This window comes from Amborella trichopoda, chromosome 7 (genome assembly GCF_054954075.1).
Source record: "Amborella trichopoda isolate Santa Cruz 75 chromosome 7, AtrichopodaSantaCruz75HAP2 v2.0, whole genome shotgun sequence".
Taxonomy (NCBI): Eukaryota; Viridiplantae; Streptophyta; class Magnoliopsida; order Amborellales; family Amborellaceae; genus Amborella; species Amborella trichopoda.
The window spans coordinates 2452563-2524651 of record NC_142342.1 but is presented as its reverse complement, the minus strand read 5'-3'; the positions used below and the strand labels follow the sequence as shown (position 1 = coordinate 2524651).

The following is a 72089-nucleotide window of genomic DNA, read 5'->3' as shown; positions in this document are numbered from 1 at the left end:
AAATATCTTCAAAATATAGAAGATAATATTATTTTGCTTGACAATATGTGGAATGCACTTAGAATCGAGGCACAACTAGTTCTGCCATCGGAGAAGCCTGTAGAAAACTCAAAAAGAGAATCTCATGTTACAATGATTACTTTAAACATGAGTGTATTGGTTATAGAGAGAGCCGAATAATTTTATGTGGCTATAGAGAGAGCCGAACAATTTTGTCTACTTCCAACCAAAACTCAAACTAATATTAGATGAAATATGATTCTAAGATAAATGTTGATACCAACTATAAACTTTACATGGGTATGGGTCTCTCTCTCTCTCAAAAATCCAACCCCATCTATGTTGGACCTACATCATGCATATTTCTAGTGCTTTCAAGCCAACCTATCTCTCTTACTCTCTATGCATTTACATCTATGGTTCTTCCTTAAAGAAACACATTAATGCTCTCAAACCAACTCATCTCTCTCTAAAACCCAGCCCCATATATGTGGATAAAGAGGCTCTCAACCCAACTGATCTCTCTCTAAAACCCAACCCCATATATGTGGATAAAGACCCAGAAAAAAATCATTTAACAACTCTCTCCTCTTCAAAGGAATACATCAATGTTTTGAAAACCCGATTCTCTTTTTTTTTTTTTACAAATCATTGTTTTTTACATCACAAATACTTACACATACAAACCAGGCAAATCTCTCATAGAAGGAAGTTGGGAAAAGTGCATCTAACCCAAAAGAGTATGAAATCATCTCTCCAACTATCACCAACAATCAAATCTGTTCTTTTACCAACAATCAAATCTGTTCTTTCCTCTTCCAATCACAAAGCCAGTTAAAATGGACCTTGAGAAAGCTTGACAGGGGTAAAAAGAGAAGTATGTGAACGAAAAATTGTATTGGAATATTGTCAGAAAGCGGTTACAATGCTACACAAATATATGTAAGAGAGAGGTTATAAAAAAGAAGAGCAGGAATCTCAAGATGTTTTATGAAATTGTAGCAATGTGTATGGCCCTTCAACAATTTGCCCCATAGACAAATCAGTTGTCGTGGTGACTGATAAGGGGCTGTGTAGTAGTCCCCGAGGCACCCATATTGGCAAAACTTCAAGCTATGGGAATCCTGAACAAGAGAAGTGACGTGAAATTGTCTTCAAACCACATCCCTATGCTCACATCCTCCATCTTGATCAGCCTGCAACTGTGATTAGCATGTTGAGGGACGATAAATCTTGTAATGTCACTTGAAATGATGTACTTGGACCTATTGGTATAAGAGGTGTATACTTCCTCAGGCTACTCATCATATATGACAGCTCATGACAGCTCATTTCCTAGATCGGAGAGGCATGTGCAACAGGTTGAGGTTACCCATATAAAGGGATTTTTTTCCGGATTGGAAAAGCCAGTGAAACAAATTGAGGTTACCCAATTCTCTCTCTCGAGCATTCATTAAACAAACCATTTCTTTCTTTCGAACATTCATCAAAAAGAAAAAAAGAAAAAACTAACGATAAAGCTCTAGAAATAACTTACCTTCTTGTCTACGTATAACAAACAATAAAAACAAAGAAATAAACTCTCATTTGTAAAGGAATCCATTAATGCCCTCAACAAAATTCTCTCTAACCTCTCATTAAAAGTCCCAATTAGTAGATAAAAACAAAGAACATATTATACAAAATCATTTACATTCATGGATCAAGAAAAAAATACCTAAAAGGAAATAAAAAAGCAAAAATATCACATAGAGTTTACCGTACCACTCAGACGAGAGACGACTTGTGCAATAAATTGAAAGTTGAAATAATGGTATAGAGAAGTTTGAGAATCGGTGGTAGTTTACTTATTAAAACCTGTTTCTAATATTTTTTAAAAAGAACGAGAGAGGGGCCCTTTTTAAATCGTGCATATACAAAACCCACGAAAGTATCTTGTTTTTAAAAATAATGCATGCAATAGATGTGAATATATATCACTTTCTTTTTTGATATTTTTCTCCATCCACTTTTTCCTACTAAAGGAGCTTCTTTTCTTTTAATTGTCGAACCTCCATCCTCTTCTTCCTCCCTCATAAAGGCTCGTTAGAGAGATGAGGAAAGAGGACCTCATAGATAAAGAACTCAAAAGATTTCTAAAAAGATATACATGTATTAGTAAGGAAAGACGAAGGCTCTACAAACCATGGAGAGAGATCATAGCAAATTCTCAAAATGATATACACATACTAATTTTTTAAGAATAATATTATAAAGATAAGTAAAACTATGAATAAAAAAAGAGGTAGGAGAAAGGATCGTGATATATAGTTCCTAAAATGTGAGAGAGATGAAGAGAGAGAGAGGATCGTGAGAGAGAATTAGAAACAATTCCCTTAATGATAGGTACCATTTGAATATTTTTTAGATTTTTTTAAATCATCCTATTATTTTCAGCTTTTTTTTCTCTTTCCCTTAGAGATAACTGCGCATCTCTCTCTCCCACCTCTCTAAGCCTTTCTTCCTAAAATAGAGGCCTAGTACTATATGTCTCTCCCCACTTAAGGTAGGTTAGTTACCTACAATATTTATAACATTAGGGTCTTTTTTTATTTTTGTGACATGAGTCTACCCTTTAACTCTGGCTTAATAATGTAGCAAAGATAGAAGATAGATATATATAAATCATGAGTTCCCTTTGTAATTACACATAGATTAAATATATCTTTCGAGGTTCAATCAAATAGATCCTCAGAGGTCCATCAAATAGATCTTTGGAATCTTAGTTAGCAACATTTTGAGTTTTGATTAAATCAAGGTTTTAACAAACGGATCAGTGAACTGCATTGACCCTCTGGATGTTTTATCTGGTTTGGCTGATTGGCGATCCAAAAAAAGCTAGAAAAGGTTTTAAAAAATTAAATGGGGCTAGTTCCAACCACTTCACATTGGTTTTTTGGCAAGGAACCAGTCAAAATTGGCTGAAATTGCTCAAAACCCGCTGGTTCATATATTTTAAAAATAAAAAATTTATAAAATGTGGAGCTAGTTCGGCGATTATATTAAAGAACCGCTACAAACCATTCGAAATCGGCTGGTTGATGGGAGAACTTGCTGATTCCTTATAATTATGGGATCCAGATCACCTATTTCCAATCTAGTTTGGTTGGTTTTAATCCATATCACTGATTTTCAAACACTAAATTAAATGATTTCTTATGCTCCCTCAGGTATTCTCTCACGTACTTTGATGAACCCTCGTGTGCACGTTCTCTCATGTAAAACTAACTGGCAACAAAGATGTGGCAGGAAAATGTCGACTTTTCCGTTTCCTTTTATTGCCCTCTTCTTCTTACTTCTTATATAATAAGAATTTAGCCCCAAATTGTTATGGGATTGTCCTTTATATGATGTGGTGATGCTACTTGAGGTAAATTTGGTCTTTCAGACCTTATGTTACGGGGTAATTATGGGGTATCCGATTCAAGACAAAAATTTTATATGAGGGTGATGCCCTAAACAATCAAATTAAGGCACTTATCAAAAATTTATTAGAAGAGGTGGTTTTATTGTCCCAAAATCCTTAAATCAATCCTCTCCACCTCAGTATGTATTAAATGAGAAAAAATTGATTTCAAGTATTGGAAATAGTGTATCTTGTAATACATTTTTCGGACCATCAATTTTCAAGATTATCACGTATTTATGGATCTGTTGGATCTACACTATTTTTGAAGCATTAAATTTTATATTTAGATATAAAAATACAATTTCAGGCCATCACAAAGATTTTTAATACTGAAATAACATCTTTCGACGCTATTTCAAAGTGCACCTTACTTTGATTATTTAGGGCCCAGCCTTATGCAAACCACACCCCCAATTAAAAGCTCCACCGGCAGCATTTTTTGTTTGACGCGGTTAGCGTGCAGCCAAGGCCGTACAGGTAGAAATGCATGCTCGGCAATAAATATATTTTTAAAATATAATTTAATCCTAATTTTTAGAGAATATATAATTTTTAATTTGGAGATCATAAATATGAAAAAAAACTATAAATTTTAAGAACTAATAATAATAATTATATTAAAAAAACATTTGGACCGTTAGTTACAATTGTTTTAAGATGGACCACCCCTGGATGCTTTCTACCTCATAGTGTACAAATGCGGTCCAGCCCGCATGAAAAAATTGTTCTTCATATATTGATAAAAAATGGTGAAAATCAACTGAGAATTTAACCATTAAAAAGAAAATTGATTGTAACACAGAAAATCTGAGTGTCCATATTGACGGGCCATATCCCTCTGCCCGCAGGTATATTCAACCGCATCCGCCCACTGGTAATTCAAAGCCCTAGAACGCTAGACCAACAGCCATGAAGTTGCTGCCTCCTGCATTCAGAAAACGTTCATTGAAGGGATAAACATTTGGAGCTTTATGGTAACCAAATTAAAAGGAAAGGGTATTTCAAGTAGTACAGCCGGTCCATATAAAAGTCTATTATCTCAGCAAAATTACCGTAAACATATATGAATTAGCAAGACCACCAAAATTCAGTTTTAACCAAACCTATAAGTTCTTTCTTAGACAAATTCTAATTTTACCTTAGTAAAAAAAAATTTGCTCAAAATTATGAATTTGGTTTCTAGAAACTTTGCTCAAATGTATATATTTAGTTACTATATATATAGTATACAACATAAGAGATTGTTTACAAATAAACCATTTATCGTTTGTACATAGAGGTTACAATCATTCTTGTCCCTTAAATTTCAAAATTAGTGGTTGTAAAAGTGTCATTGAATAGTCCCAAAGTTCAAAACAGAAATTTCTTGGACATTATGACTCACCCCAAGCCATCCATATTGACGTCTAATGAGTGTAAATGATTGTGACCTCCATGCACGCATCGGTTCATTACTTTTCACTCATCTCTTTCCATGTTCCTCCACTTCTTATATATTTACTAACTTGCCCAACTACATGTACTTATTTTACCCTTTTAAAATTTAGAAAAAATTTATTTAAGAGGGTAAAACCCCAAACAAAAATGGGTTAATTGTGTTGGGTTTCTGCGCCCATTAAAAGCCTTATGAGAGCTTGTACTCAAATATTTGATAGAGTAGAACATAAACTAAGTGAAAGTATAGTCTTTTGTGGATCAAGATATGCAAATGCTATTTATCAAATACTCAGACTTGGCTTGATGTGCTAAGCGAGTCAAGTTGGAATACAATTAGAACAATTGTTTCATATGGGCTAGATCACATTTGTACAGTATATGGTCCAGAGGTATAAAGCATCCATCTTAAAGATGGATACAAATAGGTCGTCCATCTAAAATAATTGAAACTAATGGTCCAAATGTTTTTTTTTAAAATTTATTTATTTTTTCATTTTCATGATTTGCACGTTAAAATTTATATATTATCTAAAAATTTGGATTGAATTCTATTTCAAAAATAAATTTACAAAGGGCCCCGCATTTCTACATGTGCAGGCTTTGCTGCATGCTAACTGAGTTCGAAACAATTATTGCTTGGGTATAAAACAAAACCGATGAGCATTTGTAGGGCCATCCCTAGATGAGGTCAGAGTTGCTGAGGAGAGTGAGATAATGGACTTTGTGACTTTTGTGCGTGATAGTGGACCGTTAGAGACGAGGGCTAAAGACTCATCACTGAACCATCATGTGGCCGATACCTATGATAGTCGTATCGAGAAAGCAAGTCACAATTGAGGGTGAAGCACATACATGTGCGAGGGATTATCTTTATGCATCCTGGAACTGTGGTTGCATTAGGTCTATTTGACATTAGACTCGTCTCTAAGGAAGAACCTGTAGTCATAAACTGATATTGTATCCCTTTGCCTATTGGCTAACTTTGGCAGCTCGATCATGAATCCTTGTAGTGGTCTATGGGTTATGGGAACTGTTGGATCAGTTTGAGAAAACAAGTGTGGATTATAGTCCGCAGTAGAAGATGAAGTGCTTTAGCGATATTATAATTCCTAGACTTAGTCGATTTCCCATCAAAATTATTTAGAATTAATTATTTTATTGTTAAATGATTTTTAGATTGATTATTTGAGTTTTTATGAGTCTACGAATATTTTTTTTTATGGAAAATAGATTTATAAATTAAGAGATATTCAATTATCAATTTTTTAATATTCAGAGAGAAATAATATTTATTTTCGATATTCTAAAAATCAGAGTACTGGCTATGGTGAGCCTAGGCTGAAAACTGATCTTCGCCTGCTTTTATGAATTCGCATCCAAATCAAACAGGATTGGAAGGGCAACCTTGTATTGTCATGGGGGACTCGTGTGATGAATTTGAGGCCGATTAGGCATTGTCACCAAGGTTTTTGAAAATGGGGCTCATTTGGTTAGGGCTTCAATAGTCCGCAGGCACCTTGGAATCTGCGGACCTAGGTCGCGACTGGTTTCTCTTTTATTTATATTGGGGATACAAGTGTGTTAAAAAATACCAGCAACCACATACATCTTTAAGATGAGTACTTTATACCTTAGGACAATTTATTGTAGAAATGCGGTCCAGTTGCATGAAATAATTTTCCATAAAAAATTGTTTCCAATGTTTGTAACATCAGTTCACCGGGAAAGCTAGATTAAAAGAGAACCATAAAAGAAGGGGTCTAGGCATAAATTTTAAAAATTTGTAAAAGAGCGCATATACTATGCTCCACAAACCAGTCGACATGCACCTAATTTTCTATTTCTTTATTGTTCCCTCATTTGCTTTGTAATTTTGTATGGGTGTGGTTTCTATAAGGTTGCAATTTTTAACAATCCTATTAAAACACACCTTCAAATTTTGTCATAACTTGTAATTTTGGTGTAAATTTTTTTTAGGATTATTTGAAAATCTACTTTTTATCTAGTTATAAAATTTTAAATTTCAAAAATGGTTAAAATCAAATAGATCTATAAACATATGAAAATATTGAAAATTGACCGTCTAGATAATATGTTTGCAAGATACACTATTTGTGGGATCCAAAATCTTTATATATATATATATATATATATATATATATATATATATATATATATATATATATATATATATATGTCGAGGTCATCAGTTTTCAGCATTAAAACAACAGTTTTTGATAGATTTTTGGTCTGCATCTTTAATTCTACGTTTTAGGTTGTAACCAACTTTTTCCTTTTGAAAGCAACCACTTTTACTTCAAATGACCGGTGATTTAGTCTTACTTCCTTTCACCTCAATTTTTGGGTTCGTTAGTTAAATGACAAGCGTTGCTGGATTTCTCAAATATTAGCTCGTATTTTTTTGGGATACAATTTTATACGGCCTAGATTTTATGAAGACAAAGTAAAGTCTTACCTCGAATCTTTGTTCAAAAAGTACTTTTAGCATTAGAAATCTCTATGATGGTTCTAAAATCAACTTCTAACACCGACTATGAAACTTGAAGCTCAAAAATGGTACAGACCTTGCATATCATTAAACACTTATTTTTTTTGTGCAAAATAGATGATAATGTGTTATAATATATACTATTTCCAAGATTTGAAATGATGATTTTTTTTTGCAACCAATAGTCAAGGCTGAGAAGATGGATTTGAAGGTTTTCTACATGAGTGGCAATAGACCTGAACCCGACCAGATACCCATCGGGTATAACCGACACGGGTCCGGGTATGAGTCTAATATTTGTACCTGGCAGGTTGGTTCTGAGTCCCGTTGGACCCGACCCATACCCATAAACTGTTGGAGATAAAATACTTTAAGCCCTATTTGTTTGGGTATATTAATGATCATATACAATGAGAACTTGTAGTCATTTTTTGTTAGTAAATGACAAAGCAGACTGCTTGAAATCTAATGACAAGTGATTGTGACCTTGTTATTAATAGTACGGGTATATGATGGTAAAAAAGAGCAAAAAAAAATAAAAAACTCATAGTGAGGGTGACAATGAACTCGACTAGACCCAAGACCCGACGGGATAAACCTATGACCTGAAGTATACGGATATGGATCCAACTTTTGGACTCAACGGGTTGGATCCGGGTCCAAAACTTGTACCCGAATACTATTTGGGTTTGGGTTCGGGTCCAGCTAGACCCGACCGTTTGCCCCCGACTTTTTTTGACTCCAGAGGCGCTATTCTTAGTAAGAAAATGAAGTGACTCGGTTGCCCCTACTTTTCTGACTCGATAACCCCAACTGTTAAGTAAGAAAATGTGTTGATTGTTTTTTGTTTTTTTGGTTTTGGAATGTTGTGAGCTCGTCCTCTTGTTGCTCGTATCAGTTCGTTACGTTTCGCGCTTCTTTTCCTCGACTTTATATAGAGCAATTTACTAACTTGCTCAGCTATATGTATTTATTTTACGCTTTTAAAATTTAGAGAAGTTTTATTAAGGGGCTAAAACCTCTCACAAAATTTCATTTTTATTGAGGGTTGAGAAGCCTGAACAATTAGGAGTAGTTCAATAATTTGACTCTTAAGATGGCCTAAATAAATAACAAAAGTACCTCTGCTTATTGAGGGTTACAAGTAAGGTACACACTCTTTGGGGCAACGTTTTAGGGCTAGGGCCCTCTAGTTTAAGGGTTAGTAATGAGGAACAATTAGGGGTGTTTTTGTAGTTTAGTTCCTAGGCGGTGCATGTATCAAATGCCCGTGATTGTTCCTCATTAAAACTCCTAAACAATATGAACCTTATTTGTAATCTTGAATAAGCATGAGTATTGTCATAATTTCATTGAGCCTCTTGGGGGTCAAATTACTTAAAACCTCATTAGCTTTCTCAAATGACAATTTAGATAAGGAAAATGATTCAACCCTATCAATCAAATAAAGCATCACCTCATAACTCATCAAAAATTGTAATTAAAGCAATAGAAAAGCTGTACATCGATAATCTTGGCTTGAAGAACATTATGGCTGTGAAAAAAACAGGATCTCAAGCTCTATGAATAGTATACATTGTAGCAAATTACCTAGACCGTCCATTTTACCCTAAAACTAAGTGTTCTCGAAATGCCCCCATGCATATTAACTGTATTTTTCTGTAAAAAAAAAAGCACTAAATGTTCATGGATCTGCAAGATCCGTATCATTTTTTGAATTTCGAATTTCATTATTGGTGTCAGAAGTTGATTTTAGAACCATCATGGAGATTTTTATTGCTGAAAGTAATTTCCAGACAAAGATTTAAGGTGAGGATTTATTTTGTTATCGCTAAGCCTTAGCTCATCTTTTAGATAATTTAACATCTTCAATAATTATGTAAGGGGTTTTAATCCCTTGAATGATATTTTCCCTTAAAATTTATTTCACTATTTCAATTGGCTGGCGTTTATTTCGATAAGTAATTTGTTTGAATGTTGAGGGGTGAAAAAGTTGGCAGCCAAAAGCTATATCGTTTTGTTTTTTAGTTCCGTGTACATACGTGGGCAGCGGTGGGCTTTAGAGAGACCGACTTTTGGAATTATTTCGACGAGTAATATCTTTCTTTTGGAGTTAGCTTTCCCCACTTCAATAAGTAATTTCGTTGTGTGTTATGGGGTGAACAGTACCGAATCTCCACCTTGGAAAAGTCGCTCGCACGGTAAGGAGACCGGCTTTTGGAACCTTGATCGTTACCGCCTTTTTGGAACCTTGATCGTTACCGCCTTCCAACTTTATCATGCTATATAATATAATTTTGATGCAAAATTTTTTTAAGATTATTTTAAAATTTATTATTATATTTAATTAAAAAATTTTAAATTTAAAAAATAGTTAAAATCAAATAGATCAATAAATATATAAAAACTACCTTTTTCCTCAATGAATTTTTGAAGTCCATCCGTAGCCCCATCCAACCTTATATAAACTTTTTTTTTTATATAACAGTTGCAGCCTTATATAAACTTTTTTGTATATAACAGTTGTGACCTTATATAGCAGTTGCAACCTTATATAAATTTTTTTTTATATAACAGTTACAATCTTATATAACAGGTGTAACCTTATATAAACTTTTTTTTTTATAACATTACACGTAATCGTGCCGTAAGGTTATGACACCCGGGGTCAAAGCTGACACGATGACAGGGCGTGTTCCCAAAACAAATGTACCAGTTTGCCCTTACAGAATGCCGAAAACACGAGTACGGTGCAAAAAAAAAGGGCAAATCCGTAAGTTTGTATACCCATAAAAGAGAGTCGAAGGCAAATCAGTTTGGCGCAAAACAATGAGAGGCGCGATGCCAAAAAAATTGCACAAGTTTGCCCTTACAGAATAACATGTACGACGGTTTATCCCAAAAACAATTGTACCATACGTAATAAATAAATTGTACCAGTTTGTCCTTACCGACCGATTATATATTACACTAGTTTGCCCTTACCTAATAAATAAATTCTACCATTTTGCCCTAAACGACCGAATAAATATTGCACCGGTTTGCCCTTACAGATAACAGACGTGAACTCGTGATCCCAAAAAAATTGTACCAGTTTGCCCGTGCAATAAAAAAACGCCGCAAACATGAACGAGTAGGGTGCATATATAAAGGACCAATCCCTCCCCCTTCTTCTCAACAGCTCTGCAACTGATTCGAGTCCAGTCCATTCCTATTTCCTCACATACCATCTCAATGAATCCATGGTTCTTCATGGTCTTGACATTTACAGGGGCAACGGCGTTCTCCAATAAACAGCCCTTCACCTCTAGACCTCACTTGTTGGCCCCCTTCCAATTTTGTTTGCTGATTGCCTTCTATCTCTCTGCCTTTCTCACTCTTAAAACTGACTTGGGCATCGTTCAAAAAGCTGCATGCTTCTCTTCTGCCCTTGCTTTCAGCGCTTTAATGGCAGCTTCCATGCCCTTATCAACTTATTGGGCTCCATGGTTTGCTCTCTCCCTGCTCACTCTCTCTTACCTTCTTCGCTGCTGTGTGTTCTCTCGTACACATCAAGTCCATGTCTCTGGGCCACCTGATGATGCAGGTGAGTGCTTCATTTTCACCTCATTTCTGAAAAGCACCATGGTTGCTTAGGGACCTTACAAACAACTCTTTCTTCTTCTTCATTTTCATTTAGTTTTATATGAAATTTATGCACACGTACAATCCTTTTTTTCTATAAACGAATTTGTCCCATATTCTAAATTTTTATGTTTATTTTGACCTTTGTTTATTTTTGCATAAATACGGGTCTCTCAACAGTTGGGCCGTCCAATGGCACATATGGGGGGCCATGTTGAAAACACTGGACACCCTAAATCATTGTTCGTAAAATCATCCGATCTAACCACTAACTACCCGGTTATATCGGAACCGGCTAGTGGCCCGTTTCGGGCAGTTAGAGTGATCAACCGGTATTTAAAAAAAAAATTTCAAAAAATATATATAAATTCTAAAAACTAAGAAATTTGATTTGTAATACATTTTTAAATATTCTTTACATTATGATAAATATTAAAAAAAAATTTGGTCATTAATACTCACTTTTATATTTTTCCATCTTTTTAATTTTTTTTTAAAAATAGACATTGGAAAATATAAAGGGGATTAAAATCCAATTTTTTAATTAATTTTCAACTTCATTTGAATTTTTTTTGTTTTAATCATTTTTTATATGCTTTTTATATTTTATTAGATTTTTTTTTTGTATTTTTTTAAATTTTTTTTCAACACTTTTTTGAATGCCTGGGACTTGCCCGGTTAGAGTGGTTGAATCAGTTGGGTTAGGCCGGTTAAACCTCTTCCAGGATTCAAAAAAATGTATAAAAATTCTCAAAAAATAAGGAACTTGATTTGTAATGTATTTTTAAATATTATTTATATTATGGTAAAGATTAAAAATTGTTTTGGTAATTAATACTCACTTTTATATTTTTCCATCTTTTTAAAAATGAGTTTTACCCGAGTTTTATTCAACCGAGTCCCTAAACGCAGCAAAAGAGGAATTTATGTGGTTTCCAACCGCAATGATGCCAACAGGAGATATAGAAATGGGAATGGGAGGGGGAGGAGGAGGTGTAGAAGGGGAACAAAGTGACTCGCCTGCATGTGATCCTCCACATCAAGGTTGCAACCTTATTTCTAATTTAATTTATTATCGTTTCCATTAATTTTAGAAGAAGATATTACATGATTCATATGGTCATGTTAACATCCATGGTCAATGGATTTATCACCATCCAATCATATGCTTGGACCGTGATGAAGAGGAAGTTAGATATTGCAATCCATTAATTGAGATCCAATCTTATGTGGTTTCATGCAGAAGGATCACCAGCAAATGGCTTGGAAATGGGAGCACAAGTTGAAGAGGGCTAAGAAGGGAGATCACATGATCTTATTAATGAATGAGGATTACCGATAAGTTCTATAAATTGATGGAGTTCCTAAGATGATTAGGGTTGGTTTTTGGGTTTCAATCATAACTCTTCTTTAAAAATAGGATTGGGTTAAGGTTGCAGAGTTGGAGTTCGTTTAGGATTAAGATGAGTAATTAAGGTCTCTACTTATTGTGGGTGTATATGTGTGTGTGCCTATGTGCGTAAGATGTTGGTCAACTGATAATGGCCTTGATTCACCTCTAGAGGGAGGCATGTGATATTATATTGAAAGAAGGTCCATGAAGTTGAGGTGGCCCATCTAATATAAGTATGTTGTTTTTGTTAAAATAAATAGAAAGAAGTTCTAATGTTGGGTGTGGTATGCATATGGTAGACTTAATTAAGGTGCACTTCTAAATTTTATCATAAATGTAATTTTGATATAAAAAATTATTAGGATGTCTTGAGAATCTATTTTCATCTCTAATTATAAAATTTTAAACTATAAAAATGGTTCAAATCAAGTAGATCTATGAACGCTTGAAAATGGACGGTCCAGATAATGTGTTGCAAGATACAATATTTTGCGGACTCGAAATCTTTTTTTTTCTTTCATATTTATACATCTCGATGTCGAGATGATCAATTAGACGGCTTTCCAACATCCAAACAACCTGTTATGATGGATTTTTGATGTGCACCTTTAATTCTATATTTTAAGGTTGCAACCTTGTATATTCTTTTTCCTTTAATATTTATATCATATTTTTGTTAATGCAAATAGAAAGAAGTTTTTTTTTTTCTCTCTACAATGCAAGAAAGAAAGAAGATGGACTTTCGTAGTTAGTGCTTAATGCAATTTCGAAAATTTTCTATTTAATTTTTTATATATTTATCAAAAATAAAAAAAGGAACAGATAGTACAACTTTAAACCAAAAATAAGAACACAATAAGGACAACTCCTAATTCATATAAACAATGTAAGAACTCTTTCACCCTATACGGAAAAAAAAAAATACAAACCATTCTTATTCCATAAAATAAGTAATGAACCAAACCACAAATTTCATGAAAATGAACAAAGAACAACCACGTGAGGATGTCGAAAACTATAGATCCTGGTTTCAAAAGAACGGTCACGATACACCAGCTTATTAAGACCCATTAATTCTCGAGCCGGGATTGTTGACTTGGATGGGGAATTGGTAGGGCCCAATCATTTTGGATAATATGGGTCTTGGACTGGTTCCCTCTAAAACTTTCCCTTTCATATTTTTTTTAATGGACTTATGTAACATTTTTTTTGGTCCTACCTAAACCCCACGCTCTTTTTTTTTTTTTTTGATAAGATTATTTAGCTTTTATTGATACTAAAGAGAAAAAAATACATTGGTAAAAATAAATAATTTGAAATAACTATTTGGTTGAGATTTCCTCCTTTCTTCGCCAACCCATTCGTAATTTCATTTGTCTCCCTGAAGACATGCTAAAAAGAGGTAATCAACGAAGAAATTGCATCCATCACTTGAAGCCACAAAGATCTTAGACACCATGGGGGTTTAGCACTACAAGTGCACCAATTTATGATATTCAAATAATCGCCTTCCAAATATCTCTGCATTTCCAAACCCCTTCTCTCTCCAAATCAAGAGTCCTTGTCAAACTGCTCTAAACCCCACACTCATAAACCCCAATTTTAAGTTTTAATTTAATCTATTTATTTTTAATATTTTCTAGGTTAGTAATTCAGACTGACCCGAACCGATCTAGATTGCAATCCAATGATCCTACTTGGATCTGTGGGGTTGAAGATCCAATCCATTAATCTGGGTTTTGATACACTACTATGCACATTCACTCTCAAAATTATAATACAGTCTACGAATTAGGAAAAGAAATTTCGTCATTTATCACTATTGAAAATAAAAAAGAGGAGTAGAAATATTTCAATCTTACTTGTAGAATCCAGTTAGACGAGCTTTGAGAAATTTCGCATTTGTGTAGTGTTGAAGCATTATGAAGGGATTCCTGATGGAGGGAGCATGGTCTCGAATGGCGAATGCAAAGTGCATTTTTTCCTTGAACATTTGAAATATGTTGGAGGAAGGCCATGACTTTTTGGATGGCTTTATTATCATTAAATGAACAATGTTAAAAAAGAAAAAAATGATTTTGAATTTATAAAGGCGAAGATATTGAAATTCACAAAATGAATAGTCTATATTCATTTTTGGAAGGGACTCATTTTGACTATATCTAGACTTCAAATTGAACTTTTTTTTTTTTTGAGAGATTGATTATTGAGATGAAGAGAGTGTATATGCAAAATTTGAAGTCATACAAATACCACAAACATGGTTTTTTAGAAGTGTCGTTGCATTATACTATGATACAACCAATGCATTGGATCATTGCTAATATTTATATGAGTAAGTTTGCAATGTTGTACAGTTCATATTAAATAGGGAGTGCAGATTTAGCATATCTTTTAAGATGATTGTTTTAGGCTCTATATAAACTTTTTCTTTTTAAAAATGATTTTATCTTTTAAGATAGTTTTAAATCTACACTCTTAAAATAAAAAAAATAAAAAGAATAAAAAGGACGGAAATATATTCTTGCAACATTATTTATACTGGTAAAGTTGCAATGTCATATAAATTTTTACCTTATTTCATTGAGTGGGAGTTAATGACAAGAAAGATCTTACTAGAAAATGTTTTTGCAAAAATTTCGTCAGATACAACGACATATTACGTGTCCACCACTGTTGTCATGGCAAAAAAATACAATGATTTTTTACGAGTATAAATTGAAAAAACAACAACAACACAAATATAACAATTTCACTAACAAATAAAAATGACAATAATTTGAGGTATAAGAATGTTGTTAGCAAAAAATGGAAAATTAAAAATAAAATAAAAAAGGACAATAATCCGAAGTATAAGGTTGTTGAGCCAGAAAAAAAAAAGAAAAAAAGGAGGAAAGCAAAAAGGAAAATGAAACCACGATATGATTCCTTTTAGCAAAACATAAATATTCCAAAAAGTAAAACAATGGTCGATCCAAATTATCATTCTATGGATAAAAAATTCCAAAAGACAGGGATGAAATTTTGTCAAACTTTGAGCAAGCAAAATAATAGAAAGCTTACTTGCATTAAGCAATCGGCACAAGAGAACTCAAATATTAAAAAAACAAGCATTGCCAATTTGCAGACACCCATATCTTCAGTTGTCATTGAATCACTCTCTGCCTCTCTAAAATTCTCCTTTTTTGGTTTAGCCAAAAAGAAGAAGCGGCTCATCCACTATCATTACTCTTTTTATTGGGGAATATGATTGTCTTTAGTATATGCGAAACATAGACAACAAATTAAAGGCACATTATGACAATGTCTAGTGGGCAAAACCAATTCTTGCAATGGTGATTAAGGAAAAGTAGCCAAAAATACTCACCCATGCCGCTATTTTGATAATTAAGGACCAAGGATAAAGACCTAAGCGCTCTACTCTTTTTTATTTGGGAGATGATCGCGCCACCCCTTGAGGTGCAACAAGAAGACCTCCTTGAGATAATATGAGGACCATTCACACATTGCTCCCACATAAGTGGGATGTGGGATAAAGATTTAATGAAAAGACCGATCTTGAGGGAAGACGAATCAGTCCAAGAGTCACAAACGAACCCCTTAGAGTTGATCCGGGTTCAACTTCTCACAATGCAATTAACCCCAACCAGAAATCACTCCAGAAGAGGCTCAATGAAGAGGTAAAATGAGAGAGAGGACTAACCTTCCAACGCAAGCCCAGGACTTCTATAATGAAAAAGGGCCCCCAAAAGACCTCCAGAAAATCCTACATTTAGGAACCCAAATTTTACAATAAATTACGGTAGCCCTTTTGCTTTCCGATCTTCATCAGATGCTTGAGAGTGTATATGGAATTTTGGTATGAAGCTGAAGCTCTAAACAATCAAAATAAAGCGCATATTCAAGTGGTGTCGAGAAATGTTGTTTTGGAAATCTATGTAAATGTAAAAATATATTTTCATCTCTTGTTACAAATTTTAAAGCTTAAAAAATAGTGTAGATTCTGTAGATATATGAAAATTTGAAAATCTTGAAAATTGACTGTCCAAAAAGGCATTTTACAAGATGCATTATTTTCAAAACTCGAAATTCATTTTTTCTCATGTCTATGCATTTTGAGATCGAGATGATCAATTTGAGGAAATTTGGGCATCCAAACATCCTCTTCTCATGAAATTTTTGAGGTGCACCCTATTTTGATTGTTTAGAGCCTCACACTCGTATAAACTTTTTGTTTTTCTAAAGGACGCAGTTAACATGCGGCCAAACCCGTACATGTAGAAATGCGGGCTTGACAATAAATATATTTTTGAAATATAATTCATTCCTAATTTTTAGAGAATATATAATCTTTAACATGGAGATCATGAATATAAAAAAACAAATAAATTGTGAAAACTAGAAATAATAATAATAAAACATTTGGACCGTCAGTTGCAATTGATTTTAGATAACCAGAACTATAGATGCCCATAAAAAATCTATCAAAAAAAGTAGTTTTAATGTTGAAAAACCCTTTGGTTGAACATCTCGATATATGATTTGAAAAATAAAAAGATTTTAAGTCTAAAAAATAATACATTTTACAACATATTATCTACACCGTCCATTTTCAAGATTTTTATAGGTTTATAGATCGACTTGATTTTAACTATTTTTAAAATTTAAAATTTTATAATTAAATATAAAAATAAATTTTGAGAGAACCCTAAAAAACATTTTACATAAAAAAATATATACCATGATAAAATTTTGAAAAATTTTGAAGCGCACCTTACCTCCACACCTACGGAGGCGTCCGTATGCAAACTGCACCCTGTAAATATGCTTTCTAAATACTTTACTTTACTTTACTTTCTGGTGAGAGAAGAGAGGGCAACGAAGGTGATGATGATGGGATCCAAGAGACAGAGATCGGTCCGCCCACGAAGTCGTCTATGACGTCAACAAAGAGAGAATAATAGAAAAAAGAAAACCAGAGCACCACATAGAAGACGCAGATCTTGGCATTTACATGGGGAACCGGTCCTTCGCCTCTGAACCCCACTTGCTGGCACTCTTCCAATTTTCTTTGCTCATTACCTTCTATCTCTCTGCCTTTCTCTGGGCCACATCGAGTGACTGATGCAGGTAAGTGCTTCTTTTTCGCCTCAGTTTTTAAAGAGCACCAGGGCTGGGGTTGCTTTGCTTTTTCTTCTTCTTCGGCTGGGTTTGCACAATGGTTAGGGTTTGATGATCCATAAATTTTTCATATCCAATTTTTTTATAGCATGTATCGTATTTTAATTTTGATTTTTCTCTAAAATTGGATCAACTTCAAATTTTGGGTATCCATACACAATTGTAAAAAAGCAAAACTAAAACTTCTCATTAAATAAAGTGTTATGACTAAACTTACCTAAGCCCCTAAAATTTGCATGGATAATTTGGTAATTTCATTTATAGTGGCATATAGAAGTTTGAGGTTCAAAAACTTATTGTAATTTTTTTGAATGACAAATGAGAGATGCATTAATTGAGGAAAAATTGCAATGAAACAAAGAAACCCCAATAAATATCACCTTTTGAGCCTTAAACTCCAATAAAGAATCAAAGGACATAGACATGCTCAAAGGAAAGCTCCAAACCTCCCCACAAATGCCATGTATCTATGCGAAAATTGATCCCAAATTCCATGGAATTCTTTGCACCTTCCTGTTATTAAGAAAGTCACCTTCACCAGACAATATATCAACTCCCCCCTGCTCAAAGATCTAGCCTCTGCCTCACTAGCAGTAGCAACACCATAAGGTCCTGAGAATGATACTTTGATAACACCCAAATGGTCTTTCAATCAAACCACCAATCCCTGTTATTCTTCGATTTCAAAAAGAACTACTATCAAAAATAATTTTAAAGGAATCATGTGAAGGAGGTGAACAATCATCCTTGTTTCAATAAAACTTGAATTCATCTAAACTTTTAGGGAAAATTACATACATTTATCCATTATACTTTGCGTTAGTACGGATGTTCCAAATAGTTTCCGTTATTACATGTATGTCCATTTTTTATCTTTTATAATGTAAATTTAAAAAAAAAACAACTTTATCCTTTTTCGGGTGTTGAACAATCGAATTGAAGGGTTTTTTGGATGTTCAACATCAAAAAATGTGACTACGATACTATAATCTTCTTGAGTACGGACAAGAAGAGAGGGTTTTTTATTTACTTTAGCCATATGGATGTACGGGACTAATGCTTCCCGTTTAGCCTCAGGATCAGTTATTTTATCTATTATATCGATAGTTAGATTTTTTTTCTTTTGAGAGTGTATTACAAAAGCAATTAGTATTATCATTTTTTGAGTCCGAACTGCTGAGAATTAAATCCTCATTTTCTATTTCTCCAGCCAGGATTTCTATATCAGAACTAGAAGAATTATACGAAGATTCTTCATTTATTTGTAATATATGAAATAGTTGATTTCTAATAGTATCATCTAATTGTAAGGCATCTATTCTCTTTTTTATTCTACATTTATTCTTGTAATGTCCTACCTTGCCACAATTATAGCAAACATGTATTCTTCTTTTTCCCCTGGTTTTTTTTAAACTACTTTTGGGGGAAAATTTCCTAGAAAACTTTTCTTTGGTAGCAGCTTCTGTATTTTCTCTTATCAGAACCTTTGGATGCAGGCAGAGTATTGAATCCAAACTGTTCACAAAAATCTCCTAGTTCTTTCTTTCCGGTCATCTTTTGTTTCTCCAGCTGCCTTTTTAGTTTTAGATCCATACAGAGAGCAATGCCTTCTGCACAAATTTCTGCTGATAACTCTCCTAGTGTGTATAAAGAATATGGGATTATTCCTCCATGTTTATTCTTTAGCCGCGTTTAACTTTCTCGACGAAAAGATGGGGTAAACCGGCTATGAACTTTTCTTTCCAGTTATTCGATTTACTGTCTTCTCTAGAGAGGAGTCTAGAGAAGAACACATCTTTATACCACTTATAATAGGATAGTGTTGGGTATGTAAGATTAGAAAAAAGGTCTTCTGATCTAGCATTGATTAACGCAGTACTTCCTATAAAGTGAAGAGTAATAGTATATATTAGAGTATTAACTGCATCACTTTCATTATTTACTATGTCTTGGCCATATTCATTTTTTACTACCCATTGCCTTGTAGTAGCTAGTATTTCTTTTTTTGTATTTTTTTCTATATGAAAATCCCACCATCCTCTTAGCCATCCTGTAAATTCGTAAATAATAGCTTTGGCTATTTTTTGGTCATGATTTCCACTTATTTTGCACGTTGTTGCATACATAGTCATATGCTTCATTGAATCAAGTATTTGATTTTCAGACATTCCGTCGATATTCCAATTTACAATTGTTCTTCCTGAATATGATACAGTACTAGTAATTAGGTCTTTTTCAAACTGGATGTCAACAGGAGTTGGTATTGGATAATACATTCTAGTTTGGGAAGTTCGTCTTACCTTTCTCCCGTAATCTATTCTATCTATTTCAAGGTTTTCTGTTTTAAAAGCTTATTCTATTTACTGGATCTCACTATTAGATAGAGTTTCTTTCTGGAAAAAGCACATCAGGAAAAGTTCTTCTCCCTGGAGTTGCTCAGCATTTTATGTGGAAAAAGCTTCTGAAATAGAAAGAGGAGCTCCTCGTTCAGTAATAAACTACAAACCACTTAATAAAGCTTTAAGATGGGTCAGGTACCCTATCCCTAATAAAAAAAGACCTGCTTGATAGACTAGTAAATGCCTGTATTTTTTCTAAATTCGATCTAAAGTCTGGATATTGGCAGATCCAAATTGCTGAAAAAGACAAATATAAGACTGCCTTCAATGTCCCTTTTGGGCAATATGATTGGAACGTAATGCCTTTTGGTCTTAAAAACGCTTATTCAGAATTCCAGAACATTATGAATGATATTTTCAACCCTTATACAAAATTTATGATTGTTTATATTGATGATGTTTTAATATTTTCCGAAAGTATTGAACAGCATTTTAAGCACTTAAATATTTTTGTTAAAGCAATAAAAACTGCAGGACTGGTTGTCTCAGCCAAAAAAATTAGTCTTTGCCAAACAAGAATAAGATTTTTAAGACACAATATCTTTGAAGGTAGCATAGTCCCGATCGATAGGGCTATTGAATTTTCAAATAAATTTCCAGACATTATTACAAATAAAGTTAAACTTCAAAGGTTTTTAGGTTGCCTAAATTATATAGCTGATTTTTATGAAAACCTAGCCAGAGATGCTAAACCATTATTTCAAAAACTTCGAAAAACTCCACCTGAATGAATGGATATTCATACAGTAAGGAAAATAAAGTTAAAAGCCAAGAAATTACATTGTCTTGCACTTTCTAACCCTGCTGCTTTTAAAATAATTGAATGTGATGCTTCAGATATAGGAATGAAAGAAATCCTAAAACAAAAAATTAATAATACTGAACAATTGGTACGATTCACTTCTAAAGTTTGGAATCCAACACAGCAAAATTATTCAACAATTAAAAAAAAACTTCTTGCTATTGTTCATTGTGTTATTAAATTTCAAAGTGATCTGCTCAATCAAAAATTCCTTGTCCGAACTGATTATAAAGCAGCTCAAGATATTCTTCAAAAAGATGTCAAAAACTTAGTTTTCAAGCAAATTTTTGCTCGATGGCAATGTATCCTCTCTTCATTCGAATTTGAAAGGTAATACTAATTATCTTCCTGATTTTTTAACTTGTGAATTTTTACAGGGGGGACAGGCCTACCAAACAAGGGAAAGGAAAAAATGGAAATAGTTCCTGTACCAGGCAAGGCTCTGGCAACTTCGCCAATAACCCCAAACCAACTAGCTAGAAAACAGGCACAGGAAATAACATTCTCACCTGAATCAATACCAATAGCTACTAGCTCAGGCGGAGAAAAAAACAAATTTTTAGAAACCTCTTTTATATCTACTATTATAATAGAGGATATTCATAAAGATAACGACCCATATGAAATAGCAACTATTTATTTAAACAATCACCTACACCCATCCAATAATGATAAAACCCGAGAATGGTATGAAGCCATCCTCCTTGAAACAGAGTCAATTATATTGGTCCACTACCTTAGAATGAATACTAACATAATAGCATACTCAAAATTCCAAATATATAAAATAATATCATATAAGGAATGGGGTATGGACCTGTCAAAACCCAGGAAATTGCAAAGAGAAGGGTTTAATAATAAATATTTTCAATATTCTGAATATATCGAAGCCTGGCATAATGTCTTTGCCTTTCAAAATAATAATAATTCTCATAAGTGGTTAATCCAAATAAAAATACCAATCAAAGGAGAATTCCCGAATTGGTTCAAAAATTGGTTCCAATTATGGGGATCAAGAACTGAAATATTACCACCAAATATTCAAACTTCGCAAAGGAAGTTTATTGACTATAATAATAGTGATACCAGAATAGATCTACATATGTATTTTATGGTTTTATATCAAATACCATGGATTATGAAATGGTCCTACCAAATATCAGATGATTATACAAACAATTGGGAATATATCCCAAAATTGGGTAGGCAAGTGTATATAAAGTGGTGGGATGTTTATGAAAATAAATCCCTTGATCCAGAAAGCATAAAAATAAAGAGGGTGCCATTTTCACCCCTGGAAGCAGGAATTAGTATGACTGATTATATAAATAAGATGCGCCAGTAGAACCCTATGGCCACAAAAGAGGAACTTAAATAGAAATTGTTACAAATCTTCAATGAAGAAGAGGAGGCTATGTCTACATCTACGCAAAACGAAGAAGATTACGCATAAGAGAATGAAGACATCAAGTTCGGGCTATCTCAAAGATGATTCGAGCCAAACTAGGGACGGAGTGACTGCAAACCAAAAGCACACGAGTCCCGACAAAAGTTACTGGCACCTTTTTGTCTCTTCACCCTTTCACTTTTCACTGTTCATACCTTTTGTCATATCACCGACGCCTTTTTGGCTTGTCACCCTTTACTTTTTCCTTGCTCACGCTTTCTATCTCATCACTGACACCTTTGGGGTCTTATCAGCCAGCGGACTTGAACTAAATATTAGACGTCCGCCAACTATAAAAGGGGAGGGTAGGAGCTCATTGGGTACCGAGAGTTTCTCCCTCAGTCTCTAGTCCTCTACCTCTATGCAACCAACCCCTCTACAACCTACCTCTCTGCAACCTACCTCTTTGCAATTTTCTTTCTATTTACTGTATATCTGGTGGTGTATCTAGCCAACCAGATCTTGTTTTTAAGAGTGATTTTTAGAGCAATTTATGTGATTGTAACCATATATGCTTCATGATTGTCAAGTTGCCATCAGGGACTATACCCAAATTGTCTTCTATATATTGTCAAGTTGCCATCAGGGACTAATACCCAAATTGTGACATTTTTGGATGCTGAACATCCGAAAATGGTTTCAGATGTTGGACATCCAAAAATGTGATAGCGAAATTTCAGAAGGTTTATGGACTTTTGTAGTCATATTTTCGGATGTTGAACATTCGAAAATGGGAATGTGAACGTTAATGAAAAAAAGTAAAGCCATTTTTTTAAAAAAAATTACGTTATAAAAGGTAAAAAACGGACAGACTTGTAATAACGGAAACTATTTGGTACATCCGTAATAACGTAAAGTACCACGAATATGTAAGTAATTTTTCCAAACTTTTAAGTTACACAATAAATGAGAGCAAAGTACACCAAAGTAAGTATCAAAGCCAAGGTTTAAGAAAATAAATATGTGACTTAGATTGGCCACCCCAAAAACTGTGTTGGATTGGTGGATCGACGATCCGGATCAGCCAGTTTCAACCTTATTTATAGTTTTAATTTATTCTTGTTTCCATTAATTTTAGAAAAAAAGAGATATAACATCCATGGTCTATAGATTTATCACCATCCAATCATATGGTTGGACCAGATGAAGAGGAGTTTAGAAATTGCAATCCATTAATTGAGACCCAATCCCCCTACATCACCATATTTTATATGATTTCTTGCCGAAGGATCAGCAGCAAAAGATTTGGAAATGGGAGCTCAAGTTGAAGAGGGCCAACATGGGAGCCGATGATGTTGTGAAGTTGCATCTCATCACCGACAATAGGAGTATTAATTATTTAGGATATGTTTGATTGGTGGAAATTTTTGGGAATCGGAAACCCAATATATATAAAAAAAGATAAGAAACATTTGGCAACTATAATAAATAGTAATATAAGCCGCATTCTAACCGTCAGATCTTTATCAAGTGGTTCAAAATATATATCATTATTTTAATTTTAAATTTATTTTATAAATCTGATTAAGATGAAATTTTGGATGTATATACCTAACACTATTGCCCACCATATATATATAAAAAGAAGTGTTATGGGTGATCAATGTAAACCACACACAAACAAAAAAAAAGAAAAAAAAAGAGACAAGAAGAAGTTGTTTGGGCGGTTAAAAAAAGTTTTATGGTTTGAAGGTCCAACTTTCAAACTGTGCATCACATATTTTTATTTGTAAAACCCATAACACATTGTTAGGCCCGATCGGCCTACACTTGGGGCTGTTTGAAATTTGGATCTCAGAACAGTAAGCAGTTTGAAAGCAGCAAATCCGAACTGCCCATACTAAGTGGTTTTGTGTTTAGAGCAATTCAAAAGTTAAACATTCGATCTGGAGCAAAATTTAAGAAAAAAACTCAAAAACTTTAAGCTCCACCTTAAGAATGTCCCAAAATAGAAACCATTTTTAATTCTGTAAAATATTATGTGTCCATACTTAAATTTCCCAGAAAAAACAATGCTCTAACCGGGTGAGGGAGAGAACATGTGAAAGCTCTACCTTAAGAGTATTTGGGCCATACTGATTGATCTGAGCAATGATTCCATTAAGATTGTTGAAAAGTGTGTTTCAAGCTTACCAAGCCAAGTGGCAACAAGCACTATCATACGGCCCTAGTCAGGCCTCTAGGCCGCACCAGATGTATGGTTGCAAATGCTGATAGGGATAACTCCATCAAAATGCTGATACAACATCTAATAGGATATAAAAATAAGAATTACATACTAAAAGATCAATTTCCTTTTGTAAAGTGTTGACAATTATTCTAGATAATCACATGTCAAATCCTTAAGCTTCTGAAGTGTTGCAAAGATCAATAAATTTCTTTTTGAATCATGAGATTTGTCAATGGCACATCCCCAAAACGCTGGATTTTAAATCCAATCGTCACTGGCAATTGAGACCTTTTTGTACTAAAGATAAATTGTCTTATTCAAGACATTTTTCCTATAAAATAAGCCTAAGTTCTTGAAGGGTAGTTTCATTGAAAATACCAATCTCAGCGAAATCAAGGAATCGAAAAAGAGAACATCTAAAGAAACTTGGTGTGAACATTTAGTAAAACTTGATGGAAATTTGGTTGTTATATCACTGCAAGAGAGATAATCGACCAATCACTCCTGAAATAGAGTCACAAAGAGAGTTGATTGTTAGGTGGAATTTTGATGGGAAGAAAGACCAACAATCTGAGGACTTATGCTTCCCTTCAATTTCAAAGCCAGTGAGTTTCGAACTTGTCACCTTCTCCTTCCACAATTAGTCAAACCACTCTTGTCTTGTGAAAACACAAACCGTGTGCAATTGAGATGCAAATTGTTATCCTTGTTGTCACAGTAGCTCAAAACATATCAAATTTGCCGGTTTGAGTTTGGCTATGTTCCAATTTGGAAGTTTTAGCCTCCTAGAAGCCTAGAATCCCATTACAATTTCACTTGGAATTTAACCCAAAAGAAACACAGGTTTCAATTAACGACTCGTTAATTTTTTTAGTGCGCATAGCATGTTCCTGAAGGCGCATAATATATTCTCATGCGCAAAAGTGCCACTTGGGAACTATCTAATAATCCGTAGATCAAATATTCTTAAAAAGAAACAACATTGGATTTTAAGTTCTCCAAGACGTAGATCCCGCACTCTTGGGATTGGATGGACTCTATTCAATGTTGAAGCATTATCATTTTCAAATGCGATTTGAACATTTCTTTATTATTAATATTAGTCTATGGGTTGGAGATATTACATTCCTAAATTGGGTTGGAGAGATTACATCTTCAAAATTTGAGATCCTAAAAGTATTCCTAAACTCGTAGTTTTACCCGACTAAATGAGCAGCGTACTGCCAGGGGGAGTATGAACTCTTTTGGCTGACATAACAAGGCGATCGCAACAAGTAATGTGATGCTTGGCTGATTGTTATATGTTTGAATTCAATTTTAGGTATTTTCTAGTAGAAGGTTTTGCATGATTTTGAATATTTATTTTCTTATCGAGGTTTCCTCCCATACTCGAGCAGATTTTTTATTATTTTTTTAAATTTAAATTGTTTGATTTATAAAGTCTCAGACTTCATTCTCACCAAAAGGATAGAGGTCCAAATCTGAAGTGACTTACCCTTAACTTACCAAAAAAAAAAAAGTCGTTTGATTTCTAAGTCATTTGGATCCACTCATCATAAGAAGACAAAGGCTGGCCATTAACAATGCACATGCGTACACGTTGGGTTTCATTGTTGGAGAAGACTTAAAAAGAAGCCTTCAAATTATTGGCAAAATTGTGGTATTCATTAGTATAAATTTTGACACTAAAATTAGATTTAAGCAAACTAGCGCAACCAATGTTTCCTTTTTCTTTTTCTATTTTTCGTTGTTTGGTTGTTAAGGATGGAACGCCAAACGGCTCTTTTGGCATTCCTAAAAGGAAAAAGTTTATATAGAGCCGAGGCTCTACACAATCAAATTAAAGCACACCTCAAAAATTTCACTAGACGAGGTTGTTTTGATGCGTAAATATCCTCAAATTGATCATCTCGACATCCAGATACAATGCCATGAGAAAAAATAGATTTCAAATTTTGGAAATAGTGCATCTTGTAACTCATTTTTAGCCAGTCAATTTTCAAGATTTTCAAGTTTTCATAGATCTACTTGATTTACACTATTTTTGAGGTTTTAAATTTCATAATTAAAGATGAAAATATATTTCAAGGCTATCATAAAAGATTTTCAGCATTGAAACCACATTTATCGATACTATGTGAAGGTGCGCTTTATTTTGATTGTTTAGAGCCTCAGCTCTATACAAACCGCACCAAGGATCATATTTCTACATTTGCAGTCCCCGAGGTATAAAGATGGAAACTAACGGTCCATATATTTTTTAATAGAATTGTTATTTTTAATTTTAAAAATTGTATTTATTTTTTCTCATTCATAATTTCCATGTTAGATATTACATGTCCTTAAAAATTAAGTCCAAAAATCCATCTCAAAAATGGATTTTTAAGAGGTGATTCATTTCTACATGGACTCATAGAAACCGTGTCCTTGAAAAAATATTTATATTTGGGACATTTTATGGTGAGTTCTAAGATTTCTAAGCTTTTTATTTCTATTTTATCCTATTTTGAAAAGGATTGACATCCAAGGTAATTTCGAACCTTGAGCTTTTAAATTACCCCGTGGCGCTTATCTTCTCAATATTGGGAGAAGTTCCAACTTGGGCTTATTGTTGGCGAATTTTGGCCATGGGTATAGAGTATTTCTTTAAGGTTTATTGTAAGCCTAAGTTTTAGATGATTCAAACATTTATTTATTTGAAAATGCATTTTATGCGACACGAGTCCCAACCATAGGCAGGATTATGGAATACCAAGGGCCAGTAGTATAATAATCCATGTTTATGGGTGCAATTAAAGACGAAAGAAACAATGGTTCCACTGAAATTACTACTCCATAATTTTTTCAGTGTGTATAGCATGCTTCTAGTGGCACATACTGTACAATAAGTCTCTCAGACAAAAAAGAAGATTCTTTTCATATAAAATTTTGGGATCTACCTAAGGATTACCAGATGATTACTTTCATTTTAAAAAAAGAATTTTTTTTGTTGAGTTCTTGAACATTTAGATATAGCCCTCAAAAAATTGGTGGCCTTTATCAATGTTAGGTCAGTAGTTTTTTCAAGCACATAGTATATTCCATTTGAATATTTTTTTTTTTTCTTTTTTATGAGTTTGATCGCCAGGTTCAAGAGGCGTGATCTCTAAAATTTAAAGTCGTAAAAGTGCTATAGAATGGGTTTTACTCGTGGAAGCAATTAGATAGTATGCTCCCGCCGGAGCAGAAAATCCTTCCAAATTTTATGAAAGTGAGTTTGGAAACACCGTTGAATGGCACGTTACATATTGGGAGGACATTAATGGTTTCTGATATCCCCAAAGTGAAGAGACAAGTCATGTCTCTTCACTAAAGAAATTCCACATTGCTCGTCTGTAATTTTCCACTATGGAGTGGAGTGGACCCATTGACTGACTTTGAGGAAAGTGAAACCCATAGAGCTCCACAGTACTGGTTGTAACCATGTATAAAAAATCCCAGGATTCAAGCATTTGACGCCACACCTACCCAAAAGAAAAGAAACAATAGATTAAGAGAGAGATCATGGAGTTTGGCTTTGTATTGAGATCACAGAGTGTTTTTCTTATGGCCATGCTCACTGTGTGCTGCGTGGAAGCAGTTGCTTTGGAGGCACCATCCACCACCTTCAATCTTTCAACTGATCAATACTCTCTATACCAGTTTAAGAGAGAGATAAGCTATGATTCATATGGGATGTTGGCCTCGTGGACCGAACGTGTTCATGTGTGCGATTGGCGAGGAGTTACATGCAACGTTCAAAAGGAGAGAGTAGTAGCACTGGATCTTAGTTATTGTTCCTTGGGTGGCACCATCAGTCCCTTCTCTCTTACCTCCCTCAGCCTCCATATTAACATCATCCATGGAAACATCCCTGAGGAGATTGGAACACTTGTGAGGTTGGATTCGGGAGGAAACAACTTAAGTGGGAGTATTCCTGCCGCATTTAGATGACTGCGGCGCTTAAAAGACTTGGATTTGTCATGGAACCTTTTGTCTGGTAGAATCCCATCGAGTTTCGGAAATTGCACCAGTCTTTTGATTCTCAGCATCTTTAGAAACAAGATGATTGGAGCCTTGCCCATGGAAATAGGTAATTTACTATCTTTCATATAATAATTTACAAGGAAACATCCCACCTTCTCTTGGAAACCTTTCATCTCTACAGTGGCTTGCCCTCTCTTATAACTCTCTGATGGGGGACATACCCAAAGAGTTGAGCCATTTGAAGAGACTTGAGAATTTGTGGCTCACTGCAAATAATTTAAAGTGGTAGTATCCACCCCTCCATTTACAACTTGTCCTCACTAATTTGCTTTGATGCATCTCATAATAGTCTAGTTGGAAGCATTCCTCCAGAGATTGGAGAGCTTGTGAACTTGACCTACTTACGATTGGATTACAACTACTCAAGTGGAAGCATAACCTCAACAATGGGGCCACTTAATGCTTTGGATTATTTAGATTTGTCAGTAAACAGATTATATGGTGCAATCCCATCGAGTTTAGGAAATTGTTCCAATCTATTTTACTTGTTCCTCTCCCAAAACCAGATTAATGGAACTATACCTGCTTCGCTTCTTGCCATCCCACTCCTAACTATTGACCTATCTGATAACAATCTTTCGGGAATTATTCCAGATTCATTTAAGAACCAGAGGCATATCCAAGAAGTTAACATCTCTAGGAATCACCTTTTAGGAAAGATACCAAAATATTTACAATACTTTCAAGCTCTAAGATGGTTAAATCTATCAAATTCAAAGGATAGATTCCGGAAGAAGGGATATTCTTTACAATTTTTTCACTTAGATCTCCAAGGAAACAACAAGCTCTGTGGTGGACCGAGGAATTTGAACTTCACTGCTTGCCCCACACGAGAGACATAAAGCACCAAGAATATTCATTCTAGCCCTTATCTTGCCCATCCTAGCAAATTACATTTTCGGTAACTTTCATCTTGATTCGAAGTAAGAAACTGGGGAACAAAGTACTGGGAAAAAAAGTGCCTTTCAAAATAGAATACAAAAAAGTCGCTTACCAAGAATTATTTTTCCCCACCAATGGTTATGATTCAACAAACTTGATCGGTATCGACAGTTTTGGCTCAGTTTATAAGGGAACTCTTAGCGATGGGATGGCTATTGCAGTAAAGGTTCTCCACCTAAAGCATCATAGAGATTTCAAGAGTTTCATAGCCGAATGCAAAGCTCTTAGTGAAATTCGACAGCGAGACCTCATCAAGCTAGTCACATGTTGTATTACCCATGGTGCTCAAGGTAATGACTTCAAAGCCTTAATATTAGAGTACATGTGCATTGGAAGCTTGAACAAGTGGGTCCACCCACTAAGTCATTTGGTTATGGCCAACGAGGATCAAAATCGCCAATTGAGCTTGAATCTCTTGCAAAGATTAGACATTGCGATTGATGTAGCATATGCTGTGGAGTATCTACACCATAATTGTCCAACACCTATTGTGCATTGTGATTTGAAATCCAGTTTTCTTGATGAAGACATGACTGCACATGTTGGTAACTTTGGTCTGGCTAGAATCCTTTCACCAGCATCAGAACAACAGAGTAGCACACTTGGACTCAAAGGATCAATTGGTTACATCGCCCCAGGTATCAAAAACCGGTGCTATAAAACTCACTCGAGTCCACTAGGACTCAGACGAGCACTATGGGCGAGGCTGAGTTACTCCAAGTTGTGTGTACAATGCGGGTCACATAAAAAATAAAAATAATACAAAAATAGAAAAAAATTAGGAATCTTATATAAAATTTTTGCATATGATTTGGATGTCTTCTTGCAAAGATTCCTGAGTATTTTTTGCCATAATCCCAATTTTTATATTTGTTTTTTATGAAGTTTTCAAAATATCGCCAACTAGAAATCAATTTTTGTTAAATCTATTTTTTATTACTTTTTAAGATCATTTTGCATTTTTTGGTTGCTTTTGGCTTTATTTTACTTTTCCTACCTTTATCGTATTTTTTATTTTTTAAAATTTATCTAGGGCTTTGGGCCTAGTACAGGACTCTAGTTTGAGCATTCGGACTCGTCCAAGTAACTTGCCTCGGCCAAGACGTGTTTCTAAACCTTGTTAACGACATTGCTTTCAATGTCACCAAAGCTATGTTTTTTTACTAAAATTAATGTGCGTGACATTATACTTACAAGTTTTTATTTTTGTGTAGTTTCTTTTCTATGTTTGTTGAAGATGATTGTTTTAGTGATAATGTTGTTATTGCAAAGTATGGTTTTGGTGTTAAAGCATCGATCAAGGGAAATGTCTATAGCTTTGGGATTCTATTGTTGGAGTTGTTCACTGGAAAGAAGCCCACTGATGATATATTCACAAATAGAACAAATCATTGTGAATTTGTAAAGAGAGCATATCCTCATCGAGTGATAGAAATTGTTGATAAAAGACTATTAGATGCTGGTGGTACAAACGGGGGACTAGAGAGGCTATATGAAATGCAACCATGTTTGGTGGCCATCCTGGGTATTGGGCTTTCTTGTTCATTAGAATCACCAAAGGAGAGGATGGACATGAGAGGGGTCCTAACAAATTTGCAGGACATAAAATATGAGGTATTAAAGTTTGATGCAAAAAGAGAAAGAGCAATATTATGCGATATACCCAGCAGTTCAAACACTGTATACATCTTGTTACTCATCCCATTGTATAAACATGTGCATCTCTCTCTCTCTCTATAAGGTTCAGGTTTTTGGGACAACTTGTGGAGTGCCATTCTTTCTTGGAATTCAACTTTGATTCTTTTGAATGGCCTGCATTTCATATTAGATTTTACATGTAATGATATTGTAGAGGTAATTTGTGGCGTTCATAACTTAGGTCTCATTTTGGTTGTATATGTGCTATGCCATATAAATCTTGTAATACATGTGGGTGAGTTTCTTATTTATATATGCTCCATTTTCGTGGTTGGTATTTGGTGGTTTAATTATGGCATTTGCAAATCGTGTAGAATTGAGTTAAAGCCTCGTACCTCTCTGTCATGGTCGTGTTACAAAAGAAATGCTTAAGTGATGCAATAAGACCTTATGCTTTTTTAAAATTTTAAGAATGTTATCAAAATCCAAAAAATATAGGAGATAAGTGGCTTAATTTTTTTTGACCAATATAGAGAATGCCATGGGGCCCAGATAAGCAAAATAATAAAAGTGTTTTTACTTCCAATAGGAACCCTCGCTGATTTTGCCCCTCGTTTTTCTTTTTTATCGGGGTTTCCAACTAGTCAAGAGCATAACTGTGATGTACTTATTTCAAAGAGTACGCATTGATTGTGCTCCCTTAGAAGCATACTATACATTAACTCCCTTGTGCAAAACACCAAATATTTAAGGAAAACAAAAACAAAATCTTGTCCTTGGATCACATACCCTATCAAAATTCTAGACAAGTTTGTGATTTGAATTCTTGTTCCCGCAAGAACATACTGTCCATGACATCTTGAGTTGCATTTCTAATAGAGTTGCCTTTCTAATAGAGATGAGACTCTTTTCTTTATTATAGAAGTTCTCTTAAAAAATCTAACAAAAAAGAGTATTCCGAAGTTCAAAAAACTTTTCCTAATAATCATCTCAAACCTCAAAATGTGTATATATAAATCATCTCGGCAAGTCCTAAAAATGGCAAGAACTAAGTATTGAAAAATTTAAAACTAATTTTTGTCATCTTATAATCATTTGATAATTCTCAGATGAATCCCAAAACATCAAATAGAAATTTCTCCAAAGTAGCGTTGTTTCCTGAAAGAGAGTGTACAATACGCTAGTATGCTTCACTGAAATATATGCTATACATCACACACTACACATATTTTCTGAAAATACAAAACAAATGCTTTGTCCCAATACAATTTCTTATCGGGCACGAGAAATATATCATATCAGTTTCTACATCAGGGTTTAACCAAAACAAGCATCGTCGAATCCAAACCATAATCACTTAGGGAGACGGTTCATTAACGGTATCACACAAATGGCTCAATGAAAACCTTTCCAAACTAATTAACCATTTAATATTACCTCTCTCTCTCTCTCTCTCTCTCTCTCTCTCTCCATCCACACACGCACACACACACGCACACCCCCACCACAAACATTAAAAATGCAAGTCACGTGTAGCATAAACATTTCACTGCAAATTTATCATTTTTCATGACCAATTAATGCCACAGGGTCAATGTGAATTACTCAGATCCAATAGAGATGTTAATTAGGGTACATACTTAATGTAACAAAGAAAGGTGTAGGAGACAAAAATTAATCAAAAAGAATCTCCAAAACTAACAGACTCACGCTAAGCCTTGAAAACAATGACGAAAAAGATAAGATAGACTCCATTCTCTACAAAACTGTTGAAAAACATGATATCTGTCATTTCATCTGTAGTATGAAGCCATGATATGGAGCATGATTGCAGATGAACTAGTGACGAACAACTCCTGCACATTGAAACCAGGGTTAATGTTGGATGGAAACCTTCACTACAGATCAAGAAGTTAATCAAGGAATTGCTATTTGGATATTCATGCCCAAAAGTTAGGTTCAATACCAAGATGATCGTTTAACCAGTATTGTCATTTGTGTTTCTTGTGAGTCGCAAAAACAAGCGTATGCCTACATCGGGTACATGTTTAGAGTTTAGGGTTCTAGTGTTTTTCAATAATTTCATATCTAGATCTCATTTTTGGGCAAGCTTTCTATGCTTCCCCTACAGCATAAAACTTATATACTTTCCCTTATCCAACCGTCCATTTTGAACGGAGGACTAAGATCGCTCCAATCACAATGTCATGTCTCTACACTATTTTATTTTTAAGTTTTTTTTCTATAAACTATTTTGCCACCAAAGTTTGGACGTCCAATCCTCTATTAAGCTTGCACTAGCGAAAAATATAAAACAAACATTTCCAATAAAATAAAATGACCAAAATACCCCTGAAAGATTCAAAGGTATTTTGGTCATTATATTTTATCAAAAAATTATTTTTAATATTTTTTATAAGTGCGCCCCAATGAGAAGATGACACGTACCAAATTTCATATTCATACAATTTGTATAAAAAAAACTAAAAATAAATACTTTGAGACATCAGATCTAAGATCAAACGGTGAGTGGCTCTCTTGATCAAAATTGGACGGCTGCATGGTAGGGGAAGCATAGATCTTCTATGCTGTAGGGGAAGTATAGAAACCTTTCCCCTCATTTTTTATTTCAACAAATATGTTTTAGAATTAGATTCCATTTTTTTTGTTTGATTAATAAGTTCAGATTCCTAAGACATTTTCCTTTTGGGGGCCTTTAGGGTCTTTGCTGATTTACGGTTTTAGAGATGGCCAACAATTCCACATCATTCTAAAGCATTTTATCTATAAAATAAAAAATGAACTTTTTCCAATACAACTAAATTCCAAGAGAACCAAATCCTAGTTACAAGTCTCATACTGTTTGGGGATGTTTTGTGACAAATATAACAAAACATCAAATGATGATATGATCCTCAGTGCAGGAAGCCATGATAAGAACCAGGACTTTAGGAGTACTTTGAAAACATGGAATGTGCATGTACTCTAGGGCCTTATTTGGATTCATGGAGAAACTTATCTAGGAAAAACTATTCCCTTTGAAATACATCTCTTGCAAAAAGCATTTCTTGTAAAATTGGTTTTTCCTATTTGGATGGTATCTGAATTCACCGTAGAAGATAGATTTCTACCTTGAAAAGGGGTTAAATGCAAGGAATCTCTAGAGAGGAAAACATGCTAGAGTTAGAGAAATGGCAAGCGAGGTGGAAGTAGAAAGATAATTCTATGAATAGCAAAGACAGAGTGATAAGAAACTAACAAATTGGGATGAGAGAGAGAGAGAGATTGCCCTTTTTGGTCCAGGGCCAACTTGTTATACCATCTGTTTTAAGCTTTTTTGTTCAGCTCTATAATGAAATCGTATTGGGAAATCAAAATTAACAGGCACGGCAAGTTCATTGAGAGCTACAATACCATGAAAAGCAACCTCAATGTGAACTGTCCAATATGTACTATATAGTGTCTAAATGGGCCCAAAGTTGGTGGAAGTTTCAAACAATGTTGGCAAGCATTTTCCCAAAAATGCATGAAGATTGCATAAGTTTACAGTGGTAAAGTCAAGATTCATGGAGACCATATATGGCCTCTCGTGGTAAACTGTCCAAGTTGGGCTAGATGAGGTCCAAATGAGCTCAAGTATGGTGAAATGGTTATTAGGGATATTTTCAGGGTTTCCTCCAGAAATAATGCAATTTGGATAACACCTTAATGGTGTTTGGGAGTTGGCCAAGAACCACGGGGCCAAAGAACAATAGGTCCCCAATGAACTTTTACGGTGAGGTCAAATGGTCATAAAATGTGGTGAAAATATCCAGTCATGATTGTTCAAACCTATAATGAAATAACAATTTTCATGCAAATTGGATAGGAAATAGGGTGATTTTGAAAATTCACCGCGAGGCTGTTATGCCCTAAGACACTTCTCAATGATTTGATCCGCCTTACTGTTTGGCATAGTTTGGAATGGTCTAGAGGCACCTAGAAGGTCGAAGAGTGGTTTCCTAATTCTATTTCAAACAGGTGTTGGACGGCAATTCTAGAACTCAAAGGGATTGAGATGGGAAAAGGGAAAAGTTCTGCCTAGTGATTTAAATTGGAAGATCCTTTCCAAAATACGGAAAGATCTCACTTTAGTTGATTTTGGAAGCAATGGAAGGATGTTCAAAAAAAAATTTGTGAAATATATGCTTCAAATAGAAGATCGCACTAAGATTGCACAGCGAAATCAGAAACTTTCTTAAAGCATGAACACGTTTTAAGAAAGTGTTTTGATTTTCAAAAATTTCGTGATATAACACATGATGCAAGTACGATCAGAACAATGAGATCAATAGTTTGATAGGTAGGCAAGTTTGTATCACAATAAGGTCTAAAACGTGCCAAAAATTGGTGATTTGGTGGCTCACGATACCTATTTCCAGAGTCCATCCTGTTGTGCGCAGAAGCTCTAAACCCGACGGGTTGATTTTTGGCAAATAAAGTATGAGAAATAAAACATGAAATACACACCACAAGAACACAAATATTTACGTGATTCACGCAAGAGGGCTACATCAACGGGTATGGCAAACTGAAATCACCTATACCAATGAAAGTTACATCAAAAATTTTGGAACAAACCTCGACAAAAATTCCAAGTCGAGAAAACCCTTTTAATCAACTCTCCATTCCTTCTCTTTACTTCTGGCAGTATCGACAACATCAGATAGAGACGCGAGAGCAACGAGAAACTGACTTTCTCTCTTACTAAAAGGGAACAATCCAAAATCTCTATGGGAACCGCTTCTCTATAAGAAACAAGCATTTCAATCTTCGGGAGTCTAAAAAATCATCACAATATTTATGTCCAAATGAAGCTCTCTGCTCTCTAAGAGAAAATTACATCTTATGCACTGAAGGCTCTAGCTCCATCTCTATCCAGAGGAACCATCATTCCCATATGGTCACGCAAATAGAGCACACTCTCTCTCTAAAAATAACCCATTATATAGAAAAAAGACCCTTTTCTCGATATCCAAATAGAACTTATCCCAATAACCAACTCCTAAAGAATATAATAGCAATCCCAATTAATAAGGAAATATCTCAATCCCACAAAATATGAGAATATCTCAATCCCACAAAATATGGGTTGGTGATTATGAATAGCACCAAATCCAACAATCCCCACCTTAATATCAAAATCACCTGCTCACCATGCCAACATCCATTGGATAGCTTTCACAAATTATTCAACCTTTGCCAAATAAATTTTTTCTTCATTCTGCCGAAAAATAGTGTTTCCACCAAATTCCTCCACCTCGAACTTTGCATTCGAAACCTTTACTACCTTATCGAAAAACCCTAAACCGGGGCTCTGATACCACTTGTTGTGCGCATGGAAGCTTTAAACCCGATGAGTTAATATTTGTGGCAAATAAAATATGAGAAATAAAATATGAAATACAGACCACAAGAACACAAATAGTTATGTGGTTCACCCAAGAGGGCTACATCAACAGGCATGGTAAACTGAAATCCACTATACCAATGAAAGTTACATCAAAGATTTTGGAACAAACCTCGACAAAAATCCCAAGTCGAGAAAACCCTTTTAAACAACTCTCCATTCCTTCTCTTTACTTCTAGCAATATCGACAACACCAAATAGAGACGCGAGAGCAACGAAAAACTGACTTTCTCTCTTACTGAAAGGGAACAATCCCAAATCTCTATGGTAACAGCTTCTCTACAAGAAACAAGCCTCTCAATCTTCGGAAGTCTAAAAGAGGTACCATCACAATGTTTCTGTCCAAATGAAGCTCTCTTCTCTCGAAAGGGAAATTGCATCTTATGCACAAGAGGCTCTGGCTCCCTCTCTCTCCAAAGGAACCATCATTCCCATATGGTCACCCAAATAGGGCACACTATCTCTCTCTAAAAATAGCCCATTATATAGAGAAAAGATATTCACCAAAAAAGCTCACGTGATGACCATTTTTATTCCTTCTTTTATGGGAAACTAATCTTTATCTCTTTAAACATGAGCCTTCAAGTTCATCCTAATCCAAATAGAACTTATCCTAATAACCAACTCCTAAAGAATATCTAATTGGTTAATAGCAATCCCAATTAATAAGGAAATATCTCAATCCCACAATATATGGGAATATCTCAATCCCACAATATATGGGAATATCTCAATCCAACAAAATATGCGTTGGTGATTTTGGATAGCACCAAATCCAACACATCCAATACAGGTTAATCTCTCGATATGGATGCTTTGGTATTTCTCAAAAGGAAAATACTCCAGAAACACAAGATTTGAAGATGAAGACTTTTCAGGATTGAAGATCTTCCTTGCATATCAACTTAAATGACTATAGGAGCATAAGAGAGGAGATTATGCACAATTTTCAAGATTTAACCTTGAAGATTTGTGGCTTGAACTGCAAAAAAGCTTCAATTAAGCAGAGATCATATACTTTTCGAGAGGTAAAGAGAGATTGAACCAAGAACTGTAAGCCAGAGCCTAAGGGATTCTAGAAAAAGTAGCAGCCCGACATCCTTTACTCATATGCAAGGTGTATGGAATCTATAAAATTCCAGTGCCGTTATGTCTGTAATTCTTTTTCTTTCTTTGAATCTCTGTAAAGCTTTATAATCACGGATCAAAGGTATTTCCTTTGTTCTCTGTAAAACTTTATTATCACAGATCAAAGGTATTTCCTTTGTTGTATAAATATTGTACATAAAAGAAACAGGTTCCCTACAAGGGCTTGGAGCTCTTCCCGAATCCATATATTAGGAAAGCTCTTAATTTTTACATGCTCTAAGAGTGAGATTTTTCCCTAATTTGTGTGATCTGGTTTACGTGATTGGAGTCATACCCGTGCAAAATTTTTCCTCTATACATATTTAGGCGAAACACATACTAAAACAAGAGTCACAAGATGAGAAAACTCAAAAGAGCTTACCTGATTATTGTACAGAAAAACTGGTATATAGCGACCAACCAATTCAATTATGTTAAGGATTCCAGTAAAGGCCTGCAGCAACACAAATTGGTTGTAAATTTAAATACATGAGCAAGAAAACTGCCAAGCTCCAGACATATCCATCCATGTTCACTATAAATACAATTTATTCGTAAAAATTAATTCCTACAACCACATGAAAAAACTAAATTCATGTCAGAGGATTCATGCAAAAGTATCCCATTCAAATCCAATATATAAATGGTGCCTCAAAGGAAGCCTTGGAGCAACAGTGAGACCCATCAAAACAATGACATACACTCAATGTTGGATCGCACTCTCACTCCCCTTAACCATCACTTCTAATGAATAGTGATGACCCAATGAACCATTGTTTCTCCATAGTCCATTGGATTTCCTTCCCATGCATTCCTCTTGTTCAATTAGAAGTCCAAGTTAAACATTGATAGTTCAAATTGTATTAAGTACCAAGGATGAAATAGCTATACAGCCGAAAACAAGCGATAAAGAGCGTAATAACCGCTTTCCCATTCGCAATGCCCGCCCTTCATCTTCAACACCATCTTCCTGCAGCCATAAAAATTAAAAATATGGTCAGAGGAAAACTAAATTTCAGAAAAAATCACTCATTAAGAATTCAAACTAATAAGCCTACTTGTTAGACTAGTAGAAAACATTTTTTGCAAAGAAGAAGACTCAGATAAACAGATAGTCTTCAAAGCTTTGGTACTATTAATTCATTTAGAAATAGTATTGATGGGAAAACTCTATACAAATTAGTGTAAACTCACATTAAATGCGGGAGGAGCAGGTGGCTCAAATGACTTTAACTTCTCAAACAATCTATAGACGAATACAAAAGCTAAGAACTGCAAAGGCTTCCATTCAGCATTTTGTTTCACGACCGCCCAAATTGTCTGTAAAGTGCAAGGTTAGATAATTTGCAACATTGTGGCACATATTCTCAAGAGAAGAACAGGGAGCCAATAAAAATAAATTAATAAAATAAAGAGAGAGCATCTCAAGAATATCGTCCATATGAAACCAGGAAAAGAATAAATAGGTCACATTAATTATAAATCCATAAATGCTCCAAGATTCACAAAGCGTGATTATGTCAAGGATAGTTCTAAACTTGATGCTCTGTCTCCTTTTAGAGTTAAAAGACATTCTGCAGATAAATAATGTCACAAGAGGCTGGTACGATGTATGACCATAAGCAATTTTTTGATAAACTCAAAATAGGAGAATGTTTGACATGATTCATAGTGCATACAGGATATTAATGCATTCTATGGGATTTCAAAAGTGGTAACCCCAGAAGAAACTAAGTGTGACAGACACAGTTCATTAAGAATACAAAAAGCCGAATATGACTCCGGGGAGGAGAAAGTGACATAGAGAATGGAAAGAAATATAGGTTGCCTCCACAAACAAAATTAAGAACGCAAGGAATCCAGCTGGAAAACACTAAATGAAAGAAGTAAAATTAAAAAGAAAATAAAAGGATATTGAGAGGTTTGGAAGGGCATCTTCAAATCACCAAGTAGACATTAACAAAGAAAAGAACATGCTGACAGATGACGAGAACCACATGCAGTGGCTCACATCATGGAGCAGAAGAACTATAAATATGTTTGTTTTAAAATGAACAGCCAATGAGAAAAATAAACATGAATTGTCATTCTGGAACTTACAAAAAAAGCAGTTATCGCCATATTAATGCGGATGTCATCTACACTTGATTTTGAGAACCTGATAACAAAAAATTCAATCATGAATAAAACATAAAATAAGAAGGAAAGACGATCAGCAACATGAAGGAAAATATACAAGAACATCTAATACAATATTCATATGGGAGTCGCATTCAAGCATATAAGGGCCTATGTGGGAAGTCTGAGGTTTGAAGTTTGTTTGTTACTCATAAAAGTTATGCTCTACACACTCATCCTAGAGAAGACCAAAAAAAAAGGGAAAAATAATAAAAATAAAAGAAAGCTCAGCTGGGAATCCTACAAGCATAAAAAAAAGAACACAAAAGACAAACTAATTGAGAAATTTTAAGAAGAATATGCTTTAAAGCATAGTTGTTGGGATTGGGAGCGCATCAGGGCCTATATAGGGATCGAGAGCAGTGGGATTGAGAAAGACTAGAGGATCCCTATGTTGGGACCGATGCTGTACAATGCACATGTCAAGGATCGAGATCACTAAATGTTAGGTATCTTGATCCCAACATTTTAAGGATCATGATCCTGACCTTTAGGGATCTAGATCCCACTCTTTTGGGGTTTTTTATCCTAAGCTTAAAGAGTATATATGTATATACCATATTAAAAGTACAAAATTTCATTGCTAGTTGGCTTGAAAAGCAGCATTTTGGTCGTTATCTTGGTCTTTAAGGTGAGGATCAAGATCCCTAACATAGAAGATCAAGATCCCAAATTTAAAAATAGAGATCCTTTGAAGATCCCTTTCCAGAACGTGCGAGCATGGTTCCGGGGAGGGATGGCCACTTAGGTTGGGAGATCCCAGCAACTATGCTTCAAATGTTTTTGGAGCTGGTAGGGTGACTATTCCAGGTCTTACAGGCAACCCGTGCAATATACAAGAAGTGTTTCCAGAATAAAATGATGGATCACGACAATTTAAGTTGAATGGCTCTTTTTATGATAAACCAGCAAAAGGATGAAATACCAGCAACATAATAATGTCTAAAGAAATAATTAAAGGGACATCAAAAGGGCAGGGAAGGAGATTACTAGTGAGGCAATGCAAATAATGGCATCTAGAAGGAGTATTTTGGAATGTGGATAGAGAATGCACTGCTCATCTTATGGAAAACAAAATAATGCTGAGCTTCTAAACAGATGCAGAAAAAGTTCTACATTTCCTTGAAAGCATAAATAAAGATAAACTTTCTAAGGAAATTGGGTGCCCTGTCATTTCTAGTTCTCTCGATCGATAATGAGCCAAAACTCAGATGGATAGAACACGTGACTAATTGGAGTATTTCTATGGAAAATTAGATGCACCTTGGTCCCCACGGTATAAGTGGCTGTTTATCAGCATATTTGATATCCTTGGATACCTGCACTAAATGGCAACAACTTACAACACTACACATCACATAAAATTAATTGATAAGCAAAGCAACAACAACTTGAAAAGTGCAATTCATCCAACCAGACACATTAAAAAAAAGAAGAAGCAAAAACCTTAAAAACAAAAGGAAAACCCAAACAGTGTTATATCAGTTACACCAACAAATTTTTTATTTTTTATTTTATTTTTATTTTTTTATGATTTTGTAGAATAACTGAAATCAAGTACCAATTCTACACTGGATTAGAGAATGGCACACAGGGAAAGTCCAGACAAAATAAAGTCCTAGATTCCCAACACATTAGAATGTTTTTTGTCATCAATATTTTTACATATACGGATGTTATTCTTTTTTTTTGCAAAAAAAATAAAGTCAAGATTCTTTTCAAATTTGATTTTTCAAAACAAATGCATCAAAGCGAAGGACAGCTCCATACATGATTCAAGGATTCGTAGCCATATTATGGAAGAGAAAACTATTCAAGCTACCTGAAATGATCCAAAGGTAACACCCTTTTTACGATTTTTCAGCTGTGCCATCATAATTTGATCATATGCCCTTTCAAGCTGGGGAAAAAAAAAACACATTGACAAACTCAGTTTTCTCTCTTTGGCAAATGGTGGGGCTTCCTGTCAATAAATCACAGTGATACAAATATAACAAATACACCATATAGGACTTCATAGTCACTAAGATTATTTAAGGCAAGAACATCTTGTGAATTAAGAAGACATAAATGATAGGAATGAAGTCCAGTTCATTGCGCACATACAAGTAGAGATACAGCCCTTATAACCTACTTGAGCCATGGATGCCTCATCCCCTCTTCGTTCTGCATCCCTGTATTTTCTGGTATAAGCAGCCTTAATCATATCAAATCCCTCTATGGGGCTTACCCCAAGAACCTAAGAACCAGATATAGCAGAACAAAAAGAAAAGCCATCCATTAACCATCACAACAAATTACCTAAATTATAACAAATCATCTTGACAAGGAAAAAACAGCATTAGGATGCTAACAAATGCAGTCCCTTCATTTTCATATTGACATTTGATAGAACTATCAAATTAAACAATTATGGTAAAGAAAAAGCTACATAGTGCATTTACCTCATAAGGATTTTCCCGGCTACTTGCACTTGAACTTCCTGCAGAAGATGCTGCATGCAATATCACTCTGCAACGCATGGGATTGATTCTAACAAGCCTACAGTATTGGAAACTCCTTTAAACAATTATTTCATTGATTTTGTATAAACTACAAGCCATCAAAATAAGCAATAAAAAGGAATTAGAACATAACTCCACAAATATGAGCGATGATACGAAGATAAAATCAAATTTCAGGGCAGGCAAAGAATAAGTTAAAAACAGTCAAATTTGCATGCATTACATTGTAGGATGTAATTTTTAGGCAGTGAAATTTCACTTGCCACTTGAAACATACAAATTCCTTAACCCTTGCCGAATTTAAAGAAAATCTTAGTGCTTATAAGTTCATCAGCATGGGTGATAAGAATTTTAGAGATCCACTTTGTCAGGGTTTCCATACATTAGATATTCAAGTCTTATATTTCAGACCGAATCCACAATTTGAAACACATGGATCTTCAAAAATCCAAACAGAAATGGAAAAATTATATAAAATCTCCAGCAGTATATAGCATATACTGGCTGCGGTTTTTCAATCCTAAAGGGCGGTGCTTCATTTGAGTATACACATTACAAGAAACAGTCCCTTTAAAAAGAGGGACAATAGGAGGCTTCTCACAATTCCCTGGTCTCACCCAAACAATACGGTACGCCATCACATCCAATTTATTGATATTTCTTCAATTAGACATATAAAAGTTTTCCTATATCTGATCTATGGGAGTAGTTTACTTTAGTGATTGTTTCCTATACAATGAGTTCAGAATTTTTCTCTTCTTCAGAAAGGAATCAAAGGCATACAATTTCTTGAATAAACATCCACCATAATTCCACAACATTTATTTCTTCAATTAAACATATGAGAGTTTTACTGTATCTGATATATGGGAGTAGTTTAGTTTAATGACTGTTTCCTATACAACGAGTTCAGAACTTTTCTGTTCTTCAGAAGGAATCAAAGACATACAATTTCTTAATTAAACGTCCACCATAATTCCACAACATTTATTTCTTTAATTAGACATATGAAAGTTTTACTATATTTGATATATGGGAGTAATTTACTTTAGCGATTGTTTCCTATATTACAATGACTTCAGAAATTTTCTCTTCTTCAGAAAGCAATCAAAGACATACAATTTCTTGAATAAACATCCACCATAACTCCAAAACATTTAAACAACCCCTTATTCCGCAAAAAATAAAAATGCCAAAACTAACTATTTAATGCTAAAGATAAGTTTGAGTTATAAATTTCAAAACAGATTCAAACCCAAACATTCCATAAGAGAAATTTCCTTCACATATTAAATGAAATTGAGCAGTGTCCTGAAACTGTTTCTTCTTTCCCAGGTTAATTATTCATCAAACATGACAAACATTGTTTCCCTTATGTTTGTACAAACCCATCAAAATTCGTTATTGAAAAAAGGCATTTTCTCACAAAGCCAAAGCCAACATCAAATTTCAGAAAATTAATGAACTAAAAAACCCAGAAAACTCAAACAAACAGGTATTTGGAAGAAAAACAATTCTCTCGTGCTCGACTCATTATATACAAAGTTTAACTACTTATCTCACTGGCTAAATAACTATCATCCCCAATAGCTACAAATTTTACGTAGTGAGAATCGATAAAAACAATGGATGAATATCTTTATATTACTTATTTTCATTCGAGCTTATTTTGAAATTTTCTAATTTCACGTTTAATTAAAATATCTGAATACTTTTATCCTCCACAGAATGAGGGCCTCTCTGAAAAACACAAACCAATGATACAAATCCCATAAGCTGGGAAAATTATAATAATATCTCCAAATCAATGAATAAAACCAAAGAAATCGTTGATAAACAATATCGAAGAAAATTAATGCAGATTAAAAGCTCAATATCGAATTTTTAATGGAATAATGAGGAAATTTACCTGTGGCACCTGAAAAATGGGATCTTTTTGGGGTTTGATCGGATATTCAGGCACTTTGGCTCCCTAAAAGTGAAATTTAGGCCATTTGAGGCCGCCATGGCCATTGCCCCAAGGTGCTTTCTTCTTCAAGGGAGAGAGGTTTATCGCTGACCTCACTGCGACAACAGGGTTTAGAGTGGGAGTGGACGGCCCAGATAGCATGTGAATCAGGATAGAGTTAAATCTGGGCCCTTAAGGTCAGGATTGCATTCCGTATGATGTTAACGGGTGCAATCACTTTTAGCCGTTAGATATAGAATCGAACATAGAAGAAGTGTGTCATGACCTTAAAAAAAAATTTATTTTTGATTTTGTACTCAGTTAATAAATCGTCTTCAATGGCCAGATTTCAAATTCAATGGTCAAGACTGTGGCCGCTTTATACCAAAAATAAATAATATTATTGTAGATATTTTTTTTTTTTTCAGATCGGGTAATGCACCCTCTAAAATTTAATAACAAATAAAAAAAAGGTCTCTTTGTGTGCCTCAAAAAAATTAAATAAGAATGGGCCACTTTTCGTATGGCAAGAGCTAGGTATTCAAAAACTTAAAATCCAAATCATTTGAGGATACTTAGCTAGATCTAAAACTTTGGATTCACTCCTATTAAAATCTGATAGATTGGCACAATTTATTTATTTATTTTTTTTTTTGGAGAATTTAAGACACATTTACCTGCTCAATTTTCTAGTTAGTGGCTAGGGTGATTGTGATGTCCTTGCGTCAAAGATAATATACTTTTCCTTAAAGAATGGGGTATGAGATATTACTCATATTCCTTTCCTTTGAAATAAATTATAATTCTTTTGATTAAGTTTTCGTTTTGTGTTGTATTACTTAATACTAATTTTAAATCCCTTTCATTAATATATACTATCTTTAAAAAAAAAACTAAGATTGTTATTAAAAGTTTTAAAATTGGAATGCTCTAACAATATCCAAAAAAATTAGAAAAGAGAGAGATCATGGATTCTTTTTGTTAAGGGGAGTCTTGGATAGTAAAAAAAATAAGTGTTATCATTATATTCATCCGAGCCTTTTTCCAACTATTTAGAGTCCGCTTAAGATTAGTTGTAAGTGTAAGCGAGAAATTTTTGAGATCAAAAAAGTAAAGAAGAGAGGCAGCGAAAACAACACTTTACATGAACATAAGAAAGAGAGGTTTTTTTTTTTTGGGTACATACGAAATAGAGGTTAAAATATACAAAAACACCCGTTCACGAAAAAACAAAAAACAAAAAAAAAAAGGAAAGACAAAATACTGAGAGGGGACTCCCTTTCCTATTTGGGTGAGATCAGATTAAGGTTCTATTATTTCTTTTCCTTTTCTCTGGTGGGAATTTGGCTTAACATAAGAGATAGAGACAAATACAAATATAGCATATGGTTTAAATTCCTTCTAAAAGAATTTAAAAGCTCTTGTTATTTTTAGTTACAAAAGAGAGGAACCTAGAGAAAATTACAGAATGACCAAAAGCAAGTATATGTATCAAAGAGGGATGAGAGAATATGAAGGCTTTTACCAATGGGGTGTCCTCAATGAAATCAGCTTATGACTTGATTTTCCAAATGGATATAGACAGTTCAGCCATTTGAATGCAAGGCTATGCAATCTTTCAACTCCCCACAAAGTTCAATTCTTCACTTGTCTGCTTCGCGTTCGAAGAAATGCTTACCATTGACAGGTTGAGAGGCAGAGGAATGACTATTACTAATATATGTCTGATGTGTAAAAAAAATGATAAATAATAGACCACTTATTTTTGCATTGTTCTTTTGGAAGGGAGCTTTGGAGATGGGCCTTTCAACTCAGTTGTTTGAAGTGGATCTTCCCAGGTGAAGAATTGAACTTCTTGGCAAATGGGTTACAGTGATAAACTAGGAAGGATTTCAATGGGTGTCATATTTGAAATATGGTAGATAGGCTGTATGAAAATTGAAAACAAAGAAGCAAAATAATACTCCTTAGGCTCAGCGCAAAACTATGATGAAAAGTCCAAATTTTGGGTAAAGATGGCTCTCAGAACCAGGAAAACTGGCCAGTCCAACTGGTTAACTGGAGGTTTTTACTGACTTTATGATATTTTTTATTTAATGACTTGCCATACCTGCCTGACTGTTGGCATTTCCATAAATCAAATAGGCCGATCCGATCCAGGCTTGATAATACCAATGTTATCAAATTCGTTTCGCTTCGGCTGAAGTGGCCGAAGCTTTCGGATTTTAAGCGTAAACTGAAGAGAAGCGAAACTTGGTGCTGCCGCTTCGGTTAGATGCGGGTTTGCTTCGGCCCGCAAAGATATAGCTATATAAAATTATTTTCTAAATTTTTATTTTTCTATTTTTTATTTTTTTCTATTATTTGTATTATCATAATACTAACCCCCAATTCGATTCCCACCATTGAAATGCCCAAAAAGAACAAAAAAAAATAATCAATATAGGATTGTTGAAATGAACCAAATTGGACCCAATATTGCAAACTGAAAATCTAAATGCACCCAACAATGATAAATAAAAGGATGCAGCTGCAACATGGAGCACAATTTTAAAAGATGAACCTGTCATCTAATTGTATGGTGGGTATGCCTAGTTCAATCTCGTCCAATAATTGGTTCAATTTGTTAGAAGATAGCATTGCTAAGTTTGATAGGAATTCTACTGGATTAATATGTGATACACTAAATTGAGGTATCCTACTACTTAGAGGTCTATTGCTATAAGATTAGGACGAGGGTCTACCTAAAGTTCTATTAGAATTAGTAAAAGTATCCCGATATTTTAATTAAATGTGCAATGAGAAATTTTTAAAATAAGCTCAAAATTAAACCTGCAATGAGAAAATTTCAAAATAATGTCGACTGAAAATAACTAATGCAAAAATATTCATCCATTGTTTTTATCGTTTCTCACTACGTAAAATGTGTAGGTATTGGATATGATAGTTATTTAACCAGTGAGATAAGTAATTAAACTCTGTGGAGGGGTAAGAGTACATCGTTTGTTTTGAGTTTTCTGGATTTTTTAGTTTATTGATTTTCTGAAATTTGATGTGGGTTTTGGCTTTGTGAGAAAATGCCTAAATTTAGTGACGAATTTTGATGGGGTTGTACAAACACAAGGGAAACAATGTTTCTCGTGATTGATGAATGAATAATTGACTTGGGAAAAAGAAACAGTTTCAGGACACTACTCAATTTCATTTAGTATATTAAGGAAATATTTCTTATGAAATGTTTGGGTTTGATTCTGTTTTAAAATTTATAGATCAAAACTATCTTTAGCATTAAATAGTTGGTTTTAGTGTTTTTTGTTTTTTGTGGAATAAGGGGTTGTTTATATATTTTGGAGTAATGATGGATCTTTACAGTCATAATCAGGAGTGGATTATATTTTGGATCTTTACAGTCTTCGATTCCTTTCTCAAGAAGATAAAAATCCGGAACTTGTTGTATTGGAAACAATCACTAAAGTAAACTACTCCCATATATCAGATATTGTAAACTTTATTGAAAAATTATCAAGAAATTGGGTGCGATGGCGGATTCCCCTATTGTTTGGTTGAGACCAGGGATTGTGAGATGCCCTTTATTGTCCTTCTTTTAAAGGGTTTGTTTCTTGTAATATGTATGTACTCAAATGAAGCGCCTCCCTTTAGGATTGCAACCAGTATAATTTTACATACTGCTGGAGATTTTATACAATTGCCTTATGGATTTTGGAAGATCCGTGTGTTTCAAATTGTGTATTCAGCCTGAAATTTAGGACTTGAATGTCTAATGTATGGCAGCTCTAATAAAATGGGAAAAGCGCTGAGGTCGTGGTGGTAGCACACCCCATACCTCAGTTGCATGTTATAGCTTCTATTCCTAGTTTCCCACGGACAGTTTCAAAAACCACTAACTATTTCAAAAAAATGGTAGAGGCATATCATCCCCACATAATTACAATGTGGATCTCTAAAATTCTTGTCACCCATGTTGATGAACTTCATAAGCACTACGATTTTCTTTAAATTGGATAAGGTTTGAGGAATTCCTATGTTTCAAGTGGCAAGTGAAATTTTTTGGTGTTGAAATTACCTTCTTTTTTTTTTTTTGGTAGGTCAGTGGGAATACAGGCCTGAGCCTGTTTTTAGAAATAATTAGCGGTTTTTTAATGCGTATGTGAGAATAGAAACCTAGACCGATAGCTGAAAAAAACTACCCTCAACATAATGCATGGAAATTTGGCTTTTTTTCAACTTACTTTTTGCCTGGACTGAATTTTGATTGTAACATAGTGCCAGGGCTCATATTTGTGCAGTTATGTTCTCATTCCTTGTTATTGCTTATTTTGATGGCTTGTAGTTTGTGCAAAATCAATGTAATTATTGTTTGAATGATTTTTCATTATTGTAGGCTTGTTAGAATCAATCCCATGCATTCCAGAGTAAGATGCCATGCAACAAAATAAATTTAATATTTACAACTTGGTCCTTGAGAGTAAAGTCGTCAGATCTTGTGTGGTTTTCTCCATCCCATAGACCCGGCCCTTTTGGTGTGTGAGGGAGTCGGCAATGACTTGGGTCCAATATTTGATATTATTATTCAAATAGTAATACTATTCAATGACTTGGGTCCAATATTTGATATTATTATTCAAATAGTAATACTATTCAATGACTTGGGTCCAATATTTGATATTATTATTCAAATAGTAATACTATTATGTTCGGATCCACATTGACCAGGACTCAAACCCGAATAGTGTTTGGGTTTAAATATTTGGACTCGAAATCGACCCACCAGTCCAACTTTTGGACGCATACACATACCATGGTCGGATCCCTATTCCATTGCCACCCCTTGGTGAAGCCCATATTGGACTGGGCCATCTCAAGGCTCATGATAACACATGATTTTTCTTCGATTGAGTCACACGTTTTAAAGCCGAGGTTTTTTTTGTTTTTAATAATGTGAATATGGCCCTTTTGGGTAAAATGTAAATATGCCCTTGAACGTTAAAGGAAACAAAGAAAAAAAGGTGAATATGGCATAGTTCGAATGCAAATGGGCATCTTTCTCACGAAATTTGATGGTTTGAACTACTTTATTTTTAAGATACCAAATTTTACGTAGACAACCTCCTTGAGTTAGGGACTAAGAAAGAAACAAGAAGTTCAAAGATATTCTCTACATGCTCTAACACTTAATGTCCGAAAATTCCACAAAGGGTATTAAATTTTTTACCGTCAAATCTAAATGTTTATAAACTTGAATCTTGAAAACTAGTTGTAAAAAATATTTATCTAGTTATTTTAAGATAAATTTATAAATATCCTAAAATCAACTTTTTACGCATTCTACCACTAATACTTTTTGTATCACAATCTAAACCCAAACATTGTTTTTTCGTGTATTTACTTCCAATCAAAATGTCTATAAAATTTAAACAAAATTGTTTTTTATCGCACTCTTATCTTATGCCCTTTTCAAGTTATGGGGCAACACTTTCTCTCTTTTCTTGCCCTCCCTTAATTTCTCTCTTTTCCGGCCCTCTTTCTTTTTTTAGGACTCAACTTGTCTTTTTTAAAAAGAATTTAGTCATTTTGTAAGATATTGGAAGCATTTATTGTCGCTTTTGGCATCTTATGTGACAACAAATACTATACTTTTTTGTTTTGAAACTTTTTATAACATGCTCTTACTGCATACTATATAATATTATTCTATTACAATTGAAAATATTTTTTGGATTAAATATTATAAATTTATTTTTAGTTATAAATAAATATTTTGAGTTTAAAAAATTAGTTTTTTTTAAAAAAAATTATATATCTATTTTTCAATAAAAATAAAATATAACTGAAAAAATACAAATAGTTTTATGTAAATAGATAGAAAGGGATTGGTAGAGAGAGTAAGAGAGATAAAAGGTCATAGAGAGAGGTGGAGAGAGTGAGAAGATGGTGAAAAGAGAGATAAAAGGGAGAGGGTGGGAAGAGAGAGGTAGAGAGAGAAATTGAGAGGGCAGGAGTAGAGAGAGAAAGTATTGCTTGATGACTTTTTTTTTTGGGGTAATTATTTTGCCACGTGACTTAAAAAGGGTACAAGGGAATAGTGAGGTAAAGGGCAGTTTTGTTTAAATTTTAGTGGCTTTTTGAAACGGGATAAATACAAAAAACAAAATAAAAAATATCGAGACAAGATGTCTAAAAAGTTGATTTTAAGGTGTCTATTTTTTTTTTATTTTAATTTTTACGCCAAAAACTTTGAACGGAGAACATTGTTCTAACTCGATCTTTTATCTGAGGGAGTAAATATGCAAGATACTCCCGTGGAAGCAAGCTATCCTGTACGGAATCACATTTAACTTTGGTAGCCATAAGCCATTCATTTCAATCGTCCCTTGCTCAACTATGAACGGTCAGGTTCATATGCTTCAAGTTATATACCATGTTACACTTTCCTGTGAAATCATATATGTATATATATAAAAGAAAAAATGTTCCATGCGACGGGGGACCTATTTCTACATTTGCATCCCCCAAGGCAGAAAGATCCATCTTAAAGATGGCAAATTGGTGGGTCCATTTAAAAACAGTTAGACATTAATATTCCAAATATTTTTTTCATAAAATTATTAATTTTAATTTTAAAATCTATTCATTTTTCATATTCATGATTTACTATGTTAGAGATTATACATTTCTGAATATACTTATATAAACTTGTCCTATGAATATACTTATATAAACTAATATACTTATATAAACTTATATACTTATATAAACTTGTCCTATGAATATACTTATATAAACTTGTCCTATGAATATACTTATATAAACTTGTCCTATGAATATACTTATATAAACTTATCCTATGAATATACTTATATAAACTTGTCCTATGAATAATGCATGGTAGAATGGTCAATATACACCATGATTGGGACGGACTAATGAGCCATCCACCATCGTTTCCTAATATTTCATTTGTTCAAACTATTTATTTTTTATTTTATAATTTTTTAAACTCTAAATAAATTAGTTTGACTGAGGTCAAATTAATCGTAATAGGACCAAACCTGTCACCAGCTTAGTGACCAGAGTGATCTTGATACACTCATGCACGATTCTCTTCATTTCTTTACCACTTCAATATTCACTCACGAGCAATTTCCGCAAAATCGAACTGAAACGGCTAAACGGACATGGGTTTGGAAGCGGTTTAACCGGTCTAATCGATAAATCAGCTGATTCAATCGCTCTAATCGGACAAGTCTTGGGTGATAAAAAAAGTGTTAAAAAAAATAAAATAAAAAATACAAAAAAAATCTACTAAAATATGAAAAACATCTAAAGAATGATTAAAACAAAACACATTTAAATGAAGTTAAAAATTAATGAAAAATGGATTTTAACTCATTTTATATTTTCTAATGGCGATTTTAAAAAAAAATTAAAAAAATTGAGAAAATATAAAAGTGAGTATTAATGACCAAAACAATTTTTAATCTTTGCAATATTGTAAAAAATATTTAAAAATGCATTACAAATCAAATTCCTTATTTTTGAGAATTTATATATTTTTTTTTATTTTTTATTTTTAAATACCGGTTGATCACCTTAACTGCCCAAAGCCAAAACTGGGCACTGGCCGGTTTCGATCTAACCGGGCAGTTAGCGGTTAGATTGGGCGATTTTGCGAACAATGCTCACGAGTGAAAGAAAAAAAAAAGAATAGATGGTCTGTTAAATTTTGTGCGGATGAGAAAGGGTGTAGTTACAATCTCACTTATTTTTCTCTTTTAATTAAATAATTAGCAAAAAAGTCAAAAAGGCCAAAAAAAAGAAAAAAGGAAAAGAAAGAAGAATCAAATGTGGATGATATAGCCGGAGCTAATCCCCCTAGCGTCTGTTTTGAGCAAGGTTAAAAAAAACACAAACGGATTGGTGACCCAAATTGGCCACCCTAAAATCGTATTGGATTGGCGGATCAACGATCGGATAGGAGAATTGGCCCGTCTTAGTCAATTGTTTTTTAAAAAAAATCACAATAATTTTTCAAAAATCTAATATTTTAGGTTTCTGAAAAAAATAGTGGCAGTTGCATTACGATTGTTTATTATTGTATCAAAATTATGTAAGTACTGATGATCTATCTTCTATTGAGTGTTCATTGTCTATTAAGTTCGTTTTATAGTCAAAATGAATTTTAAAATGTAACTCATGATAAAAAAAAATGAATCTTTTTTAATTAATTTATTTATTTATTTTTATATTAATTTAAGAGTTTTGATTTTAAAAAAAAGTTATATGAAACAAATATAGTAAAATAGACAATAAATAAATAGAGATAAAAAGCGAAAAAGAGAAAAATTTAGTAGAATTGATTGTTTGTAGGAAGAGATGGGTGGCAAGAAGAGAGAGAGATAACTGGGTAGGGGGAGAGAGAGGTGTATGTCAAAAGAGAGAGAGAGAGAGAGAGAGTTTATGTGTGGGAGCATCATGCAAGGTAAACATCGAGAGAGAGAGAGAGAGAGAGAGGTTTTGCACAAGTAAAGGTATTTCCATGTAGTGAAGAATGATACTTTCATGTAGTGAAGAAGCCACAAATAAAGTCACACGTTGGGCATTTCGAGAAGAAAATAAAAGGCTTAGCCACTCACCATTGCGTAGCCACATGGGTGTTGCCTCATGCGGACCTATTCGAGGAAGTGATTCGCGCCATACTTTCAAAAAAAATCAAAATAAGATGATGACAATACGGCCAGTTTTCGAGGTTGGTTAGATAATCGATACGGTCACTACAGCCAGTTCTCCGGGTTTGTTATTCTCAGGTTTGTCAAATAATCGATACGGAGTTATGGGAATTCAGGGGGAGTTTATGGTCTACTCTCGGGCGATTCGGATCCGAATCGGAATCGTCTAATTTTTGAATCGTAGTTTTGAGAGCTTTGGGTCAAAATTTATTGGAAAATGGTTTGATAGGGCTGCCTTGTCAAAATAAGTACAGCTTCCCTTCATAACTCACCAAATATTGCAATTCAACTGTTGAAAAACTTTTAAATTGGTACTTTAGCTTGAATATTATGGTTGTGCAAAAAAATTAAGATTTTAAATTATGAAAATAGTGTATATTGCAACAATTCATTAAGAACATCTATTACACCCTAAAAATAAGTGTTCACAAATTCGCTAGATTTGTATTAATTTTTTAGTTTTAAATGTTATTATCAGTATTGGAAACTGATTTTAAAGTCATAGTGGAGATTTCTGTGGCCAAAAGTGCTTTCTAGATGAAAATTGAACGGGAGGCCTTGTTTGGTTGTCATATAGCTTAGGCCTTATAGAAACTTCATCCAAATTTATTTAAAAGGAAAATTGCTTCATGCTAGCTGAACTGCATTTCTATAATATGCAGTATAGATGTATTTTGCATCCATCTTAAAGATGGATGCAAATAGGTGATTCATCTAAAAACAAGCGTAACTAACAGTCCAAATGTTTTCTTAATATAGTTGTTATTTCAAATGTTGTAACTTTTTTTTTTTTTTTCATATTCATGATCTCCTTGTTAAAGATTATATATTTTCTAAAATGAAAGGTTTTTATGCTTCCCCTACAGCATAGAAGTTCTATCATCCCCCTACCATCCAGCCATCCAATTTTGATCAAGAGAGTCAGTCACCGTTTGATCTTAGATCCAACGTCTCAAAGTATTTTTTTTGTATACAAATTACATGAATATGAAATTTGGTATGTGTCAGCTTCTCATTGAGGCGCATCTATAAAAAATATTAAAAATAATTTTTCGATAAAATATAATGATCATAATACCCCTTGAAACTTTCAGAGGTATTTTGATTATTTTATTTGATTGAAATTTTTTATATATATATTTTTCGCTAGTACGAGTTTAATAGAGAAATGGACATCCAAAATTTGGTGTCAAAATAGTTTATAGAAAAACAACTAAAAATAAAATAGTGTAGAGACATGATATTGTGATTGAGATAATATTAACCCTCCATTCAAAATAGACGGATGGATGAGGGAGAAGACAGAACTTCCATGTAGAAGAAACATAAGCTTGCAATTTACTAAAAATTAAGATCAAATTATATTTAAAAATATATTTATTATCAAGCCCGTATTTCTACATGTACAGGCTTAGCGGCATGGTAACTGCGTCCTTTACCATGGTACGCCCTTGTGATCCACGTGTGAATCTTGGAGTATTTGTGGGATCCACGTGTGATTGGGGCAAAATTTATCTGGAATTAGATGCCTGTGGTGTCCACGTGCAAATCTTCGCATAATTGACTTCAAAGAAGCTTTACTGAAGAGCTCTACTTCCTATGGGACCCACGTTGTAAACTTCGGAGACTGTTGCCAAAAAGCCGCCACCCGGGATCCACGTGTGAATCTTTGGAGAAATTACATCGTAAAGATGCTCCACGAAGACTTGACTTGATGCACCTTTCTAAAGAAGAGTAATGATCTCACATGACCCTCATTATTTTGGTGCGTAGTACTCTAAGGAATCGTCATTAAATATTTTATAAATTATTTATAAAATTATAAATTTTTATTTTTTAAAAAAATTTGTATTAAATTTAATAGTAATCTTTTGAAGTCCTACACATATAAGTGGAAGAAGGTCATATAAGATCATTTTTCTATAAAGAAAACCCAAAATATATGGTTTTTAAAAAAGTAACGATCCTATGAGACCTTCTCACACCCATGTGTAGGGCTTCAAAGGATCACCATTAAATTTTCTATGCATTTCTAAAAAAATCATTACAATGAGTGTGAGACTTGACTTTTTTATAGATCGATGTCAAATTTAATAGTGATATTTTAGGATCCTATACATCATATAGGTGGGAGAGGGTCATATAGGATATTTCTTTGTAAAGAAAACCCAAAATATATGGTTTTTAAAAAGAGTAATGATCTTATGAGACCCTCCCACACTCATATGTGCAGGACCTCAAAGGATCACCATTAAATTTCCCATATATTTCTAAAAAAATCATCACATGGGTGTTAGACTTGATTTTTTTAAAGATCGGTGTCAAATTTAATGGTGATCTTTTGGGGTCCTACACATGGGTGAGAGAGGTTCCTATGGAATCGTTTTTCTGTAAAGAAAACCCAAAATACATGATTTTAAAAAAGAGTAATGATCATTTGAGACCCTCTCACACCCACGTGTGTGAGATCCTAAAGAATCACCATCAATTTTGGCACATGTCTCTATAAAAGTCCAGTCCCATACCTATGTGATAATTTTTCTAGAGATCTGTACCAAATTTAATAGTGCTCTTTTAAAGTCCTGCACATATAGGTGTGAGAGGGTCTTATAAGATCATTACTCTTTAAAAAATCAAAATAAAATGGATATTTAGGTCAAAGGGATTGTATTATAAGATCACTCTCATTTTTTATACAAAGAGGTCAATCACCTGGTTTCTATGTGGCCAAGCCCGCACAGGGATTGTATAATAAGATCACTTTCATTGTTTATACAAGGAGGTCAATCACCTGGTTTCTATGTGGCCAAGCCCGCATATATAGAAATGCAGGCTTATTAGTAAATTTATTTTTTAAATAGATTTTAAGATTTACTTTTTAAGTAAATGTAATCTCTAACATGAAGATTATGAACATGAAAAAATAATAAATTTTTAAAATAAAAATAAAAATTATAATAAAAAAAACATTTTGAGGGTTAGTTTCTATTGTTCTTAGATGAAACAACTACTTGGAGATGCTTTACACATTTTTGGACCTTATATGTGGTCATGCAGTCGCGCTCTCATGAAACAATTTTTCTTTTATGAGATATGAAACCTTGAGTTTATATTTTACATCCAACAGTCAAGACAATGATTGTGGACTCCTTAACACGGACAGCAACGACCTTATTTCATTTTTTTATTTTGCACTTTTTGGGATGCTAACCAATAAAAAAAAGAAACAACACCGCATCCATGAATGTTCCTGATTTCGTCAATTTTTCCAATGATGAAGCACGAGTAAAATAAACAAGGGAAAATATATGTTTATGCTCAACTTTGGTGTGCCATTTCTTTATTGATTTTTATTTTTATTTTATTTTGTCGCATAGGTTTTATATATTTTCTTACATCTAGATCCGTATTGCCACTTTTGATCGCACATTTTTTTGCCCAAATAAAAACTAAAAAAACATCCCTATCTGTTTATTAAACCTTTGCCTATACGTTTTCATTCTCAAACATCTCTCTTTCTCTCCCCTTGTATTTCTCTCTTCTCTCTTTAATGCCAACCTTCAACAGGACATTACATTACCAGGGTTTAATGGAAAAACCCTAACCCTAGATTTCCCTAATAGGGATTAAGCGTGAGTATAGATCAATTTAATTTGTACTATTTTTAAGCTTTAAATTTGATAATTAAGAAGCTATTTTCAGGTTATCTAGATATCTTTGATTTGCATCATTTTTTGAGCTTTAAATTTCATAATCAAGAGCGACAATAGATTTTTCAAGCTATCTTTAGTATTTGATACCAAACTATGTCTTTGGGCAACCCAAAGTTTAAAGGTACAACTTTTGTTTAAAGCACTCATAGAAAGTACGACTCAGACCAAGTAAGCGATCCTAGCTTGAGCCGATTACTTGAGCCAAGTATGAGTAACTCGGTTCAATTACTGCCAAGTACTATAGCATAAAAAAAAAAAAGTTCAAAAAATTATAAAAAATATAAAAATCTGAAAAAATAAAAAATTGTATCTTTAAAAGAAGATTCAGCAATACACTTCAAAGTGATATTAAAAAGAAGTAAAAAATAGATTTTAAAAAAATCAACTTGTGACTGAGGGTATTTTCAAAATAATTCAAAAATAATAATAAATATAAAAATAAGTATTTATGGCCAAACACTTTTCTAAATTTTTTCAAAATGATAGAAAATATACAAAAAATATATAATAAATAAATTATTTATGTTTAAGGATTTTTTATATTTTTTTTGAATTTTTTTAATTGAGTTGGACAACCTACTTAGCCCAACACTTAGGGCCTATTTGGATCTTTGGAAATGGCACTCCTAGAGTCACATTTCTATGGAAACTGTCGAAACTTACCTGTTTGGTTCTCTTTGAAGACGGAATTGAAATTACCATGGAGAGTCATGTATCCTCATTTTAAACCAAATTTCAAGAAATATCAATTCCACCCAAATTGGTAGAATTAAAATTTCATAAAAATAAAAAAATAAATGCAGACCCTAATGTTATTATTGTTATTAATACTACTACTGTTATTATTTATATTATTATTTAAAAAGAAATGATCCTATAGGATCCTCCCCAACCCATGTGTGTAGGACCCCAAAGGATCACCATTAAATTTGGCACGGATCTCTAAAAAAATCAAATTTCATACCATGTGATAACTTTTTTAGATATCCATGCCAAATTTAATGGTGATTCTTTGGGGTCCTACACACATGAGTGGGGGAAAGTCCTATAGGATCATTACTCTCATTTAAAATATTTATTATTGAAATAGTGACCACTTAAATATATTATTATTATATTATATTATCATCTCAATATATTAATTTTATATCGCATTACTATAACAAACTTATATTTTATCATGATATGTTTAATATTATAATATATTATTAATAGAAATAAATATATTATATTATTATATAATTTTTATATTTAGTTGACCCCAATTAATTGAGATAAGTTTTAGATGATGATGTGATAAATATTATAATTCTGATATTATATTACATCATTATATTATAGTAATATTATCATAATAAAATAATACTATAATATCAGAATAATAAAAATAAAATAATATCATATTGTTATTTAACAATAATAACATAATTACTACAATATATAATTATATTGTTATTTAATAATATAATTAATGTAATAACATATAACAATTATAATAACAACAATAAGGATAGTTACAAAATACAATAATCATTAATAATAATAATAATAGTAATACCAATAATTATTACAATGATACTATTATTATAATTATAATGATAATAATATTATAATACTATACCATTAAATTTTTTTTTTGAACTTTAACCCTGAGATTTCATTCAAGAACGAAAGAATACGTAAAGGTAATACCAAGAAGGAGGTTTTTTAGCTAAGGTGAGTGTGATCGCCCTTTTGCAAGAGAGGGGGCGCTATACTAGGTGGGCTTGAGTAGGCTAAACTAGGCCCTTATGGGCTTGGTTAGATAAGTTCGTATGGGCTAGGTTAGGGGGGTTCGTGTGGGCTAAGTTAGGACAATTCGTATAGGCTATGCTCACTGTAATATCATATTCTTACTAATAAAATAAGGGTGCGGTTTGTAGAGAGCCAAGGCTCTAAACAATCACAATAAAACGTTCCTTCAAATAGTATCGAGAAAGGTGGTTTCAATATTGAAAATCTTTGTGATAGCCTTAAAATATATTTCCATATTTAATTATAAAATTTAAAGCTTCAAAAATAGTGTAGATTGAGAAGATCTATGAAAACTTAAAAATCTTGAAAATTGACTGTCCAAATATGTGCTACAAGATGAACTATTTCCAAAACTTTGAAATCCATTTTTTTTCTCATGTCCATGCATCTTGATGTCGAGATGATGAATTTGAGGTTATTTGGGCATCAAAACAACCTCTTCTAGTGAAAATTTGGAGGTGGGCTATAATTTGATTGGTTAGAGCTTTGACTCTATATAAATTTTTTCCATAAAATAATACTATAATATAATTAAAAATATATAATTAAGATGTGAATGTTTGAATGATGGAATGAATGAAATTCAAGTTTGCTTTGACTTATTTTATGCTAATTTTTTTTAAATATTTTTAAATACCATTTTGCTACTATAGTACTCGGGCCGAGTTAATCGGACACTGGTTGTGTAATCGACTTAGGCCTGGGCCAGGTACCAGCCCAAGTCCCTCTTTCCAACAGTGCATTGTATTACAACTATAGGCTGGCGCCTTTTAAACTTCCTTTACCTATACATTTTCATTCCCCAGTACTTCCTTACTCTTAGTCCTTTCTCTTGTTATGAGCCCTTGCTCTTGGTCCTTTAAGGATGCTTGATTCGATTTAAGGTTCCATAACTCAACTTAGGCCTCAGACCCATCCCTGGCCAGAACGTAGTAGTCAAGTTACTCGGTCAAGTCTAGCTGGACAAGGTGGCCCAAAAATTCAAAAAGAACTCTAAAAAGTTAAAAGCAATTAAAATCAGCAATAACTAACATAAGTAAAATAATTATTAAAAGTCTATAAAAGATGAAAAATTATACAAATCATGGATTATAGGAAAAAAATAGAAATAAGGATTTATGCCTTAAAATATTTCAAAAAAATCAAAACAGGAAAAACAAAAAAATTGAAGCATATACTATGGAAAGTTAACAAATCATCCAAAAAAAACCTAAAAAGTCATTTAGAAATATATTTCTAAATCATATGGGGTACCGATTTTTATGATTTTTAATAGATTTTTACAAAGCAAGTTAGCCATATAAACTTACCTCGGCTGAGTGCCCAAGTCGAGTCACTTGACCAACTCCAAATGGTCTACGCCGACTCTCAAAACATCCTTCCAAACAATTAGGACCTTCTTTCATGAGAGACAACCATACATTTTTTTCTCTGATCTTTTTCTTGAAGAGGTTAACTAAGCTTTTATGTATTTAAAATGCTTTTAGTGATTAGAGTAAATTTTTGCTCTAATCTTTATTAGAATTTTCAAAAATACTTCGAGTTGACAAGGTCCGAACCTACTATTGGAATTAGATGCTTTGCAAATTAAATTAGGGAATTTCCATATTGAATAAGCTTTCTACCAAACTTTGGTGGTGTTATATGGACCTTCTCCTGATTGGTGGTGATATGAGTTTGCTTTCTCCTCTGTTATTTCTAGAGTTGTTGGAATCCAACTTGAGGGGTAGCATTGCTGAGACAAACAACTAAAACACTCAAGCCCAAGCCTGATTCAAGCTGAATTTCTCCTTTGGATGTAATCACCATGCTCACCAATCACAATATACTTTCTTAGAGCTGGTGTGCCTTGGCTCTTTGCTGTTTATCACCAACTCTTTGCTTATTCCCTTGATTTTGGTGTGTGCTCTTTGAGATTGATTCTTGAATTTCCTGTTTTTTTTGGATCTTGTTACTTCCTTCTCTCTTTTCTCTGTCTTAATATATTGGATAATCTGTTTCTCATTGTTGCTCATCACAAGAGACTCGTCTTTTTGTTTATTTTATTCTTACTCATGAATTTCTCTATGCTAGTAGAGTTTCAGTGCCACTAAAGGTGCCAATGCAATGACAAAATTTGTCCAAAAACCCTAGAATTGTTAAAAACAAAAAATCCTTAAAAATAAACTCTAAGCTAAAACTATAATTTACATCCTTTAAAGTTGAATAGAAATACAAAATAAGAATGATTTTGCCCTCCATCAACCGCCCACTAGACTAGTCTAGAATCTGAAAAAATTTAGGAAAAAAAAATATAAATGAAGGAAAAGACTAAAACATAATACAAAGTCATATTTCCTACGTTTTCATTGATGATTTTTAAAAATTAAAACAAATGGAGCATGGATTAATGGCAAGGTTATTGAGGGTAGGATACGTGATTGGCTTTTCTTTTCTTTTTTCTTCTCTGTTGGGTGGGGGAGGGGGGCTAAGTTTAACATAAAATACCTAAGAGATGAACTACATAACACCTTCTTTCTTTTTATTTTTAGGCGTATTTTGATAATCAAAGTCAAATGTTAAAATTGAAAATTTTGTTGTATTTTGATAAAAAAAAAAAAAAATCTAATAATAAATTTAAAAGAAATTGAGTTTCTATTGGCTCGATGAACTCGACTCCTCTTGGCTTGGCATGATCAATTAACTGGCCGGACCGGGCCACAAAGTTAAGAAAAGCTTGACCTCTTTTTATGTGGTCTAGGCTTGGTCGGTCCTCGAGCCAGCCGTAGACCCGGACCGTCCCCACCACAAATTAAAGATGAGCCTATGATATGGCCACCAAGATGTGAAAATGATACTCCAGTACAATTTTTTTTTTTTTTTTGGGTGAATTTAAAAGTGGTATGACGGTGGATATTTGAGCTCCTACTTTTTAGTGAGAGTGGAGTTAGAGATCTCACCATAAAGCTCGGCAATACTCATGGAAAGGCCCTAAGCCATTCTCAGTACAATGTTTATTTCATTTATTCCAAGACGAAAACCAAATTTCTCAATAAACGAATATTACATTCCTCAACCTTGTGAATAGTAAGCCATGTCGAGTTTGCTGGGAAAGTATATAATACAATTTTTCACTATCAATACAAATTGGTCACAACTAACTTTCGTTGTTGGGTGCGAGATCGGCAATTCGGAGGAACCCATCGACTCAACTCACATTCCTAATAAAACCATTTGAAATTTGTATTATAACCTAAGAGGAAAATTACAAAAAAAAAGTTGAATTATTTAACATTTAACCCTTTTACAAGTATTCCGATGCATGATTATATATTTTACAGGTAATTTTAGATGGAAAAAGTTTATATAAGGTTGCAACTTTAAAATGTAGAATTACAGATGCATCGCAAAAATCAATTGGAAAGGTTTTCTAATGTTGAAAAACTCTCTAATTGATCATCTCGATATTGAGATGTATGAATATGAAAAATAAAAGGTTTTTGAGTCTCGAAAATAGTGAATCTTGCAACATATTATCTAGACCGTCAATTTTCAAGATTTTCATATATCTAGACCGTCAATTTTCAAGATTTTCATATGTTTATCGATTTACTTGATTTTAATTATTTTTGGAGTTTAAAATTTTCTAATTAGATATGAAAATAGATTTTAAGATAATCTTAAGAATTTTTTACAACAAAATTACATGTTCTGATAAAATTTGGAGGTGCGCTTTAATTGGATTGTTTACTTTTAATATTAAATAATAAAAGAAAAAATTTATATAAGGTTGCAACCATCAAATGTAGAATTACATATGTACCTCAAAAATCCATCGGAAAATGTTATTTTAATTTTAAAAGACCCTCTAATTGATCGTCTCGATATCGAGATATATTAATTTGAAAAAAAAAAAGATTTTGCGTCTCAAAAATAGTGCATCTTGCAACACATTATCTAGACCGTCCATTTTTAAGTTTTTTATATGGTTACTGCTTAATTTTAATCATTTTTTTATTTTAAATTTTATAGTAAGATTTGAAAATAGATTTTCAGATAATCCCAATAATTTTGTATACCAATATTATAGGTTATGATAAAATTTGGAGGTACGCCGTTACATAAACCACACCCTTAAATAAAAAATATGCGATCGGAATCAGATTTTCCACCCGGACACCTTAAATTTCGGGAAATGGTCTTTATGGTACAACTAAAAACGGTCGTCCAAAGTAACACCGTTGAGAGTTTTGCAACTTTTTGTGCCATTTTAAGGTGCAAGATTGCAAGTCTACAGAAGGCCGCCTCCCGATTTGAGTAGCAGATAAGGGAAGGTTTATCTCAATGGCCACCATTCCATCTTCGGCTTTCATATGCAATAATGGAGGGAAAACCCATTTCAAATTCATGAGAAATAGGCCATTAAAGGGCAGTAGGAACTCTGTGATGAAACCCATTTGTGCAAAACAGGGGGTGACCTCTTTGGAGTATAGAAAGCTTGGGGATTCTGACCTTAACATCAGTGAAATTACAATGGGGACGGTTAGTTCTTAGAACTTTTGAATTCTTTTACAAGGAGTATTTTCTTGTGAACAACAGGAATTCTGGTTTTTCTGGGTTTTTTTTTTTTTTTTCTTGAGTATAGAGTGTTGATTTCGTTTCCGTTAGAAAAAAAATGAATTCTTGATCATTTTCTGGGGTTTCTTTAATGGTGGGTAACATTCATTTATTTATTTTCTTTCTCTTCTTTTACTTTGTAGAGAGATAAATTGAATTCCAACTCTTATCATCGAATTCAGTGATTTCTCTGGTAATAAATTGTAGCTCTTTAGATTTATTTTTTCATTTCTTTATCGCATTGGGAAATTAAATGGAGTGTCGGTCTTCTTCTACTTAAAATAAAAATTGAAAGATGGGTCACTGCCTTGAGTCCTTTTCTGTTAAGAATTTGTTTTTTTTGTTTTTTTTATGGTGGGACAGTTTGAATTTGAGTGTTTTGCTTGTTTATTTGTTTAATTTGTGGTGTACTGCTTCTAAATTATTCTTAGGAATAAAATGAGCTATGAATTTTTTCAAGTACTGTTTAGCCTGAATGGTAAAATTCTATTTACTTTTCTTTTTGTGGGTACTCTTTGTTCCCATTGTGTGCTGGTGAGAAGCAGATTACCTTTATGTTCTTGGTCATGTAATAAGACTAATTCTTCAATTCGTTTTTTAATAACAGTATATTTCTTGCTTCTACTTCCTAAGATATCAGGACTTCCTTTTGTTTTTAGTTTGGCAGTGTGCAATTAAACTGTGTTGTTCTATTTTTGAGCTTTGGGCTCATATTACATTTGTTTTAGCTTCTTCTATTTATCTTAATACAGAAACGATGTTATAGTTTGTTTTTTCCTTATTGGAATTAAGACATGTAGTATTGGGTTTGTGATTATACAATGCAGATGACATTTGGGGAGCAAAACACGGAGAAGGAGGCTCACGAGATGCTTACTTATGCTTTTGACCGTGGTATCAATATCTTAGATACTGCAGAAATGGTAAAGTTATTTTTTACCTATACTGAATCATTCCTCACAAATGTTATTTGCACAATTATGGATCACTTGCGGTCTCTATATAACCTTGTTACTTTATATGTTAGTAGCATGTGCATTCTCAATAAGAAGTTTCTTAGTCCCCCATATAGCCAATCGGCTCTCGCCCGTAGGATAGATTTGCAATGAAATGTATAAAATGATATTTAGAGACATAATTTTTTTAGCAAACTTGATAATTGGTGTCGGATAATTAAGGTTTATTGCCATTTGCGTTTGGCAGTCTTACTTTGTCTTCTTTTTGCACCTAGCTCTTTAAATAATCTTTCAGAGTTAAATAAGAATCTATAGGTAGTCTCTTGCATGAGTTGTAATTTCTCATTGCACTAGTAGTTATTTTGTTTCATTATAATATTCATGCTGAAGTGTCCATAGATAGGTGTATTCTATGAATGATAATGCAGTTTTCATGTTTGTAGTATCCAGTCCCAACAAGGAAGGAAACTCAAGGACGGACTGATCTTTACGTGGGGAGCTGGCTCAAGTCCAAACCCCGCGATAAGGTATCCATGCATATATGCCATGTTAATTCGTATACGCAATATATAGGATGTGAAGGTTGCATGTTTCCCTAGAACACTGAACTTGGGGTATGGCTCACCTCAAAAACCACCTTGAGGGTTTGGGGACTTGGGGGACCTGAAAGACTTCCAAATTATTCTTCAACACTCCAAAAATAGTTCTCTAAAGAAAAATAGATTTGAAGCTCCAAAAATGCCCAAAATCCATTGTCCCCTTGAAATCAGATGTATACGATCCATTTTAATTGTTGGTGGATCCAGGGCTTTTAGAGATATTTTTTAGCTCGAAATCAAATCAAATTGGAAGGATAATGATTTGGAGATGATATGTAAATTTTTTGAGAACTCCCTCACCGTGAGAACTCCTTCAGTGCCACACTTAAGTACATAAATCTTTTGTGTCTGTATATTTATTTCATTTAAGTCTAAAACTTGTAGATAAAGCGATTAGCAATCAGCTTTACTCTTTCTCAGCATTCAAAGTGTCTTGGATTGAGCTTTCATTTATTAATGCTAGGTGATTTTAGCTACAAAAGTCAGTGGTTATGGTGAGCGGTTGACTTATTTGCGTGATAATGCCAAGGTGGTGCGTGTTGATGCTGCTAATATTAAAGACAGTGTAGAGAAAAGTCTTAAGCGCCTCTCTACAGACTACATAGATTTGTTACAAATTCACTGGTATGTTTTCTAAAGCTATATAAATGCACACTTATTTCATCTTAATTGCCTATATTTTTTCTTCTTCATTATACAAACTTCTTGGGATTGCATCAATGACTGGAACGATTTTGGTCCATTTAGAGGGCAACTCTATAACATTGATTCTTGGTGGCAAACTGGAGGCTCTATGGGTTTTTATCATTCATTTCATTTTCTGTGACACATTAGCCATTAACATAAAGAATCTTTTAATAAATAACATATATTCAAAAAAGTTATTTACCAAATAATGCGAACAAGATTAGCAGTTTGCTGGAGAAGCTGAGAATTATATGTGTCTATTGGGCCGTTTCTGCCCTTTGGAATGTCGTATGATGATGATGAGAAAATCAAGTCATGCTTTGTAATGAGTCTGGCCTATTTGCACTCCATCTGTATTTAGGAAGTTGGAAAGAAAAAAATTAGATGGAAGCCATAGCACTAAACTGTGAGACGAGAAGAGGGTATATTATAATTCATTTCCTAATCTTTTCCTGGGAACATTGTTCCAAATCTAGGATGTTTGTTAATATAACAACTCTTGACACACCAACTTCTGATCATTTTATCTTTACAACTCCAGGTTATTTGTGGAAGTGACACAATGGTAAGGCCTGAAAAGTTTCCATTAGACATCCTGCCTACAGTATCTTTGTCCTTGGGTGAATGTACTTACTTACCTAGGCATCATCTCGATCCTCTATCTGTGCTAGTTTAAGCTAAAATAGGCATACATATTATGAAATTTTTACATCCAATTTTAACAGCATTGACAAAACATGTACATCTCCCAGTGCTTGTTCTTCCCCATCTCATGAACTTATTATTTGATCTTTCATCTCAAAATTCATACGTTTGTCTACATTTATTTGGTGGGCGGGGTATTTGATATATAGTTTGATGCAGGCCAGACCGTTATGTTGCCCTATTTGGTGAATTTACTTTCAATTTTTTAAAGTGGAGACCAGGTGTGCCATTTGTTGAGCAACTCCAAGCCTTTCAGGAACTCATTGAAGAAGGAAAGGTGTTTCTTAGTAATCATATTGTAACCCTGTTTTATTTGAAAAGTGAATTTTGACTTTTGCATTGATAAATTGTTGCATTTGAGGTCTTTGGTTTCATAAAAAGAATGAAAACTGAGAAATACCAATAATGAAATGGATTAGATGTCATCAATATAACTGAATTGATGTGCAACATTTTCGAAAGTGAAGGCTCAGAATATCATTTGAGTATTCTTGAAATTGAGATTTTTATGGGAGATTTGTGATTTTGACTATCTCAAAATCTAGGAATCAGTTTAGCTTCATCAGATGCACATCTCAGTTTCTTATGAAACCCAAGTGGGCTTCTTAACTGCAACTATGAAATGACCATGAGCTAAATATTTCTCATGCAGCTAGCTGGCACAAATTCACCAAACCTCGTGCCTGATATTAAGGATTTCTTTCAATAAGTTTAACCAAGGAGTTGCAAATGACTGATTCTATGAATTATTTTCTAATCTGTAGCCACTCAAGAAGCTCTATTGTTGCTGGTTTGAACACTATTTCATGGGGTTCTCTTTCGTGTTCTTTGGCAAATAACTTGATGGATACATTACAGGTACGCTACATAGGTGTCTCCAATGAAACATCTTACGGCGTTATGGAGTTTGTTCATGCTTCAAAGATTGAAGGACTTCCAAAAATTGTCAGCATTCAAAACAGCTACAGTCTCTTGGCCAGATGTCGCTTTGAAGGTAATAGGATTTGTTATGGTTCCTTTCCTTGATATTGAATTGTCCAGGAATTTGTGTTTTCCAATATTTTTCTGGGTGAACCAAATTAGTGCTATTTGAACTTCTTTTTCTTGGGGATACCATATTAGTTGAATTCTTGGTACCATTATTTTCACATATGATACTTTTCAGAAGCACTGTCAAAATCAGAAGTTGTTGATTCATTTCCCAGTATATCATCATCAGAATGTGATAAACTGATGACCATCCATCGTTTGCTCTGATGCAGTTTTTTCTTTTTTCTAATTAGTTATGTCCTATTTTTCTTAGGAAGTCATCTTATTCACCACCTTAAGAAATTGCTAACCCTAATTGGTTTTGTGCAAAATTTCAGTTGATTTGGTTGAAGTATGCCACCCAAAGAACTGCAACATTGGCTTGCTTGCATATTCTCCACTTGGTGGTGGATCACTAAGTGGAAAATATTTGGATCTAAATTCTGAAATTGCAACGAAAGGAAGGCTGAACCTCTTTCCAGGTTACATGGAACGATACAGCAAATCCATTGCAAAGGTATGACCCTTAATCTGAAAAGTGAAATGGAATTTATTGTTGAACAGTTGTACTGGGAGACAAATTTATAAAATTCCACTGGTTTTAACGTTTTAGTGTATTAGGTACTCTTTTTTTTTACTGCATCAAGTGCAGTGAGTCTTCTGTTTTAGCCTTTGAGGGAGGGAGGAGCGCGGGGTAAGTGAGGGAGGTTGATCTTCAGGCAGCTACCAAACTATATGTCCAGTACTCCATTTAGCTAAGAATCATGACTTAACTCCAGTTGAATTATTACTTGGATCTGTAAGAATCCAAACTTTAGAGGATTTCAGTAAAACCGACCTGATCTTTGAGTCCCAACTTACAGAATTGCACCTCTCAAGGAATTCAGTAAAACTGACCTGTTCTTTTAATATTTTTTAGAACTCCCTTACAAATGAACATCTACTACAGCATTGGTTTTCTCTCTACACTTCTGTGGAACTAATGGACAGGGAATTTCATAATCAAAGTTCTCTTCTACCAATTTCGTCTTGTGTCTATATCTCTTTTTTGGCTAAAGCAATATGTTTTCATTTTCAGGAAGCTACTGAACTATATGTCCAGTTAGCTAAGAAACATGGCCTAACTCCAGTTGAATTAGCACTTGGATTTGTTAGAGACCAACCTTTTGTTACCAGCTCAATCATTGGTGCAACGTCTCTCGAGCAGTTGAAGGAAGACATTGATGCTTTCATGATAACAGGCCCGTTGCCCCCAGATGTTGTAGCAGGAATTGCAGAAATCTATAGTAGATATAGAGACCCAGCAACTTTTTAATCTGATCTCTCTCTCTCTCTCTCTCTCTCTCTCTCTCTCTCTCTCTCTCTCTCTCTCTCTCTCTCTCTCTCTCTCTCTCTCTCTCTCTCGGTTACACCTAAAAAATTTGGAGTCCTGAAAGTACTCAGGATTACGGTTTTGCCAGAGGAAAGAAATGTACATTTTCTTCTGATAAGAGCGTATATTGTTTTTCGATTCTTATTATTATCGTAGAGCTTGTTTAACCAAGGAAAAGAAGGTTTCAGCAAGCTTATATTATCTAATGGGATTCCCCGTCAGTGCCCACTGACTAACTGATGCAGGAAATTTCTGCAAAATATCTCGAAAAAACCAAAATAATGGAGGAATATAGAATGCTAAGTTGAAAGGGAAAAACAAATACTTGTATTTAATTTTGGGTGTGGTTCTATAAGGTTGCAACCTTAAACAATCCAATTAAGGTGCACCTCCAAATTTCGTCATAACATGTAAATTTGGTGTAAAAAATTCGTAGGATTATCTGAAAATCTATTTTTTTTATCTAATTATAAAATTTTAAACTTGAAAAATGGTTAAAATCAGATAGATATAAATTATATGAAAGTCTTTAAAATGGACGGTCTAAATAATGTGTTGCAAGATGCACTATTTATGGGATGAAATAATCAATTAGAGGTTTTTTCAATATTAAACAATTTTTTCTGATGGATTTTTGAGGTGCATCTATAATTCTACATTTTAAGTTTGCAACCGCATATAAACTGTTCCTTTAATTTTTCAAGGTGTCTCCACACAAAAGTGATAAAAGAAGCACCAAAAAACTCGAGCTGACAAAATCCATGTGCCTTCAGATATATGTAGACTCATCTTTGAGAACTTAAAATTATAAAAATACTTGAAATCCCTAGTACTTTTCTCTTCTCTTTGTCTTAATAATTTCGATTTAATATCCCATTTTCCCTGTTACATGTCTAGCCTTTTATGGGGCACTTCCCAATTATCATGTAAATATAAATTTAGCAAATAAAAGAAGCAAATTAAGCTTCCACTAAAAGCTATTATTAGTTCCTTTCCAGTGAGCCGTAAATTAGAAACTAAAATAAATCTGAAGCAACTCAACATGAATAATAAAAATTAGTGACTACTAAAGGAAGGCATCACTAACTAGAAACTGGTAAAGGAGGCTATTTTCCTAATCTTCCTAGCATCACTAATTAGAAACTACTAAGAGATTAGACTGCTAAAATAAGCCCTGGTTACCATATATGATGTAGAATCTCCAAAAACTGGGGCATGGTCACAAAATGTGGCCCAGCGGCCTCGCCGAAGCCCGATCCGGGCCAGCCTTATACTAAAATGTGAACCTGGGCTGGCCCGGCCCCTGCCCATTGCAAGCCCTAGTTGTGTCCACTTGCCCCTAGCCCTTCTAGGCTTTATCTACTTCGTTTATTTTTCTTTGTAACTTGAGTCATGTTGAAATTTACAATTCAAAGCAATATTTCCTGTTTATCCAAAGCTCCTGAGGGCAAAACCAATTGTTAGCCAATTTGTTCCGCGGTGCTTGATGCACCTGCATAAGTTTCATGACGAATTGCCCTGCTATACTCTCATGAACACCAAAGAAGTGGTGCTTTATGCCACCCATTCAGCCATGATAGACCATGCAATCAACTATTTATCCTCCAGCAGCTGTACACAAACTTAATTTCAGAAAAGGAGCAGATGGTTCACAGTTCTTCACATCTTGCCATTGTAATGATGAACACTGTCACACAAATATTGTGCATCGTGTGTATTTAATGGAGAAAACTTACTGTTCGTGAAACTTTGTGGTAAAAATCCATTGTTCTCTGCTAATTTACTGACTACAACAGGCCAGAAATAAAATTACTCTATATTTTCTTGTTAATACAGAAAGCTTCCCATGTTTCAATTCATGATTTCACAAGAGAAATTAGTTCTTGACCGTCCAGAGCTTACTAGTGTTGTCTTTTGGAGTTCAAAATAAGGGAACATCTAATGGCCAAGATGCCCGAGGCGCCATCAGCTGCCACTGCAGCCGAGTCGGCTCTCTTTACCTCCATAACAATCTGACTTCATGCAAGTTAGCTAAGGCATTCTGATTTCTATCAAGAATGAGATCTCAGCTCTACACTTTCTAACCAGATCGAGGATGAAACTCCTCTTTCTGGGGCCATCTAGGCCCTTGACATTCCAGGAAGCTATCTTCATGATAATTGCATTGGGGCGACAAGTCCCTTACAATTATTAGTATCTTCAGGCCATGTTTTGGGATTCTCTATGCCCCTATACTGCTTTGTATGACTGAAAATTGTCAGTTGTTCGCTACCCGTTCCCCTTGGCCAATCTGGGTTGGTGCAGATTCTATTTAATTCATCCATCACAACATGAATCGATGCAAAGTTCAGAAAATCGACTCGGCCAAAGTACTCGGGCCAGTCTACCCGTTCCCCTTGGCTAGTCTTTAAAAGTGATGTTTTTATCATGTAAAAAAAAGTGACAGATATTTGACGTAGTAATATAATTTAGCTTTAAAAACATGTTGTACAACCTACTCTCCCAAAATTCACTTGGCGAGGCCGAATTACTCGGCCAAATCTGAGTGGCCTCGGCCGAGTCTCATAACACTGGATCGGCGTGACATGGAGTTGGGCATTAAAGTGGGACTCTCCTTCTGTCTCCTAAATACAGAGTCAGGCTGGGTATAGGAGTGAGCCCCAGCTTACTACGAACTTCATCGGCATACTGAACCTAGGATGCCCCAGCATGGATACAACATCGACATCTTTCATGACCTCAACCAGTTCAATGAAGACCGTGACAAGATGGTCAAGTTCAAATGCAGGAAGGGAGTCCTCAAGATTAGCTTCAATCACCCCTCCAATCTCTCACGATCAAAACATGGCAAACTATGAGAGGCCAGGCTAAGTGTTCTTTAGTTAGCACAGCACCGCCCAAATAGAAACAGGGATCAAGGTTAGGGCCAAAAAGATCTTTTTCACAAAGAATCTTTAAATCAATCATCTCAACCTCAAGATGTATGAACGTTAGAAAATTTGGAATTTAAGCCTTGAAAATAGTGCATCTTGTAATACATTTTGTGGACCGTCAATTTTCAAGATTATCAAGTGTTCATAGATTTGCTTGATCTACGCTATTTTTTATTCTTCAAATTTTATAATTAAAGATGAAAATAATTCCAGGCCATCACAAAGATTTTCAGCACTGAATTAACGTCTTTCGATATTATTTCAAGGTATGCCTTACCTTGAATGTTTAGGGCCTCAGCCTTATACAAACCACACCCATAGAAAAATATAAGGACTTGTTTGGTACATGGATTTTAAGGCATTTTTAGAGAGAAACTATCTCAAATTTTAACTTTTAGAGAGAGAAAATATATCAAAATTTTATAGAGAGAAAATATGTTGAAATTTTAAAGAGAAAAAGTATCAATTTTTTTTAGAGAGATGAACTATCTCAAAATTTTAGAGAGAGAAGCTATCTCAAATTTTAATAGAGGAAGTATGTTAAAATGTTAAAGAGAGAAAGTACCAAATTTTTTAGAGAGATGAACTATCTCAAAATTTTAGAGAGAGAAACTATCTCAAATTTTAATTTTTAGAAAGAGAAAGTATGTTAAAATTTTAGAGAGAGAAAGTACCAAAATTTTTAAATAGATGAAC

General features: G+C 33.9%; 3 protein-coding genes, 1 long non-coding RNA gene and 1 pseudogene across 7 annotated transcripts; 4 read left to right on the top strand and 1 right to left on the bottom strand.

The window, feature by feature from the left end:
* The first annotated feature begins 15728 nt into the window (after positions 1–15728).
* LOC110008379 (uncharacterized) lies at positions 15729–22794 on the top strand. The gene is made up of 2 exons (XR_016059356.1): positions 15729–17541; positions 21171–22794. It is a non-coding gene; the product is annotated as an uncharacterized LOC110008379 (long non-coding RNA).
* Positions 22795–27953: 5159 nt separating this feature from the next.
* LOC148781177 (protein MALE DISCOVERER 1-like) lies at positions 27954–28382 on the top strand. The gene has a single exon (XM_088872690.1). It carries the CDS (start codon positions 27954–27956, stop codon positions 28380–28382), a length of 429 nt encoding a protein of 142 aa, XP_088728816.1.
* LOC105421658 (putative LRR receptor-like serine/threonine-protein kinase At3g47570) lies at positions 28383–31392 on the top strand (annotated as a pseudogene). Its single transcript, XR_016059788.1, has 3 exons — positions 28383–29314; positions 29362–30170; positions 30632–31392. The product of XR_016059788.1 is annotated as a putative LRR receptor-like serine/threonine-protein kinase At3g47570 (transcript).
* A 1196-nt stretch (positions 31393–32588) lies between these two features.
* CJD1 (Chloroplast J-like domain 1) lies at positions 32589–44338 on the bottom strand. Of its 2 annotated transcripts, none has more exons than XM_020675454.2 (10): positions 44224–44338; positions 42255–42369; positions 41945–42049; positions 41633–41710; positions 41074–41129; positions 39733–39790; positions 38827–38952; positions 38504–38602; positions 38015–38086; positions 32589–32911 (listed from the first exon to the last, which is right to left on the bottom strand). In XM_020675454.2, exons 1-10 carry the CDS (start codon positions 44325–44327, stop codon positions 32849–32851), a joined length of 876 nt encoding a protein of 291 aa, XP_020531113.1. In that variant the 5' UTR covers positions 44328–44338; the 3' UTR covers positions 32589–32848. The 2 variants fall into 2 exon arrangements, with proteins under 2 accessions (XP_020531113.1, XP_011628090.1); XM_011629788.3 differs by having other exon boundaries at positions 42255–42351.
* An 18441-nt stretch (positions 44339–62779) lies between these two features.
* LOC18447124 (NAD(P)-linked oxidoreductase superfamily protein) lies at positions 62780–68602 on the top strand. Of its 2 annotated transcripts, none has more exons than XM_020675313.2 (8): positions 62780–63037; positions 63940–64035; positions 64512–64595; positions 65197–65291; positions 66219–66336; positions 66918–67053; positions 67427–67605; positions 68167–68602. In XM_020675313.2, the coding sequence occupies exons 1-8, from the start codon at positions 62840–62842 to the stop codon at positions 68401–68403; spliced, it is 1143 nt and encodes a 380-aa protein (XP_020530972.1). In that variant the 5' UTR covers positions 62780–62839; the 3' UTR covers positions 68404–68602. The 2 variants fall into 2 exon arrangements, with proteins under 2 accessions (XP_020530972.1, XP_006857288.3); XM_006857226.4 differs by having other exon boundaries at positions 65131–65291.
* Positions 68603–72089: the final 3487 nt, after the last annotated feature.

Bases quoted from the DNA above. Each gene is read 5' to 3' on its own strand.
- LOC148781177 (XM_088872690.1), top strand. From the start codon at position 27,954: ATGGAGTTTGGCTTTGTATTGAGATCACAGAGTGTTTTTCTTATGGCC.
- CJD1 (XM_020675454.2), bottom strand. From the start codon at position 44,327: ATGGCCATGGCGGCCTCAAATGGCCTAAATTTCACTTTTAGGGAGCCA. The intron at 42,370-44,223 runs GTAAATTTCCTC...AATTGTTTAAAG, and splicing joins CCATTTTTCAGGTGCCACAG to GAGTTTCCAATACTGTAGGC. The intron at 38,953-39,732 runs GTAAGTTCCAGA...TGCACTTTACAG, and splicing joins TGGCGATAACTGCTTTTTTT to ACAATTTGGGCGGTCGTGAA.
- LOC18447124 (XM_006857226.4), top strand. From the start codon at position 62,840: ATGGCCACCATTCCATCTTCGGCTTTCATATGCAATAATGGAGGGAAA. The intron at 66,337-66,917 runs GTGTTTCTTAGT...GATACATTACAG, and splicing joins AACTCATTGAAGAAGGAAAG to GTACGCTACATAGGTGTCTC. The intron at 67,606-68,166 runs GTATGACCCTTA...TTTCATTTTCAG, and splicing joins ACAGCAAATCCATTGCAAAG to GAAGCTACTGAACTATATGT.